General features: G+C 42.6%; 1 protein-coding gene across 4 annotated transcripts; it reads left to right on the top strand.

Annotated features, from left to right (window-relative positions):
- The first annotated feature begins 29,125 nt into the window (after positions 1–29,125).
- DOK5 (docking protein 5) lies at positions 29,126–58,345 on the top strand. Of its 4 annotated transcripts, none has more exons than XM_015882094.2 (9): positions 29,126–29,548; positions 42,235–42,342; positions 48,526–48,640; positions 48,720–48,860; positions 49,642–49,831; positions 50,705–50,840; positions 55,553–55,615; positions 55,836–55,956; positions 57,707–58,345. In XM_015882094.2, the coding sequence occupies exons 1-9, from the start codon at positions 29,483–29,485 to the stop codon at positions 57,772–57,774; spliced, it is 1,008 nt and encodes a 335-aa protein (XP_015737580.1). In that variant the 5' UTR covers positions 29,126–29,482; the 3' UTR covers positions 57,775–58,345. The 4 variants fall into 4 exon arrangements, with proteins under 4 accessions (XP_015737580.1, XP_015737581.1, XP_015737582.1 ...); XM_015882095.2 differs by having other exon boundaries at positions 29,349–29,548; positions 48,741–48,860; positions 57,707–58,344; XM_015882096.2 differs by lacking the exon at positions 55,553–55,615 and having other exon boundaries at positions 29,352–29,548; positions 57,707–58,344.
- Positions 58,346–72,089: the final 13,744 nt, after the last annotated feature.

The raw sequence follows: 72,089 nt of genomic DNA, 5'->3' as shown, positions 1-72,089 counted from the left end.
TACCCTGTTATTATTTCTGTGCTTTCCATTTTGTTATTGCGTTATAGATGCACTGATCGTTTAAAAAGACGGAACAAAAGTTCATGGTGCTTTTTTTTGCCAACTCATGATATATTCAGTTAATAACTGAAGCAGGTTATTGATCTTGGAAGTTAAGCCTACGCTGGGTGAGAACAGCGCCCTTTTTGACCCATGAGCTGGCCAGGTCAAATAGCCCAGTTGGACCTTAGAAGACTTGCTGATCCCATTTTTGAAGCTTTCTACAATGAATCCATTCACTTGTTACGGCACTGGGGAAGTTGTAAGGCAATCAAAGCTGAATACTTTCCCATCTATCTCCACTTAAAGTTTTTCTTTTCCTTTTTTTCCCTCTTTACAAAACCTTTTCTGTTTAAGCTGCTGTTTTGCTTTTTGAATGCCTAAGAACTGTGTAATGGAAGTACAAGTTAATCATGCTGAGTACATCGATTCTGACTACAGTTAATAAGGTATTTGCGTAACCCCGGTGACTCCAACAAGGCCCATTGGGAGTTCTACCATGCCGGCTACAATTTGCACAGACAAAAAAGTATTTGAGGGAAGAAAACAGGTATTGGCAGGAAGTTAATTAGCATGAAGTTAAGCGTATTAGGCTTCATTCAGTGAGATGGTAAATTTGGTGGCTGGGTTCTGACCCACTGCAGAGAATACTTAGCCAGAAATTACAGGCTCAGCTCTGAGCTTTGACTGCACTCAGGTCTGAAGTTCTTACATGGGGTGCAGGAAGGAGGTGAGGAGACAGCAGCTCTTTGGTAGGATATCAATCTGGTGTTTTTTATGCTGATACTGGAAACTTGTGAAAGTTAAATATGAGATTTGTTCCATTTAAACATATAAATTCATAAATTATCTTGACGTGAAAAGCCCACTTTTGTTCCTTTGAGACTTTGTTCTGAATAATATTTCTGTGGTTATGAAATGCCAGCAGCTCAGACAGCTGCCTTCCACCCAGTGTGCTTTAAGCCAGAGGATGCCTTACTGGATATCATTTCTATTTCTGAAAAATTAAAGAGTACCTGAGAGGTTCTGACTGCTGCAGAATTCATAATGGTTCAGTTCTGCACTGACTTCCTAACTTAACGAGTGCTTATGAACACTGACAAAACTTTGAATAGAGGAAAATACTCTTTCTCAGGAAAAAAACCATCATGGGGTTACTCTGAAATCCCACGGCAATGAAGTTTTGAATGTAGGTTTTGTGAACCTTAAACAGAAACAAGTTCCCATTAGAGAAGCACCAAAAAATAGAGTGGCAAATAAATTAAAAGAAGGGTCCTGGTGTAGTTTGTTTTTTCTGAGGGGTGGAGCAAGAGCCATTAGCACTGTGCACTAAGCTGACTGCAGAATGAAATAAAGATATTACTAGCAGATAGGTGTATAGCTGTCTTATTGCTCTGCCTAATGTAAGTAACAGTAACAACAGAATGGCATGAGATGAGAAGGCTCCTGAGGGAGCCCTTTCTAATCCAAAGTGTTGTGAATCAGAGGGGTAAACTCTCAGATCAAGGGAAGCTTAAAAAGTCATGAAAATAACCCACTGAGATGAGAACAGCTATACACAGGAAAACACAAATAATTAGTTAATTAATGAGCTTTTGAAAAGCTCATTTGGCCACCAAAATACCAAGGAACACAATCTATATGCTTTCTATTCTTTTTGTTGCTAGAATTAATTCAGCAGACACACAGATCGGCAGTGCTAGACAGGTGGTGTATCAGCCAGCTCCCACACAGTTATCATCACATACTGTGCAAGCTGGAAATGCAAGGTTTCTGTTATAAGCAGCCTTATTAATAAATAAAAGTAAGGAACAGTTTATCCAGCTCAGGTTTTAATTAAAGAAGTAGTGAATTCTGGGACCCCCTCTGCTCACAGCCTGTTCACTGCACAGTGTGTTCCTTGCTATGAGACTGACTCCAATCTCAGACAATCAAAAATGTTTCAGAAGGGCTCTGTTCCCTCCTCTAAATACCAACACAAAGCTCTTCACCTGGCAACTAAATAGACAAACTTCTCTGACTGGCCTCCAGATCCCTCTCGTGCCTTTTTGTCAGGGTGCTCCTCTTGGGAACAGATTTCCCTGTACCTCACAGAGAATAACCTGAGGATGCTGAGTGGGCCTGAGACACCCACAGAATGAATTTGCTCTTTCTGATAGCATTTGTGTGCTTAGCTTTCCACTAATAGTCTTCTAGTACTCTGAGTTGCGCTGTGGGTTTATTCTTTGCTATCACCCACTGACTGCATGCTGCTGCTAGGCCCCTTGCATTCACTAACATGGTTACACTGATTCGTTTAAATGGGTTATATGGGCAAGTAATTCATCTGGGAGGTAATAGGTGACAGATGTTTTGAGTTGGGCTATTTCTCACTTAGTTAAGCATTTCAAGCATACTAATGACCGTTGGGATTCATCCTGATAATGTGCATACACATATATAAATGCCTTAAAACAACAGACATTAAAGCTGTCTCATCCTCCCAAGAGAGGCAGTTGGACTTTGAGAAGTATGGGGGGATATCTTGCTGAGATGCATCTCTGTTGGCGGATGGCAAAAGATTTAATGTTTCTAGTTTAGTTTGTACATGTGAAGTCCTAGCGCCGTGATACTGATAGCACTTCACAGTTTTCTTGATATTTAGTATTGAATACATGGATTTTTGTTGACTCAACTGATGTAAAATCAGATTCTTGTTAATCTGAAATGACAGTTGGATGGTATCTCAATTTTGCTTGTGATCCAGCTGTCTACTCTTTGCATTTGAGCTGTATATAGGATGAAAATCTGTTTACTTCTCAACCTAGAGATTTAAAAACAAAACTTGACAGGCAGAGATTATATGATAGGGGCTGGGGGGGGAAAGGTGCTTGTGTCACAGAGCAGGTCGAAGTACAACCAGTAAGAGGACTTGTGTCCTCTTGGAGATGTTCAGTACCAGGTTGGATGGGGCCCTGGGCAGTCTGATCTGGTGGGTGACTCCCTGACCCATTGTAAAGGGGTTGAAAGTGGGTGATCTTTGAGGTCCCTTCTACCCCAGGCCATTCTGTGATGTTTAGTCTCCTTAGATAAGTTATTTACTGAGTGTACCGATGTTTGGAATTACTTTCTGCTCCACAGAGGGGGTCTAATTACTCTAGCCTCCATCACTGGTGAATTATGAAGCCATCTGTATCTCATGAACATGACTACCTATAAATTCCATTCTCTCCAGTGTAGTTCTATAATAAGGGGGGTGGCATATCTCATAGATGGGGAAGGATAGAGAGACATTCCTCTCTTTAAAAAAAATTGAAAAAGCAGAAACAGTTTTCTGGCAATGCAAATGATCAGAAAGATTATTTCCTTTTACCCCTGCTGATGTGAAATATGTCAATTAGAACATTAACGTTTATTTAGTTCAGCAGATGATTTTTCACTTTGCCTTATTTTTTAATAATCCCTTTTAGCTGCCTGAAAGAAATGTGGGATATTGATTTATCCCCTGAGCCAAACTGGTGACCACTGAATGAAATGTTTGCTCTTATCCTCTGCTCTTTTGCCCCCCAGACTAACAGTGCTGTAAGCTCTTACTCTCAAGAGACAAAAGCATTGCAGAAAAAGGAGATTTTATATATAATATAATGTTATAGCTTCCAATGTGTCCAGTACCTGGTGTGTATAGGGCATCTGATGCTTCATTCTAGTTCTTGCTGCTGAGAGACCATCAAAACTCAGTGGTACAATTGAGCTCTAACCATTATGCTGGAGATGCACTATCTTTTGAAAAATAACCGGAAGGGGGGGCTGCTTTTATGCAGTCTTTTATGTGAGAAAGAGGTTAATGACACTAGAAGTTTCCAGGCATTAGAGTAGGAGGCAAGGAGATTGGATTCTTAGCTGAAACTGCCTGATCTGAGGCAAGTAGGGAGCTTGCTTTGGACCTTTGTGTTTTGAGAGGTGAGAGGATGCAGATTTATCACCTCATAGAACATGAGAAGAAAAGTCTGTTTCTGCTCCCGTCTGCAGTCCCTTACAGCCTTTTAATTTGTTTATTGCTGACTCACTAAGACCAGTGCTGGGCTGACATTTTCCAGGACAGATTTCTGAAGCTGTGCAGTGAGTTGGCACTGAAATAATTGGCCTAATTTTTCAGAAGTGACGAAGATCCCACTGACATCTTCATTACATCCTGAGACTTTTAAGAAGATAACAGTGGGCTCCAATATCTGAAAAATCCTTTTACCTCACTGGAGACTTTTACCTCAGGAGGAGCTTGTGAAGATTACTGTGTTCCTAATGCCTTTTTGAAATCCTTATTTAAAAGGTTCTGCAGGCAAAGAGTAAGAACTGCAGTGGTGCTACAATACCATCTACAGTGGCTCTGTTTACTTTCCAGGCTGAAGCCAATGCTGGGCAACCAGCGATACCACTGATGAGAACTTCTGGGGGATTAGACTATAGAGAATGAACCACCCACAGCATTTATGTACAAAAACTTGCATGTTCTGTGATGAACTGTTTTGTACTAAACGTTGTAGTGATAATGCTAAATGTAAATCTGATTTCAAAGGGATAATTATGCCTTCTTTGTAGACCTAGAAGCCAAAGAGAAGTGACTTGCCTCAAATGTGAACAGAGTATGCTAAACTGCCTTCCTTCATATGGAAGAATGATATTGAACTGGGAGTATCATAGTGAAATAAATAACATTTGTGAATTTCCAGCCAGCTCTGAGTTATCTATGTAGGGTTTATTTTACTTCCTTGCATGTGAAATAGTTTCTTTCCATTGCTTAATTTGCACAACTGAGTAGAAGCTTCAGAATTTACATGATCTAAGCTGGAGAATTCTTGTTTCCCGCTTATAGTTTTTGGAAACCAAGATATTATTTCCAATCTGTCAATTACTATTTATATTCAAATAACATTAATTAAACCAATGGACGTCTATGCCCACCACTTTTCTCAAGCAGTCTGCACTACAAGCAAATCACCCTTCCCGAAACTTGAAAAACCAAACACAGATTTCTCAGCAAACTTGGACTGAACCATAGTTCATTTTTAAAGGCAATTATGAGGATTCCTGACAGAAGTAATATTGTAGTTGTGATCTCATTAGTAGAAGCAGCAATGGTAAGATGACTTGCAGTCTGGGTGAACTTAGTGCCAAGGCCAAACTATTTATTTTCAGTAATATCCATCTTTCAAAGAGCAGATGGTTTAATTTTCTGAAACAGCTGCTAATAAATAGTAGAAAGAAAATCAGAGTTGGACAATGAATTGTTACCCACCCTTCAAAACTCAGCAGGATTTAAAGGTATGCAAGTATTTCAACTTCAAGTAATAGATTTTTCTCTTCCTCAGACTTAAGTACTTACAGCCTCAAGTGGTATAACATAATGAAGTGTATAAAATGGCCGTGTCTTCAAAGTTAGTTGAAAACACTGAGTTTAGTTGTGCAGAGTGCCAGAATTTTGGATCTTGATTTTTGTGGTTAAAACTTTAAGCTTAGAAGGTGCATCTGTTAAACAATTATATGGCTTTTTCCTTTGTCACTGCACCTCATAAAGACCGTTTGCCTCCTCAATGCACATTCTCTTAGCTGGTTCTGAAGAGTTAAGAATGCTGTTCCCAGCAGTAGCAAAGACAAGACCTGTGCTGCTTTCTGCTTCATGCGCTGTCACTCATGACTCAGGGGCTGACGAGGAGGGTATTGCTGGTGCCTATTAGGATGGAGACAGTTTTCTTATCCTGTACCTTACTCTGTAATTTTTGGTAGTTCTTGGCCATGGAGCAGAACTAAACAGCCCACATCTATACATCAATTCAGCCTGTAGCTGTAAATGATGTTGTTATGATTTAGAACAAATCGTGGACTCAGAACCACCTTTGTAAAGAACGAACAGTACTGAACAGGGCATCCTGGAAGCTTTGGGTGTTCTCAGAGTAGTACATTACCTCATGTAGTTCATTTCTTTTTTGCATCTTTATTCTGGTTGGAGATTTGAGTGTTCAGGAGCATGGTGTGTTTTGTTTCTACTTTTATTTGTTGCTGTAGGGAAATATGTAGGAAACAAGAAAATAGGTTCCTCCTTCTTACTCTGTTCGGTGAAATTTTGTTACTCAAGAGAAATCTGTATGTGTTGAATCATTGCTTCAATGGAGTTGAAAGTGTTTATATAGTTTTTTGAATCAGGATTTAGACTATTTGCACTTTAAACATCAGTTGCAGTGGATGAAGATTCGAGGTTTCCTTCCTTACAAGCAGTGAGTTTTTGAGATGACACAGATTTTCAGTTGTGTTGATCTTTTCTAATTAATATTAACCATGAGACGCCATCACTGAGTTGAGTCCGAATCCAGTGGACAGATTTAGATCTAATGTGCAAAGTGTCCTTTTCTTCAGAGCGGAGATAGTGATGCCAAATTTAAATTCTCTTTCAGCAAGGAAATAGCAAACACAGACTGCATCATTTCTGCTACTCCTTTTTGCCAGAAAGCCATATGGGAAATTGAGCAACAATCCTATCTAGATACTACTTGCCTTCCCAAGCATTTAATTTTGTGAATTGTGTTTGCCATGTTTTTAAACAAATTGTATCTAAGACCATAATGCTAGCATAGACTTTCATTCTCTCTTCTGGATGCCTTTCTTCAGCTTAATTTAATAGCAATCTAAACCAGTGAAGAGTACTTTAACCTAAATAGCATGTTTCCCTATCAAATGTTTATCTGCGCTCCTTGATAATAAGCAAACCTGGTACAAATGAAGATATTTTATTGTCCATTAATCCAAGTAGAACACAGCACCAACCAATGTTTTAAGACTTTACTCAAACAGCACATTAAGGCTGCTCCTGATCACTTCTTCATACTCACCTGAATTGATTAGGGGTGTTTAGGAAAATGAAACTGGGATTTTTAGCTGAGAGCAGTTCTGTAGAGAGGCATTCCTTCCTTCTGAGAGTCAATAACACTGTGATTTTCACTAGGTTGGTTAATTGCATCTCTCTGTATTCTGCCCACTTAGATGACAAAGCATGTTATGCGTGGAATAGAGCAGTGACACACCCAAGTTTTAATAGCACCATGGGAAGAAGGGCAAGAGATTTCAACCAAATTACATGACATAGGTTATTTGATTCATTATTCTCAATTTAGGTCTTTCATAGTTGGGTGCCTGTTATAAAAGAAAAAGGAAATTGGAAAGGGTAAGATTGGTTCAAAATGAGTATTGCAGTAAATTACATTGGGACTTCCTCTGCTTCGCTGTTCTCAAACGCAGTTTTGAAGCTCTGTGGATAAGCTGGCAGCATTTCTTCCTCTTCTTCCCAAGAATGAGAAAGAAAAATGGTCTTTAAATTGAGTAAGCCTAATTGCCAGAAGGCAGAAGAACACGGACCCAGCAGTAATTTACACTCACTGACCAGTGGTGAGAAGTGCAGTTTAGAGTGAGTTCTGTGTGAAACTGCACAGACAGACTTCATTAGGAGGAAAGCTCCTGCTGGTTAAAGCCATGTGTATTCATTCCTACTCTAACTCATTGTCTCCCTGTGTTAGCACACTTTTATTGCTCACACCGTTTGTGCAGTTCTGCACAGAGGTGGGTTGGTGGTTGGTGTGCCCTTCCCCAACTAATCTGTCCCTGACTCTTGTTCCTCATCACACAAATGGCTGAGAAATGGTTTGTGTAACAGTGAAGGTTAAGCAGTTAAGAAGTAGCCACAGATCAAGCCTTTGAGTGTAAACCCACTGACTCATTTCAGGGCATTTCATCTTATTCAAGTGTTTGGGCCATTTGCCCCACTGGCACGTACATCAGTTTTTTCATCCTATAAATTAATGGGATGAAAGCCTTAACAGAGGGTCTGGTTTTATCCTTCATAAATCTTCCAAGAGAAAACCAGTGTGTTGGCAGGATGGAGCACCTCGTGGTTTGTCAGTTTTGGCAATGTTTTTGATAAGAATATATGATGAAGCTGCTGTTTAGTCTTTCTTATTTTGTTTAGATAATTCTTGATCCTTCATTGTTTACTTTCAGATTTTAAATGCTATAATGATCATTAATCCTTATGTACTGAATAAGACATTGTATTACATTTGACCTTGGCTGAAGCATTTCTTACCTGAAACAATATGGAACTTTTAGTCTGTGAAGGATGTTTCAATTCTTCTGAAACAATGAAAATAGATGTCTGAATGCACAGCACTGCATGGAATGCATGATTCATTTTCTCAAGATACAATGTATATATTTCATATTCCAAAGTGACTTGACTTGGAAAAATAAACATGTTTGTCTTTAAAGCATTAAAAAGGATCAGTCGGATTTGTTACTCACCTGCTGGCTTCAGCTTTTTTTCCTGTTTATTCTCCTGTGATTTAGGGTTGTTCAAAGGTTAAATCTAGATAGCAAAAGTAGTGGAACATAAAGTAACACCGCTGATGCATCACAAAGGTGTTGGCAGAGTGGAATAATGATTCTAACATCGTGGTCATTTAAAAAATTAAAATGTAGGTCTTGATTTTGGCTATGGGACCCTATCAGTGCATGTGGAAGTGCCAGGTAACAGCACACATAGTCGACCAGGATTTGCAAATTCTTGTCTATAATAAAAAGTTCAGCTTCTGTGGCCAAACTTTTTCACAACTGCAGCCATATTTGGATATGTCTAAGTCTATATATAACTATTCTGTTTATCTGAGTTCTGAGAATGCAGATATACCAAATATTTTACAATATTTTAATTTCTACAAGTGCAGGAGATGGCTGTTGCTCGAGGGCACATCAGAAACAAGGTGGGGAAGCTGAGTGGAAAGAGGCAGATAGATTAACAGAAGAGCTAACATAGTAAAGTTTGTTCTCTTTTGGTGCTGTTTGCTTGGCATCCAATAGTGTCTGATTATTATTTGAATGGTGTACAGGCTTTTTCCTCTTGAATGTCATTGCAGAATGTCTTGGTCTATTTTGAAGCTGTTTTCTTTTGGTATTTGTTTTGCAGATTCTTCTCCATATCTGTGCATATTAATGGCTTTTATATCAGTTTGAATATACATCATTTGGTGCCACGGTGCAAAAGCGAAGAGAATTATAAGCAACAAGTTTCTCTAAGGAAAAAGTAGCGATCATCGTGGTAAACAATGATCTGGATGCCAGTAAATGGTGACTGATGTGTGCCAGCTTCCCTTCTCACATAGTTGTGGAAGAGGAATAAGCTGAACACATGCATGTGGGGGGTTGCGCACCATCATTGCTGCTACAGCTTCCTGGTGCCTAATCTGAGACTCGTGCTCATCTCAATCAAAGTAACCATAAGTGAATCCTTTGGAGACTACTTGATGTCACATTTAAATGTGGTTCAGCTTATGCTGTGGCTTGAGCAAAGGGTTAGCAAAACGTAGGAGGTTATGCAGGTGGGTCACCTTGAAGGTGGCCAGTGTGCTGCTAATTAAAAGATGCAGCATCCAGCCTTAGTGGTACCTCTAGCCTGAGGAATTGTTTGCAGCCCTGGAAATCCTGTTGTTTGTCACCAGTGCTTGGCATTCGAGATAGCCCTTTCTACCAGTGCTCAAAAACAAGACAGGTGGAGAGTAAAATGCCTTGGCCCTAACATCAGAGGACAGATCGTATGGCAGCATGCACAATTAAGAGCTAATATACTCAATTAGAGGAGGTTGGGAGGAAAAGAGAAGTCTGTGAAGCTATGGATCTAAAAAGTGAGGAACACAGGGAGAGAGAAAGGAACATCCATCTACAACTAGTTAATGTTTCATTTCAATCTTTTTTTTTTCTTTGGCAATATCTGCAAAACATAGGATGCAATTCTGAAATGTCCTGAGGTTCCCGGTTTTGGTGCAAACTGTGTCAGATTCGATCAAAACTCTGCAAACATCCAGACCAGAAGAAGAAACAAAAAGATGCTCTTGCTTTAAACACAAGAATGTCTCCATGTCTTGGCTTCCCAGGAAGCAGGGAATAGCACATGGGAAATGCAGCCCTCTTATTTTTCTGTGGATAGAAGGCTAGAGAAGTAATGTATTTGAATGAATGCAAACTACTTAGAAGGGAAGTGGCAGTGCCAGAAATTGAAGTAAACAGCCTTGTTAAATTCTTGCCATCCAGCAAAGTGGGATTGCTCCCATCTTCAGTTTAAAAAGCTAAATAAATAATGAGGTTAGAAATTTGACTCTTTGACACCAGCGTGGAGCCTGCCTGCAAAATAACCATTGCTGCTTTTCTCTATGTACTCTTTTGGCAGGATTGCCTCATCATTAAAAAATGAAGGCTCATTTCATCCTATGAGCTGCCAGCAGCCTAAGCAACAAGACAGCCCCTCTGTAGGCTTATCCAAAATGAATCAACCACATTATTTAGTTTCAGTATTTCTAAAGCTGTCACAGCATGAATTGACATGAATTACATTTAAGAACATTATACCAAGTAAAGAGTTGGAAGAGATTAAAAATCTCCTTTAAAAAGTTAGGCCTTTTTCCCCCCTTTTATTTCCGAGCCAAGCAGCAGTATAGAATTGCAGATGGTGAGGCTTCCTGCTGCTCACACCTCCACTCCGCCTGGGAACAGCAGGAGTGCTCACCCGCACTGGCAGCTGCACGCTTGTATTTAGTGCATGGCTTTTGTCAGGTTTGTTGTGAAGCTGCCCAGATCATGTTCTCCCTTCTTGGTGTGGAGAACTAAAGACCTTTCCTGTTAGTGTTCATTCCCTGTGGTGTCCCAGGACACACAACCACTGCTCCTAAAGTAATTTTTGCTGTGAGCCTGCACTGATGCTTGTCAGTGCTGCAAATCTTCTGCCATTATCTTATGTGAAGTTCTCTGGATAGCTGTCACCTAGCAGTGCAGCTGAACAGATCTTCTGTGGTGTGACTAGTCCATGAAAGTCAAAGTAACGTGGCCTCCTCAAAACTCTTCTCCTCAGGCTTCTGGCTTCCCTTGCAGTCAGTCCTTTCCAGGCAGAGGTGAAATGAAGCTGTTACGATTTCTGCAACTTGGACAACAGTTCAGAGAAACCCCTTGGGGTGTGGTGATATCTAAATAACTGATTCATTATTTATAACACACAAAGCCTGGTTACATCTACAAACAGCTGCACTGGCATGTTTCTGAAATGCAGAAGTCAGGCAGTGCACCTAGAGAGCTCATAAATCACTCAGAGGGCGGCAGTGGTGCTGCTGCAGGAGCTGCAGCTTTGGCCTTCTCCATCCTTCTATGTTTTCTGCTGGCTTTCCCATCGTATCACTGAAATCCCACCTCCTCCAAAAAATAAACAAACCCTTAACCTGCTTTATTTGGTTAAGCAGAGCAAACTGTTCATATGGTACTGCAGTACTGAAGTTATACAGTTACTAAACATTGTAAGCAGCACAGTGAGTGCAAATCTCGTGGAATAACTTCAGAAAATAAAACAGGATGGGTTCCCTTGTTCTGATATAATTACTGTGAACTTCTGTCACTGGTCTAAATTAATCCAAAAACAGAGTATGCTTCCGACCAGACTATTTTTATAATATTTCTTGCGAAAACTAATGTGGCATGTTCTGAATATTAGCAGGTACTTTCTCACCTGATCAGAAGCTACCAACAGAAAAGTATGAGAAGCCAATTTCAGTTCTAAATAAACTAATTCCAAAATTGACGTTCCTTGCAGTACTGGCCCATGGAATTCTCTGGCCAGTTTCCCAAACTCCTAATCCATTCAGAGAGCTTATAAAAAGGATAAAGAACAGATGCAAACCCATGAGTATAATTTCTTTTACTGCATATAAAATGTAACCAGGTTGTAAGAGACTGGGAAAAGAATATTCTATTCCTGTGGGTGTGAGAGGTTCGTGCTTTCTCTGTTAGAATAAATCAAGAGACCACAAAAGCAAGTGAAGCAATCACTTTGAACACATGTGGGTTTAGCTGATGTCTGTATCTGAGTCATATCTGCACTGTTAGGAAGAGGGCAATAGATGTAATTAAACTCTGTATAGTGTACCTTCCTCTAACATTTCATTCAGGGTATTGGTAGCTGATCCTTTCTATGCTGCAATCTCTCTGAGCAATCTCTTATGTCTGTGAACCCACCAAAGTGGATTCACCATTTTACAGTTTTTTTTCTGAGTGGCAAACTGCCTGGACCTCCCCTCTAGCCCACGTAGCTTCCCATTTCAGATTGATAATGATGTGTCCCTAGAGGGAAATAGAATTGTCTGTGATATCTCCTTGCTTTCTCAAGGGGAAGTTTTTCTAGTGCGATACATGTGATTATTTATCTTAGTCATAACACCTCCATGACCTTAGTGTGACAAATGAGTCCAGCTGCAATCCACTGCTATACCTGTGGCCATAGGGGAAAAAAATCCATCCAGATGAGACTACTAAACAGCTTCACTAAATGTGGACTAGTCAATAAAACTGCCTTCTTCTACAAAGGAAATTTCCATTTTTCATGGAAAAACTCAAAATACCTCTGTGTTTTGTCATCACATTGTCAAGTCTGGGGGTTTGGTTTTTTTACTATACTGTCCTCTTTCTCTGTTCCTGAACTGTTTTGGAGGAATTTAGCGCTACAACGTTAAACTGAATTCTTAAACAGTAAGTTTTCATGGTTTTAGCTTCAGAAGTCTTGTGGCAATTGTAAAAGAAATGGATACAGTAATCTATGGCAACACAGTCTACTGAAATGTTAGCAAGGTTGTACTGTGTGGGAGAGAAAGTAACTGCGGCTGGTAAGACTTGGGCTGCAATTCCAGTCAGTAACCAAATCATAGAAAACTCAACACGTTTCTGACCCTACACCAGCATCCTCTTCCTTCTTCCATGTGCCCCAGGCAATATTTTCCATTGTCCCCATTTTCTTACCTTTCAGATTTACTTTCTGACTGCTTTTTGGATGCTAAGTAGTTAATTTTTCTAGAGCATTTGAAAATCCAATTCATTATTCCCAACAGCCTCAGAATTTTCAGGCTAAACATGGGAGAAAACTGATTATTTTTAGCTAAGCCAGTAATTGGAAAAGTGATTACCTGTTAGCATCTCCAGTTTACTGCGTTCAAGAAGAGGAAAACATTGACCTTTCTACCTGTCATCGTGAAGTGACTCACGGCTGACAAATGCTTGAAGCTGATGTGAGCTTTTTGCAAGATAAATCAGTATTGCAAGTCACCCTGCTTTATTTTTGTCTCAGTACTTCCGATGGGCCCACAGAAGAGCCTCAGGCTTCTCCTGTCTCTTTCAATTACTCACTGGGTGCAGCCACGCTGCCTCAAAATAACTTACCAGACCATTTCTTGCTCTTAAGACAAACTGAGCTCCCATGACCATGACCTGTGTCTCTCAGCCAGCACTTGGGTGAAGGTGCTGGCTGGGCACCAGGGAAAACTGCTGAGATACGGCAGGAAAATCCTCCCCAGACTGGCTGTGCTGTGTCTGTAGACTAGGAGCTTCGCTTGGCCTTTGCTGAGTGTCCAAATGGTGGTGGGTGGGAAAGCTGAAGGTCACCAGCGTCACCCATGGGTGCTGTTGATGTCATCTCTCATTCGGTGATGGATGTGGCTGGGAGTTTGGAAAATAACGGCGCAGAACAATTTGTGGTGCCAGCAAGCAAGCATAACTTGTGGCATTGAGGTGATGAAGCCATGCTGTGTCTTACAGGCAGCTGATCTGAGTGGAGTGCCCTGTTTTGTTTGCAGCAGGAACCTGGTTCTGAATGGGGGAACTTCCAGGTGATGCTCTGCTCAGCTCCTTTTCCCTTTCCCCACATCCAGTTTCAGCTGTAACATAGTGCAACAAGGCTCAAGACCTCCCTTTGCAGTCAAGGTGAAAGATTCCTTGCTTAATTTCTTAACATACAACTTAATTGCAAAGTTTTGGCTATGACATTAAGTTTGGTTTGGAACTGATGGTACGGTAATGGTTTTAATTTTAACTCTCTGCTTGAGAAGCCTGACTCGTAAACACTGGCTGACGGGCATATCTTTCATCTCGCTGACAGTAAACCCATCTGTCAAAAATTCCAATTAATGTTCAGAGAGGGAGAAAAGTAATGCAATTCAAATTAGGTTAAATCATTTGAGTTAGAATTTGGAAGTTTTTCCCTTTAAATATCTAAGATCTTTAAGGTGTTATTCTTCGCAGGTAATGTCCGGTTGCAGTGAAATGATGTCTGTCTGAATGCTGCCTTTGTGCCTCTAGGAAGGAGTGACCCATTCAGGGCTTTTGTTTTTAATGTCCTTGCTCACGGTTCTGTCTTACCAGTCAGCAGCAATGCCTCGGGCAGGGAAGCTTCTTGTTTCTTGGGGTATGTCATTCACTGGCATTTTGCAGTTCCCTCGGTGAAAATATATATATTTCTTCCACACATTCCATTAGCTATAGATATTTGAAAGCTTCTTAATTACATTTTAAAAGACATAAAGTCAAATGCGCAGCAGGTCAGCAAGAACCCTGCACATTCTGAAGAGTGTTTTCAATATTCACAAATGAACTTGTACAGCCCCCACAGAAATGCCTGAATAACCACATTGCAATGGCATTTGAACATTCAACTTTGACATGCAGAACAAAAGACAGGCATTTTGCTCATGCAGATGTACTAAACATATACTTGTGATGATATATCAGTTGAGAATCTTTCTATTCATATTCTCACTTGATGCTTTTCAAAATCAGTATTCAATCTTAATTTGGCAGTTTAAGAGATCAGTAGGCAAACAGTTTTGTCTTCAGTTCACTTCCCTTTTGCACCAACCATTACTCACACAGACGTAGGAAACGCCCCTGAGACGACAGCATGAATGTGAACGGGTACATTCGTAGCTGGTCTCTAAATGCAAAGAGCTCCTTTTCTCCCTCTTCTCAGTGCTCTGAGAGAAACACAACTGCCTGATTTTTGTCAGCCCTGATTCAAGTGTTTTTGATAAGTCATCTCTTTGTAATAGGGTGTCATACCTTTAACTGTATCCATTTCAATGTCAAATGTGAAAGACTGGTAAAAAAGCTGATATCACTAGCCGGTATTTTCAGTGTTAGCCAGCTGATGATATGAGCCATGTGGTATTGGGTAAGAAATGACAAGTGGGTGCCCTTACATTTGGATGTCTGCTATCTGCATGGCTGGGGCTTGCTTGAACGAAGTCACTGTAATAGAAGAAAACGAAATGTTTATTCTCAAGCACGTTTTATTGCGACAGAAGAAACTGCTATGAAGTTTTCAAGTATACAAGGAAATAGCTTTTTTTTTGTGGTTGTGGTTTTTTTTTTGTTTTTTTTCTTCTTGAGATTCGGAGGTGTTAGGCTTAATATAAGGAGGAAAGATTACTCTATGCAGCATACACAGCATATGTGATTCTTATTTTAATATAGTGTGATGGGGAGGATGACGCGCTAAGCACCTCCATTTGACCTGCTTCAGATTTCAAGGAGATCAAAAAAGGCTTCTTGGTGCCTTGGGAGAGGTTAAGTACTTCACAATAAAGGCAGCCCTTGTGCAAGGTGTACATATTTATTGCAGGAGTTTCCTACATAAGTATTTCAGAAGCTCAGCTTTAGTTTTACTGCTGACATTTTCCCTTGTATTTTTGTTCTTGGTGATCACCAGAGCTCTGCACCCCATTACCTCCAGTCCAGACCCTGCATTACATTCCAAATGTCACTTCTGCTGTGAACAGAAGTTGGCCTTCGCAGCCCATAGACATACTGATGCAAACCCTACCTGTGCTGTGGTATGGAGCCATTCACATTCGGGTGTGACATTGCAGCTTTGCTGTTTGTCAGGGATATGGTCACACTACCTGGTTCACGTTCTTACTTTTTCTTTCTGGGCATGTTTTCCAGGCTGTCTCACACAGGTGAATCTCCCTCCTGTGACTTGTGAATGAGTCAGTCTGGAATTCCATATATGTCCATCAGTGCACAGGTAGACTGGAATATCTTCCAGCAAAGCTCTGCTGAAAAAAAGAGTCTTAATTTTCATGCAAGTTTTTTGATAAACAAACACAAAACCCAGAGATTCCAGGTGTGAGATGGAAAGCATTTATACCTGCATTGAGCATTAATCATGTCCAAGGTCTCCTGGAGTTAGAGGCAAAAACAGGTGTGCTTCGTCTCTATAAGGATGAGCTGTTTCATTAATAATAATGGCTTCATACAAATGAAAATAGTAATTGATCTAATTTACGTTATTAGTATGTAAATTATTCCATAGTGAACTGCACAGAATGCAATTAGACTAGCCACTCGAAAGCCTTGTGATTTGTCTGTGTGTTCTTGCCCTTGGTGTGAGATACTCGCAGTACAGCTGGCTAATTCTTAACTGGTGTTTAATTTCAGCCAAGAGCAGCACTCCTTTAGCAGGTGAGGTGTATTTTAAAAGGGTGTTTTCTGCAGCTCACCAAACTGCCAGTGAGGGAAAACACCACAACAGGAGTCAAGGAAACCAAGTGGGCCAAATTCAAACATCAAATCCTTCCCATTGCAGTAAATTGTTTTACATTCAGAAACTGCAATGGGCCAAATGTTGTTCCTAGAATAATTCTTCTGTTCTTGTAGAACAGCTGAAGGCAGAGTCTGATCCAGAGCCCTGCTGTTAATCACCAAAATGGTAAAGAGAACCCAAAGTTAGGAATGTATTAACAGTAAATGAAAAATGGCTTTACAAAGCGAGGTGGGGGGTGGATGCATTTGCTCATTATGCAGTAAATAACCCAAGCAGTTAACACCTTTGCTGGTTAATTGCTTTGCCTTCTGTTTTAGACCAGAAGTCAGATTTGAATGTAAATTGGGGTGCCATGTTCATCTGTACCATGTTTTAATGACTTTCTTCTACACTTAAACTACAAAAGCCACCTTCTCACTATTCAAAATTTCAGCAAGGGATCACAGATGATCTGAAATTCATTATTAGCCATTAAACCAATACTTCAGATCACTGAAGAACAAAATGCTACTGCAAAGACTATTTGCTGTGCAAGTGCTTGCGGAGCTCTCTGCTGTCTGCAGAGCAGGCTAATGAGGTATGGGCATGTTTATGAAGGACTGTTTGTAAGAGATCTTTCCAAGCACTCCGCTCAAATCTTTCTAATTGGAACATTTATTGTGCTTTTACAATAACAGTGGGGGTCTTAAAAGAATAATTTTATTATTGAAGATTCATTTTCAGATCGAAGGGATTCTTTTTCTTTATTTTTCTCCTGTGAGTATCCACAAAGGTTGGTTGAATTACTGCAAATGCTTTAGCCTGGAGGAAAGCATTCATTTTTAACAAATTGTAATTGCAGAACACGTTTCCATGACAGAGCTTTTGCACCATTCATCCCTTGAACCTATTTTCTTATTTAATAATTTTATAAGTTTTTTTTTTTTCTGCTGCAAATCCTTTCAGATGTGCCAACAGCATGTGTACCCTGCCACCCCTGGGACCCATCTTCGGTTGGCAGTGAGTAGCAGTACCTGCCAGGATAGGGGGAACCTAAAGCTCCACAGCATGGTGGTGTTTGGGGGGAGGCAGCAGTCAGCCTGGCCAAACTTCCCCCTACTCTGTACTGTTTGTACTTATTAATCACGTCCAGAATAGAAGTGGCCCTATCCCAATATTTTTATTTTCCTGTCTTTCTTGGGGAAGTTGAAGATGGAAGGAGAAAACAAACTGTTTTTTGGTCTGTCTATTCCTAGCTCAATTCCATCACAATCTGTGCCAGGTATTTCCAGGTGCTTACGCAGGGCTCACCAACCTGCCTCAGTGTGCAGATGTTGTGGTGACTGCATGCCAGCTTCCTGGAATGCTTTCGTTTTCCAAGTGGGTTACTAAGACAACAGTTCCACTCAATTCTTTAACAGAAATTCATATTTTGAATGATCTTAACCAGTCCTTCTGCCACTCCTTGCATTTCTCCTGTCATTTGTAGCTCCCACATTGCCTCAGGGTAGTTGCAGGGTGCTGACTTGTTAATTATACAGTCTTTCTATTCTCAGAAATGCCTAATATGCTGGCAGATGCTGCTGTACTCAGCCTCATTTAGAACTGGTATAGGATATTGGTGAAGGATGATTACTTGATGGCCGTCTCATGGCTCAAAAGGCAAGTACTAGGTTTCTGGTACATGTTATGTACAAATTCATCACAAAATGTAGCATCACATTGTGGTTTCAAAGCATGATAATTCCATTCACTGACACACCATTCCTCATAATGTTAAGGGGAATGAAAATCAGTGGGCTGAGAAGAACTGGAGTTAACGTGAGGGGGAATTCAGCTTACTAAAAAACCTGTATATTAATGATCCTTAAAGAATCCATGAATGTAGCTCTGATGCAGCATGGCTGAAATTAAGCATTCATATGCAATGTTACCTTACTTTGGCTATTGTTATAAACTTTGCATTGAGGGTGCTCCATGATAACAAAGATTGTTGGCAGTAGAAAATCTTAAGACAGGAAGAGAGATTAGATCAAGAAAACACCCTAATCTCATGAATCATTACTCCAGGGCAAAATGTAATGAGTATTTCTTTAAACATGAGCTGTCTGCGCTGTGACATCCATTTAACACCATACCATCACGTCACAGCTAGAATTTCTTAACTTTAATGAAATCCTTCTCCCTGCTCACACCACCCATGCTTTTGATTAGTCTGAAGGTATTCACAGCTACACTCAGTATCGATTTCCCTATAAAGACTGTTTCTTGGGCCCTGGGGAAAGACAAGGGAGCAAGTGACGCTTATTGTGACTGAACAGATTTCAGATTGATGGGCTGCTCTGCTATGACTAAAAGAAATGATGGGCACCTTGTGGTATCAATCACTTCGTGACAGTCTGTCTTAATTGCACTATTTTAAAATCTGTATAGAAAACTCAGCTTTCAGGGTTAAGCCACCCTATTGCTTATCATCCATCCTAGCAATGACATCTATGTTCTCAGGACAGAACGTAGAATAAAAATGGGGCAGAAGAGCAGATGCTCTACTGAGGTATTTTCCAAGTTTTGTGGCACCTTTGTCTTTTGAGCAGACACAAACAAACTCCCACACAGAAAATCACGACAGAAGCGTCTCTGCAGTCACAGGTGAAAATCTGGAGCAAATGAAATAGCCTCATTTGAAAGAACAATTGCAAGAAAGGGATCTGAGACACCATATTTATCCACCTGATTGCATATGTGTGTTTACGTGTATCTACATTGGAGAAGTAGTCTGACATATTCAGCTTTTACTTCCCCACTGGAGTAATGCAATTATCCATTTCACTAAATAAATTATGGCATCTTTTCAGCTGCTTACATTTTTTCCTCCCAATCTCTCATTTGTAACTCAGTCCTGAACATGAAGGATGCTGATCACTGGAATCTTGCTAGTTCCCCACGGCAAACCAGGGTTGCTGACTTCCAGCCTTGCCAGCCAGGAGACAAATGGAGTTCTTTGTCTTACTGTGTTCTCTTTTGTTCCATGAATTACAGGTTTGATCCAAATCTCATTAAACTCTCAGTGTGTGCTGGATCATTTTCCTGTTGAAAAGCTGCTGAACTCCATTATGTGAGCTGTTAGGAAGGGGTGAAAGCCTCCACCAGCTGTGGTCTGAACTTGGTGTCATGCTCCTAATGCTCCTTAAAGGCATCTGCAGAACTGTGATAACATCAACATAGGGAAATCATACTACATATCTCCCATCTCAGTCCATTCCTGACAACACTTACAAGGTGCATGCACTTACGAGTTACTGTATGATGCTTACATGGAAAATGGCTTTGTTGGTCAGAAAGCTTTTTGTGCATGGTATGGCTGCTTACCTTTGGAAAAATGAAAGGCAGCATGTTTTCTTGGCTTGATGGATTTCTGTTATCTCTACCTGAGAACATTCCAATGGCTTTTCGCCATCCTAAGCAGGTTAAAATTGCTGTCCTTGTGGCTGAGGTCTCAGACAGTATTGCTCCCCACTCTGCCCTCTGTCCATTATATTTTATATATGATGGCATTTTATAGTTGCTAATGGTGCATCTGCTGAAGTCTGGTGTTGCTAAGTACACACCAGCTCAGTTTTTCATTCTGTTTAGCTGGTAGCATTAGCTGAATGTCCTTAAACACTGTCAGAAGTGAAGTCAACATAAATACATATAATAATTTTTCTGCCTTTTAAATTATTTTTTTTCTTTTAGAACTCAAGGTTAAAGTAAAACACACTCAAAAATTACAGAAAGATAATATATATATACAGAAAGTTGGAAAATGTTGCCTGGAATTATTAAGCTTGTCTGGAGCTGCGTTATCCATTAAGAGATGTGCAGACCTGGGTGAAAATGGAAATCAAAGCTCCAGTCATAAACTGTCTGATTCTAATCAGTAACTAAGAGATGGTGCAGGACCAGCCCTGTTCTGGGTCATATTATTACTCTGAAACTAAAAGGCCTAGGAAGGTAATTTACAAAACAAAAGAAATACTTAGTGATGATATTAAGGAGGGAGCTGGGCATTAAAAACCTTCAGATTCTCCCAGCAGTTGCAGTCCAGGCTTGAGAGATGGCATCAATTCCTGCACATATTGAAATGGACTTACAGATTCCACTTGATATGTTGCATTCCAGCAGTGCTTTCAAGGAGCTGTTAGCATTGCCACAGTCAAGTTGCTTAATTTAAGATGGATACACACAGAAAGAAGCTCATGGGGGAAAAATGCTGAAGAACTGAAGTCAACAAATTAACAACTGACTACACTTCTAAAGCTAGAAATCTCACAACTGGACCTTTTAAAATGAGTAATTGCACATATGTGTTTTTCTCATGAAAACGGCCAGTTGGCAAGCATATTTATGAAAACAGTATGAGCAATTAGATTTGCAATTATATATTTTATTGTATTGGCAAACATTCCTCCTGCAGTTTGAAACAAAGAAGAAAATGTGATGAGTAGCTTTAGGATGACACTAAATATTACACATAAATGCTCCTTAGCAAATCTAGCCCAAGCAAATCTAATGGAAACCACTGATTTTCATAAAAGGAAATAGCATTCGGTTAAAGTTTAATGTTAAGGAAATGAACTGTCACAAAGTATAAGGCTTGAACAGACTGAGAAGGGATGACAGCAACGCCTGTTTCAGGCCCAAATGCTGCTAAAATGCCATGGTAACACTCATGCATTATTTATTTCCATGACTAAATATAAGTACTTTTGTTACCCTGAACTGAACCACAATTGGGAATTAGAGGGTGTGGATATTTTTTTTCTTCCCATGAAGCTCATCAGTATTACCAATCTATCAGTGTTACCAGGCAGGCTTGCAGTTCACCAGGTGCTCTGACCCTCTCATGCTCCACATCACCAGCACTGTGCCAGGCCAGGTGTTGGGGACAGAAACCAATGCCTGTGTTTCCACCAGGTGACAGATGCTCTGCTGGTCCTATGAGCAGAGGCGAGACCTTCGAAAAGATGCAGCAAGCTGCCATAAAGAATTATTCACCTGTCCAGATCTCTCTGAGGAATTTCCTTGCAGTGAAGCTGGCAGAAAATAAGGTTGATTCCTAGGTGCACTGCCCTGGCAACTTACAAGTTGTTACTTGGGAACCTCCTGTATTAAAGTTTTAGATCTCATGTGAATTCCTGCAGTGAAAGGTTATTTGTGGACAATTTCTTGATGTCCTCAGTTTGCAGCACGAGTTGGGCTTGGCAGCCATGAGGATGGCTTCCAAGGCAAAAGCTAAAGGCCAATGTGTCCACTGCTGCAATGTTATTCAGCTTTAGGGAATGGAATTCTGCTGGTTTAGATTCACTGAGAGTCTAAGCAAAAGCTTTCAATAAGATTACAATAAGCTGACACTTTTCTCCGTGAAGCACTCAGAACAAGTACGACTGACAGAGAATGAAATGGGCCTCAGAATTACTCATCAGCCATCCACAGAATCAGGACCTGAAACAGCCACAGCCCGAGCACAGCAAGCACCACTACATGAGTCAGGCCATTAATTCATAACGTCACCGTGGAACTGCTTTACACTGGGTTCACAGATATGGTTCTTGCTGAGTCAGGGCTGCAGCATCTTAATGGTCAGGGTCAACGGCCACCAAGAGGAGATTTGGAGATGTGCTGGAGAGAAATGACTCCTTCTCATAAGAAACCTGTGGGGAGGGATGGGATGCAGTGCCTTCTTCCAGGCAAAGTACACTGCCTGGTCAGGCAGGTGCTTCCTTACTGCCATGCCCCAAAGCCAGGCGCATTTCTGGAGCTGGGTTGTCCCTTGCCCTGCTGATGGCACCTTACAGCCCCACCTAAAACCTCCTGTGACTGCAGTAGAATGCAAAAATTCTGAATTCTCATCCTGTACATTGCAAAAGCCTCCTTCAAAGTGTAATAAATGGGCTCTTGGAGGAGCCTGGCAGTTAGGTACACAAATCTCCCTGGAAATTCATTAGGAGCTGTCTTCCTTAAGCTATTCTAGAAAGCCCAATATGTACCAACTCTTTCTGAAGCATGAAAGTGATGCCCAGTTCTGCAACAGTGCCCAGAGCAGAACGTGCTGCCAGGATTTCAGTCCTGCTTCAAGCTTTGGCAATCCAAAGGGACAGGTACTGTTGTTACAGCAAGATTAGACAACATTTAAAAATGACTTTTTCTCCCCTATTCTTTTGACCCTAGCTGGTTTTGAAAGGAAAAGGTTGAGGTTGAGTGTATAAATTCCTGAGGACTTGCTCTGAAAGACAACAATTTGCATTTCAATACAGTAAGACAGATGGCACCTTTAGTTTGATCATAAATTGTACATGAAATCCTTCCATCCAATTTCCTGTTGTTTACTGAAATGTATGGAAAAAGACCAATTAGGAGCTGAGTAGGTAATTATCAGGATGGCTGGTTATTGGCTAAAGCATAAAGTAGAAGAGAGCTGTATCTGCCCAAACTACCCACATTGTACAGGAATTCAGTAGTTAAGCTTTCAAAGGATAAATGAATACAATCTATTTAAAGGAAAATTTAATGTAGTCAAAGAATGACCAATACCAAAACATAGCAAAAATGCACGGAGGATGTACTCCTCTTCAGCTTGCAGATACTTGTTTTACAAAGAATCAGTTGGATGCAGCCTGGCCTGCTCTGCTGGCCCTGAACCTCTCTGTAATTGTAATTGTATATACTGTATATTCTTTTTTAATAGCTTACAGCCTTCTATCTTAGTGCTTTTCACCACTTGAATTCACACAATATTAATATCCACTGGACGTTTTTGATATTTTTGTAAACTCCTTAATGGAGGAGTGTTAAAATGAAGTGATAGATGAGTCCAGCCACGGATGCCAGAGTTAAATTTGAATTAATCTTATGTTTAAATGTCAGTAAGGAAATAAATACGCTGCTGACAAGACAGGTTAATGTTGTGCAGTGTGTGTCTCTCAAGTTGCATCTGTTGTTGTTTATGAATGAGTGCTCTTTGTATACTTCTGCCTGGGCTTTTCTCCCCTTTCCTGCTCCCATTAGTCACTGTGTATATCCCCATTTAGAACAACGGATGAGTCCCCAGAGCCAGCTGAGCTGTGGCAGGCAAAGTCACCTGTGTTAATGAATACTCATTTGAAATAATTTACATGAGAGATGCAATTTACAATGTTTTCTGTGCAAATTGCATGAAAATCAAGGATAATTGGGCACTGAGTCATTCCTCTCTGTTCCTTGGGGAAGTAACTGCGCGAGGAAGGTTTGTGTATCCCACCCAGTTTAGTCAGATGTCCAATTTATGGAAGCTGTGTTAGAAACCTCATAAACTTTAGGCAAAGGTAAACAAATATTTTTTACTGACAGTCAGAAAAACCTGACTCTTTCACATTGCTTTGGAGTGAGCTGACATGTAATTGAAATTAACTCTTTGGCAACCATCTGCTATTTTAGGCCATCTATACCAGTGCTGGAGTCTCCTCCTCTAAACCTCAAACCACGGCCCCTGGGCAGTGTAAGCGGTGTGATGGATTCCTGCTATTGCTGACCCGGAGTGTGGAAACCTGCCAAGCCCTGTAGCTTTGAGAAGCTTTCCTCTTTTCTGCACCAGACTGTGGGTGCAGTTTAGGAATAGAGACTAGGAAGCACTGCAGCTGATATTGCCACTGTATCAGGAACTGAACCCAGCCAAGTTGCCTTAAATCTTCATTAAGACTTTGGCTTCTCTGTTAGTGCAAACGCAACTAATAAATCATGTCTCACAAAGGAAGGTCAGTAGCGATGCAGTTTGAAGCACTTGCAGTTGCTGGGTGGTTAGCAGAAATTTGCAAAACATGTGCTGCAAAATGAACCTCTCACCATGTGGTTGTGGAGTCGTGCAATAGTCTGATCACTACCGCAGGAGTGAAAGAGAAATTCTAGATTTGTTCCTGTGTAAGAAACAGAACAACGTGCTGTCCTGTGTCTGCCTCATTTGAGCCAGTCTTTGCTCTTTAACAGCTGTTTTGAATTTCCATCTTCAAAGTTCTCAAGGAATCCCATAAATATGGGCTGCCCTTTCAAAGAAGTGGGGAGCAGGTTCTCTTATGTGGACTGAGGGCTCCCAATCGTACATGCAGGAGGGGGTGACGCAGCCTTTTGTCTCAGCTCTCTGCAGTAAGCTGTCTTCTCCAGTGCTGCAGTGTAGAGCTACTGTGATTCAGACATCATTCTTTCTCAGTATTTTGTCTTTCTCATAAAGGGGACAAGCTTGCTTTGGCTTTCCAGCACACCACAAAGCACAACTCTTCTTTCACCAGCTCCATGCAAAGGGATTGACGTACTGGGAGGATAACACGGCGAATAGAATCCATCCTTCATACCTTCCCCTTTCAATAGCTCCAACATGCGTGGCTCAGCAAGAGCCCTGGCTTTTCCTACCTGCAAGTCATGCTGCAGTGCTGAATGATACTTCCTTTTGTGTTCATTCGTTTTATTCAGGTGCCCAGTTCTGGGAAATGCTCACACAAATTTCACTGCATAACTGCACAGTGAAACCTTAAAATCCTGCCCCAAATCTACTGATTATAGAAGGCAGCACAAAATATATCAAACTCTGCGCTGCGAACTGACACTGTTTGATGTCTTTTCCAAATGCCATCTGCAAATACTATAATTAGAATATACAGTTATTTCTACCTCATTTAACAGCAACAAAAAAGATTGAAAAAAACTTTCAGGCATAAATTTTCAGTAGACATGCAGCAATAAAGGCTTAAATATGCACTGAGACAAGATAAGAGTTTGCCTTGTAGACATGTTGTTAACTTAGACATCAAATTATCTTGACATTAGCTCAGTAATTAGTATTTAGGGTAAAACAATGGAAAATAAATTTCACTAGAATCAATCACTATTGGAATATCTACAAATGTCAACACTGAAGTCAAATTTAGAAACAGCTCATGTTTAAAAATGTGATATAATGTTAAGAAGCTTCCACCTGAATTTTAAAGTGGAAGTCTTAATATCTGGGTTTAATCTGAAACTTGGGGGATGGTTTTCTTGCAGCAATTTGAGTCTCAAGGAAGCCTTTCACTTTCTCCAAAAAGGCTGCTTTGTCCCAGGGGTGTCAGTTTACCACCAGTGACAGTCAGGCCATTTGGAGCTTTTAGAGCTGGATTTCACCTGTTGACTGCAGAATTGGCCAAGAAATGGACCAAGAAATCTGAGCAGCCCAAGTTTAAGCTCACAGCTAGGAATAAGTCCTCCCCATGCCCACAGTACAGGTATGCCCCATCATGTGTTTTGGGACCTACTCTGGGAACAGTGTTCCTGTGCTGGCTGGTACAGGAAATACCAAATATGCAGCCAGGAAGGCTGCAATTACACAGGCTCCATCACTCCAGCTCCTCCACAGCCAAAGATCAGAGCAAGCTGTCAGTCCCAGAGCTGTTCTTTGATACACTGCAGGCTCTGATAAATTACGTATAGGAACAGGAAGGATAGATGGTGACCTCATGACCTGCCACTCCATCCTGCTTAATCCCCCCAGCCATGTTCTGCAGAGGCAGGAAGGCCCCTTGATGTATGTCTGCAGGAATCCGACAATGAAAAAGTTACTTAAACGTAACTAACTGTCACTGAAATACAAAGCAAACAAAATGAATGTTGGTTGTTCAGTATCTAACATTGCCCTGTGTTCACTTGGCTTGCAGATTCACTCGCTATATATTTATTTCTATCTTAACATGCACTGCGTTGACAGTAATTTTGTTAAGGACAAAATATTACAGTCAGAAGCAGGGTTTCAGTAAACAGACACATTTCATTTGCTGTTCCCTCCTCCTGCTCCTTTTTCTGCCTCTCCCCTCCTTGCTCTGCACAAAGCAAAATCACTGGAATGGGTAGCGCAGAGGTAAGATACTGCCAGAGCCAATGCTACACTGCTGCTATGCAAAATTACTTGCTGGCCTGCTTAATGGATTATTTATTGTCATTAAATATTGATTATGGCTGCTCACTCTGACAGGCACTTATGGTGTGAGTAACTCTGTGCCCATGTTCTGTAATGGTGGGGTGAACTGCTCAGTCTCACGAATCCCAGCAAGGAGATGTGCCACAGTCGGGTGACAAACCCAATCCCTGCATTGCAAAGTAGGGTAAATTCCAAGTAAACTCATTTTCTTTTTTCACAATTAAATAGGCCAAGGTTTGCTTCATAATCCAAGGCACCCACACATTTTGCTTTGCAGGAAAAGAAGACAATTTCAAGGTTTGCAACAGATAAATAAAGCGAACAACAAAACGAAGACAGCGCTTTTTTTATAAGCAATGATCCCTTTTCATTTTTGCTCATTATCCATTGCATTTCCACGGCAAAAATAAAAATGAAATGTCAACAATTTGCCTCACACCAAAGCAGAATTAGTTCCATCTGTGTGCAGGAGGACCAGAAAACGCTGCTCCCTCCCAGTGGGCTCCGCAGCTCCCCTGCTCACGGTACATCCCAGCCATCTTTGCCACATGTCACCTTTAGGCTGAAACCACATCGCGGACACAGGGATGACATGCTGCAAATAGAGAGAGGGGAACGTGTGTTCTTTGTAAAATGTCAGTATGGCATTTGGAAAAAATGGATCCCTTCATTTTCAGTGAAAGCGCATAACAGCGATTTCTGTTTTCGGAGCCTTCAAAGGCAGGCAGCTCATTGCAGGGCAGTATGGCAACATGGCACTGAGGATGCAACAATGATCCACTTAAGCTATTAACAGCAGACTGGTACTTCAAAGTGACCCCTGAAATAAGAAGCGTAAGTAAATAACATTGCCATTAAAAGGAGAAGAATTTACATATCAAGGAAAGCTTATTAAAAAGGTTTTGTACAGTTTGGAATAAAGATAATGGGGCAGCATTTCCTTATAGGGAGTGCTGACTGTCCATGGGCCCCCAGGGAATGGGGGAGGACTGCTGTGAAAACAAGAGAACGCATTTGTATCAGTATTGAAAACCTGGTCCACAGTTTTGCTTCATAGTGATAGCAGTGGGCTGAAAACCCAAACAATGAGATTTTCTGGCACATTCTTGAAGCACATTCACACATGGAAATTAAAATGCATTTTCTCTTTGAACTATAGCGCGTGTGAGGGATTTGGGTTGTTCAAAGGAGAATCATAAGTGGACACTAATATCCTAATTCATCAAAGAATGAGCACAGGATTAGGTCTGCTGTTACTTAGCAGTGCTCTCAGGGATGTGTGTACCTGCAGGAGTGCGCTGCTGCTGACCAGCTCGGTAGGATGTGGCTATGGGAACTGGGGGGATTAAAAGCAGAGCCTGAACTTGCTGAAAAGACACCTAAAGTGTCTCTGTCATTTGTTTCTCGTCACAAATGTCACAAAGTAAATGCTCTTTTGTTTTGGAAGACACTTGATTTTTCCAGCATTGTAATCCCTATTGTACTTGAGATTGTGAAATATGTTTGCACACTGAATGCACACTGCTCTGCAAGGAGCAGCAGGGTGGGAATCTTAACTCCTTGAGCTTTCAGCCAGGACCAACATCCAACCAAATGGTGCCAGGGGACTGACATTATCCACGTTCCTGGGTACAACACATTTTAGAAGATCACACTCCTTGGCGATTCTGAACTGAGATTCATGTGCTTTGTAATATTCAATGTCTGAGGACATTTTATCTGAGTGCAAGGACTCATCTCAGAATAATCTGATTTCTGGGGTATTTTGGTGCATGGGTGTTGCAGCTTTTGCTGCTTCTAGCTGTGTTATTTTATGTGTTCTGTAAATTAGTGAAAAGGAGAGGGAAATGTAAATCAGTAAAGTAGACTCTGTTACAAGGACTGCAGGGTTGTCTCATTTATCCTAAGTGAATTAGCCCTTCAGCTGGAAAGTCTTATGCTCTATCTCCATAACCACTTGGTCAATTAAAATCTTGTAAAACCTTGCAAAGCACAGTCACCTCTTCAAGCAAGAGCAGGAAGCACCACACTGATCCCAGAGCAGAGCAGCCATCACTGTTGTGACTGCTTCCAGACTGAAGGAGATGCGCATTTAAATCAGAAAGGGGACATTCTCATTACAAGTGAGTTTTGTAGAAAGTGAATGACCAAGTCAAAATAGGCATCATTCCCACCTTGCCCAGTGCTCTGCTCAGCTGCTGGTTGCTCTCCTTGGTGAGCTCTGCTCTGCTCTGCCTTCTCTCTACTCAGTATGTCATTTGGAGGGCATGATAATTGTCAAAGTCATCTGGCTGACCTCCTCCTCAGACTGCCTATAATTGGGATGCTATTAAAAGATGTGATGAAGAGATGAACGATTCCTCTTTCCAGGACACTGTATTTATAGCGTACCGCTAACAGGTAACCTACGGAGAGCAAGCAGGGTCACTGGAGCCCCAATGCTTGACAATGTTTGCACGTTCCTGGAAAAGGAGATGTGAGGCTGCAGGAGGGAACCCCCGGGCCCGGTGCCAGGAGCTCATCCCTTACTGCAGGCACACAGAGCCTGGAAAATGCAGCGCGTGTTCATGTGACATTGCCAAGACGTGAAGCGTGCCATGGGACACTGCCCTGAGCGCAGGGCGCAGCTCCGGTTACCGGCCGTCAGGAGATGCTGCGGCTGAGCCTGTTGGCAGCCGTTCAGGGATCCGAAAGACTTTCTGGGAAACCGACTTTCCTGGGAAAAACCGCAGGTCGGAGCGGTTTCCTCAGCACTTTAGGGAAGGGCTGAACCGCTGCCAGCCCATCCTCCTGCAGCCGGGATAACGGGCACGGCGGAGCGGCGCGCACCAAGCAGGGTAGTTCAGCGCAACCCCCCCAAAAGAGACAACCCTCAATTAGAGCCCAACTGGACATCGGGGCTCAGAAGAGAAGCGAGGGAGGACTCGGGGCGGGCACTACTACAGCCCTGCCCCCAGCCCTGCCCGCCGCGGGGCCGGGGCGCTCGGTGGGGCGGAGCGGAGCGGGCGCGGTTCTCTCCGAGGCTGCTGCTTTACCGGTCGGGTTGTACGAGCTGCCTCGGACCCCTCCAACTTTCCCGGAGCAGGATGGCCTCCAATTTCAACGACATCGTGAAGCAGGGCTACGTGCGCATCCGGAGCAGGCGGCTGGGGGTGAGTGCTTGTCCCCTCCCAGCGGCACCTGCCTCGGGGATTTTTTTTTTCTTCTTTTTTTCCCTTCCTGTTCGTATAATCGTCTTTGTCTTGTTTTTGCAAACTGTGCTCTCCGAGTGTCTCCACGGGGGAGGTGAAAATCTAGGGGGAGATGAATCGAGGCATCTTACGTGCATACATCTACGCCTCGCATGCGTGCTCGTATATGTATCTGTATGTAATATGTGTGTTTTTACTATTCCTCTCCCGGTGGCCGTGCTGCTGCCGAGGGAGCGGGGCTGCAGGTGCCCTCGGGAATGGGGCGTGAGGGGGAACTTCGGGCAGGGAGGGCCGGGGCTTTGCCTTGGTGCGGTCTGCGGCTGCTGAAGTCTCGTTGTTCCTGGGGTGGGGTTGTAGCACATCGGGGTTTTGAGCTCCGTGTGGGACGGGTGGAGACATTGTCGGTACCTTTTAGGGCTTTAAAGACTATCACCTGAGAGTCTGGTAAAGTGAAAAATCTCCAGACCCCCATTTCTCCTTTAGTTCCCTATTTCATTTTAAACTTAAGCCTGTTCTTGTGCTTCCACGACACGCTCCGGGTTTCGGCGGTAGCCGCCCGATAGGCGATAGCATCAGATGCCCCTTGGGCATCCACTGTGTCCCTGCAGAGCCGCTGCCCTGGGCACAGCGGGGCTGCTCCTCTGCACGACCTGCAGCTGCACCTCCTGCTCCTTCCTGCGGCGATGGGGCTCAGCCTGGAGGGACGCTTTGTGCCTATCAAGTGCTTTCATAGATAATCTGCACCTCGGGACAGGAAGGCAACTTATTTCTTGTGTTTACTGACAGCTGATGGGTTATTAATTTGGCAGTTCTGAATTGTTTGTAGCATGAGTTTTACATCCAGATTTATTGTGGGGTGTGTTCGGTCATCAGGAAGGTTTTGCTGATGACAAGCTTAGTAGAACCTACAGAGTTCATCTCCCTGACTTGTTTGGAAAGTAGAAAGCTTTTTAATATGTTCCTGCTCCAAATGGAAAATGCTGTTTTTCTTGTACCTGTATTTCTGGACATTGTTCTTTAAGAGCCATATCATTCAGTGACAGGTGGAGATAACGTCATTCTGAGAAAGCTTGTAGTAAATCTGGCAGGATCAGTGTACCGTGGCCATCCTTCCAGCACTGATCACGCATTGGCATCCAGTTTGTTCCTGGGTGAATAAAAAGTAAGATTAAACTTTGACACATCTCTTCATACTGTGACAGGGAAACCCAACAGGAACATGAACAATGTGCATCTACTCTGAGATGAGTGGAAGTCCTATTAGCACCTCTGGCTTCCCTTTATGAAAGCTTTCCATAGTACTTTGTGGTGGTGGTGATGAGCAAGGTGCAAGTGCTGGATCTGTGAAGAAAGGGGTGCAGAGGAGCAGCTAGCTCAAAACTGAACCTCTTTTGAAGGAAAACTGACAATACTGAGAGGCTCTGTTTGTAATTCCAAGTCCAGTGTAGGCTAATTAGTTTTGTACCTGGACTGTTTGTGTGCACTTTAAATATGTAAATTTAATTTAATATTATTTAATAGAATAGTTTCCATAGTAACATTTGCATCACGTGTGTCTTCCACAGAGCCAAATATATTCAGGAGAAAGAGCGCTCTTCCCAGTTCTTTCCATCCTTATAGGGAGAAAAATTATTCCCTCAGCCAATGATCTCTCTCAGTGCTGTTATTAGCGCTGACATGGAGGAGATTGTGTTCTAGGAAACTGCTGACAGTGCAAATGCACGACCTCACGGAGTTCTGTGCAACATAACAGATCAGCTTTGTTCTGTGGGCAGCGCTTCCACCAGTGACCAGCAGACCTGTGTTTGTGGAGAGGAGATAAGACGAGATGCTGTGCCGCACTGAGTGCTTTTGCCAGCCATTACCTTTCATCTGATAAAGTGCTTTGTGTCGGTGTACATGAAACACAAGTTGTTTTATGGCTTCTGAAACTAATAAAATAAGACATTTTTGTGTGTGTGTGTCATTTGTGTGTGACACAGGTGTGATTTTTTGGGGGCTGGGGGATTATGTTATGGGGATGTTTTCTCTCTATCTAGTCCCTGTGTTCTCATTGTAAGGACAGGTGTGTGTAGTGCTGGGGATTACACCTGGGCTTTCATTTTGGTTGAACTGGGTCAGCTGAGCATTCATTTAACAAGACTCAGATCAGGAATGGATCTGTGAAATAAAGAACCTTTGTTACACCGATGAGCCTGGCTTATAGAACTGCTGCTGTTCTCACATCTACCTGCTAGCCTGGCTTCAGCCTATGTGCTTCATGGCAAAGTCTTCCTCTCCCCTGAGCAAGCAGACTGTGGTGCTCCAAGGAAGTGGTGGTGTTAGGAAGCACAGGATACAGCACGGATTGTACTGAGAAGGTGTGTTGCTGGAATGAAAGCTTGCCTGAATTGCTTTGATAAGAAAAGGGCACTTGTTGCTCATGGGAGTTGCTCACCTCTCTCAGTGAGCTGGGGGGCTCCTGACAGTGTTTTTGTTGCAGTCTGACATTTTTATTGAGCTCCCTGTTGTTACGGCCTGGCTTGCCCCTGCAGCACCCTCACTTTCATTTGGGGTTCTGAAAGCAACGTTTCAATTTGTGTAAAGGCTGCAGAAAACAGAAGCTGTCCTAGGGATATCCCCTGCTGCTCCTGACAGGGTGCAGGCAGCTGGGAGTGCTGGGTCTCCTAGGGAGGCAGTGATGTCCCTGAAGCAGCATTGAGCATGCTGATGGCACTGTATCAGAAAGTGCCCTCCTCCTGTATGGGGGGTTGAAGACGATGCTGTTCCCCCTGGGAGAACCTGGGGAGCCCTCAGGCATTTGGACTGTCCCAGACTCGTGATGTATGGCAGACTGCTGGAGTGAGATGCCGTGGGGTCAGCTGTCAGCCCCTGGATCTCGGTGTGCCAGGGGCACACGTGGAGTGTCCTGTTGCATGAAGTGTCTGAGCTGTCTGCAGCTAAAAGTGCAATAGTGCTGATAAAACAAAAGCACCCCAAAGAACCAGCTGAGACGTTCTAGTCAGGCACAGAGATGCTGCTGATAAGGACTTGTCCATGGCCAAACTGTACAGCATCCAGCTTGGCTCCAGTCCCTTAGCTGGAAGGCACTGGCTTTTGGGAGCCTTCCATCCTCAGCTTTCTTGGAATCTGCACACCTTCTTCCTAATGAGGGTTTTGCTGCTGTGTGTGGCTGCTCCCCAGCAGGGCAGTGTACCTTTCTGAGCAGTGTGTGTATCTGAGGCTGACATGCAGCACTATACCTTTTTCTCCCAAGTTTTGTCTGCTAGGAATGAATGTGTGTGCCTTGTGCTTTTTTATTTAATTACAACTTTGACTGCCAGGTTCCAGAAAGCACTGAAGATTGTGTGCGTCTAAAATCACAATGGAAAATACTGAAATAATTTGGGTATGACCATTGAGATGACCCGTGTTCTAAAAAGAAGATGCCATTTTCCCCCCCTCGCAAAAGCAGGGTTATTAAAATCAGGGCAGGCTAGGACAGCATGTGCTGCTGAATACTACACTTACATTACTGCTGCATGACAGAAGTACTTAAAACAGTCCTCACAATTTGTGGCTTGTTGGAAAAGCCTTACATAGCATTTATCTTTCTAGAACATATACAGCTGCTAACCAGCTATGTTGGAGGTTTACCACCCGGAACAACAGTCTGCACACTAACTTTCAAAATTGGCCATTACTTGGAGGTATTCTGATATATTTTATGGTTGCCATGATGTTGTGATGGTGTTTCCTGTGTATGGAGGTCTGGGAGGCAGCTCTGCAGTTTGCGTTACTATCACATTATTACAGACTACTAAAAATGCTCATCTGGGAGGATCCATTGACTTTAATGGAGCTGTGCAAACAGCTGAGTAGCTGTTCCTAAAAGATGCATGTCTCCAGAGAGGCATCCTATATGTTTATCAGTGAATAAAGCTCCCGGAGAGGAGGAGAGGAGTAAAGTGGATTTTTGTTAAGCTAGCAGTGTGTTTCTTGTACCTCAGCCTGGCAGAGAAATGCTGCTAACAGCTCAGTGCAGTGTCCTGTCTCAGAGGTATCTTTGCTTTGCATCATCCAGGCATGGCTCAGAACAGTTCTTGCAGCCATATCGGCTGAACAACACTTGTAATTAAATCTGCAGCCCGCTCTTGGTGTGTGTGTAACCCCATCTGCTGGAGGCACCTCCTTGTCATGTGTGGCATGGTCAGCTTCCAGCGTCTTGCTGTGGGTCCCCCATGGAAACCTGGGTCAGAGCCAGGACAAAGATCTGAGCAGCTTCTCTGGGTTTCAGCAGCTCGAGTCTGAAAGTGCAGTTCTGACAAACTTCTCTGTCCACAGAAGCTTCCCAAGGATGCTGAGAGCATCTGACATGCTCCTGCTGTCTCATCCAGGGCTATTCTCTTGTCCTGCTATAGGAACAAATGTGTGGCCTTCCCTTCCTCACTGTCCTTAACCTTGCTGATGGGGCTGCATAACTGGATCTTGCACCTTTCCAATCCACTTGGGTGTGGATAAATGATCTCTTGTTGTGAGGGTGGCCTTGGGCAACTGGTGAGCCTTACCAGCAATGTGGTTGCTGGGTAGGACCTGCCTTCTACAAGTGGAGGGAAGGAGGGAAATCAGGAGTTGTCCTTCTGAAGGCAGTGGTGTTGGTGGCATTGCTTTCAGTGGTGCGAGGATCTCATTAATGCAGGAGAAAGCCTTTGTGTAGGTGCTGCTCTGAACACTCTTCAGTGCTGATCTAAATCAGTTTAACCAAATTCAGCCCCAGTGGTAGAGAAATTGGGAAATTTTACCTCCAGCTGAAACTTTTGATTTTCAGAAGCTGAGAAGAAATGAAGCTTTCAGTGTTCTCACCTCTTGATTTCAATGGCGCTGATTTCTGTGGGAACTTCAATGAGAAGAGATCGGAGCTGAGCATGGAAAATGACATGTAGTTTTTGCAAGTTGTGCATGGCGGTGTTGCTGTGAAATGCTGTGGGAGGAGAAGTGGGACGGGGAGAGACAAACTGCAGGACTGGAACCATATGGTTCACAGGCTGGTGCTTGGGTGAGTGCGCTGGAGAGTTAGCATGGGGGGTCAGAGCAAGAGCTGTGAGAACTGGAAACCACAGTGATAGGAGACAGGAGAAGTTTTCTGCCTGTATCTATCTACGTTTCAAGCAGCTTCGGTAATGACACTCCAGCATTTACCTCTATAGCTCCTTTCAGTCTGGAAGTATTGAGACAGAATAAAATGAGCAGATTTCGTATGCACCAACTTCAACGTGCAAGATATTAAGCCTGTTGGATTCGTATTTTTAGAAAACTCTTAAATAAGGTGTTGGAACATATTCACAGATACAATTTCTTGCTGCATGGAACTTGGTGGTGGCAATGATAGGATCCAGGATGTTGCTTGGAAAGTGTGAGCTTGAGCAGGTGTCAAGTGGATGGGACCAGGCTCCTTCTGCGGTGTGCAGTGGCAGGGCAAGGTGCAATGGGCACCAATGGGCACCTCTAATTCAGGCTTGAGCAGTGTGCCCTTGTTCTTCTGCTTTAATCTCAAACAGTTCCCCTGGCTTTTGCTGGTTGTTCCCCCAGCTCTGTATCCTCTCCATTTGCTCTTTTGTTGCTAGACTGTGCTTTCTGGGGGTGATTGCATTAACTGTTACTGAACACCCAGGGAGGATGAATGTTAGCTGATGGTGCAAGGTTTGTTGCATACAGCTGGGTGGCACAGGGCTTATGGGGATGTATTTTTAGAGCTGATCTGATCTTCAGAGAGGTTGGAGGAATGAACCCCCACTGCATAGTGCTGATGTTAGGAGTGAAAGAGAACTGTGGAACTCTACCTCATCTTGGAACTGTGCGGGGGATCTTGAGGCTGAGTTGAGGTGTATGGAGGATGTATATCAGGATGAGGGGAGATGCACATTGTTTGTTGAAGCAAACCTGTGATGCTTCCTGGAGCTTGCAGAGAAATTAATTGCTGAATGGTAAAGAATGACAGCAGGCCAGAAATGGCCACTTATTGCTAGTTAGGGGATTGCAGGGCATTTGTCATCCTTGGCTCTCCAAGTAGCACATATCAAGCCTCATTAGCTCCATTTCCAGGTGGACAGGTGGCAACAGGTACAGCTGAATTGCTCAATTCTTCCACTGATGTCTGGAAAATTAAAGCCCTTCTCTCATGTCTGGCTCTGGCTGATGGCAGCTCACTGTTGAAGAACATATTCTTCTGAGATAAAGGCTGCGTTTGTGTGCACCTTCTGCATTTCTTTTCTCATTTTGTGCAGTCTTCAGATTGCAAGTCCAGCTGTGAAGTGCAGCTCTGACAAATGACTGAGTGATATGGGAGGCTGAAGCAAAGCCTGTTACTGGGAGTTTGTACAGTTCATCTCTCAATATGGGACGAGTCCCCCTGTGCCTTCTGGACAGTGGAGCTCAGGAGAGCATCCCCCTAGCACTGCTTTTTAGCATGTGTACTGATTACAGCTCTGGGTACTTTGTAGGCTCTTTGCATCTGATGTACAAATTAGTGAGCTTCATGATCTGTTAATGAGTTATATCAATGCTATTTCCCTCTGTATTCCATGTAATTAAAGTAACCAATCTGGATAGCAGAAGTGGAGAGGAATTCCAAACCAGAATTCACTACAGCAATTTCAAGTTATTAAGCAATTGTCTAATTCTGGGACCATACTAAATGGTGTTAATTCACTGGGCTGCACTGATGGCCTGACCCAGTAGGGTGACCCATCCAGCTTTTTCTCCCTTCAGCAGTTAAAAGTCCTAGGCTGATTTTTCACCTGTCCGGTTTCATACCTAGAATTAACTGTGCTTAGATATAAAGCTTAGCAGATGTTAAAGGAACCAAATCAGACAGTCTGACATTTTTGAGCTGTCACTGGCAAGAAAGGCTTTTTGCTGTAAATGCTTCTTGGCATATGGAGGCACTCTCCTCAGATGGCCCAGTGGCACGAAGCTGACCCCCTTTTGATACAGACCTCTGCTGTGGAATTTCTAAGTCCATGAAGGAAAGCCTGGAAGGGGAAGGATGCTTTGGGTAATGCTCTTTGTAAAGATACTGCCTCCAACTCACGACTTCTGCAGTGATACCACTCTTTTGTTTTGTGCACAGGTCTTGGGGGCAGTTCTGGACAGTGCCAGAGTTGGACTTTGTAACTTCAAGGGAAAAACTTTGCATTATTGAGCAATATTGTGCAGAGGGACAAGGTTACTATTTCAATCCCTATTAGCAACTGAGGATGAATTCCTACTGTAAAATATTGTTTTGAAGATGTATGCTCAGTGTGAAGGAGGGAAATTTATCTCCAGAAATGTGTTTCTCAAGGGAAGGAGAAATCTAGATTGTTTTCTTTCATCTCCCAGAGAGGATTGCTTGATGTAAGCCAACTTTGATTTATGCAGTCATTATAACCTGATCACAATGAATAATGCAATATAGCTTACTCATAACACACTAACGTTAAATAGGTATTCTGGGAATGGGAAATTGTGCCATTGCCAAGTACAGCTATATCTTTACAGACAGTGTAATCAATTTTACTGCTTATTTTACAAAGCCAGAGAACCAGTCTACGTCTCCCTGCAGTATTTAGGTCATGCTAAGCACGCTTCGGCACAAGTAAGGTATGTTTACAGCTCTGTGGCTCTTTCTAGTAATCCATCAGTTTAAACACAGGAATTAAGATCCAGACTCTTCATACTACCTGGCTAATTCTGTGTGATCAGCTCCACTCTGTAAAGATCTTTTATCCAGAACTCAGTCTTCTGGAGACTCCCTAATAAAGTTGATCCAAGATGCTCAGATTGTTTCTCCATTTGCAGCTGGAGGTGCTTTAGTGGCTGAGCTATCTACTGCTCTCAGGTAATGTGACAGCAAATTTTTGTCCTATAAAAACATTCAGGAAATACCATGATAAACTTATTTGGTTTTGTGCTGTGTCTTTGCCAGATTCTCTATTTCTGCAGGCTGTTGGTCATAAAGGTAAGTTCCTAGTAACAGCCCCGGCTTTCTGGTAGTCATCTCAAGCTATATGATAGCACTTTCATCTACTGCTTGTAAAAAAGCTGTTTGTGTTTATCTGACAGCGTGTTTGGTGTCCCTATAAATGCAGCTTATTGGAATTCTCTGGTTTGGGGCAGAGCAGAAAAACACAACAGAGGAATAAAACAGGGCAGCTTTCCCAGGGGCTCATTTCTTGTTTGCAAAGAAGAAATTTGCCAGATGAAGTTTGTATTACTGACTCCCTCTTATATAACAAATAAGGGGGTGGGATCGTCTGCTCCAAAGGAAAATGCTCTTGCTTTGCTGTAGTGTATTGGACGACAAAGGTGAAGGGATCTTAATGTTTTTACTTTTAAATTCCCCTGTCCCACGGTGTGAAAAATAGCTCAATATTTAGAGATCTGGGGGAAGGCCTTTTCCAGAGACTTTTAAAAAGGCTGTTGCTGAGCAAAGTGTTGAGGAGTAGCATGAAGTTACTGCAGACCTAAATGTAAATTTTAGTTGCTGAATTCAGAGGTTTGTTTCCTGTAGTAGTGTTTTCTCCATGAAGAAAAGCTGACATTTTAGGAACTCAAAACCTAGCTCAGTTCCTGGCTTTTCTGCTTGCTTTGGAGGCGGTGAGATGATGCTCCTGTCTTCTCACAGCCATTCCCAGGGCAGAACAGGCTTCAGGACTGTCACGTAGCACAGTGAGCCTCTGGTTTCAGTTTCCATCTCTGCATGAGCATTCTCAAACCACATCTGAACCCTGGAATCAAGAAAGTCAAGAAATTATTCCACCGTGCTTGGCCAGATGCTGACCCCTCCCAGATGATGTTACTACTGCCTGTGCCTCCCAGTGCTCTTCCCCACTGGGAGCATGGGGATGGCTGAGCAGTCCTGCCTGGTCCCAGGGCACGGCTCCGTGAGGCAGGAATCCAGATACTCAGATTGCATCGTTCCTTTGAAGTCACTCCTTGACTTCGGTTGTGGTAATGATTTATGTCAGCTGATCCTTAGAGCCAGAAATAGCAGTGATTTGCCGTGACCTTGGATGTGCATGTTAGATCACCTGCCTGGGTTTCGTATGATCCACTTCATGGACAGCCACATTATTTCCTTCTAGTTTCATATTCTTGGCTGTTGGAAGCTGTAATTTTTAGAGACCGTAGGAAGTAGATGCTAATTTTTCTACTTGAATTAAACTTCAGGTTAAGTGTCTTGTAAGACCCTGCAGGGAGAGCTTTGGGAGTTTTAGGTGTTACGCAAATGACAGCACCCACTGTTCTCTCTCATCTCATCAGTTCCTGATTTGCTGCTTGGATTATCTAATCACTGTCAGTGCAAGTGTTTGGGATGGAAGTAATTAGAGCAGTACTTCTAACTAATTCCTATTCATGTCGTAGTAGTGTAAATGTTGATTTGAGGGATAAGTGAGCTAAGTATTCATGCTGAATAGGCACCTGGGAGCTTCTGGGGCTGCTGCTTGTAGTTGCTGTCAAAACAGCTCCAACAGTGTAAACAGTTCACATACTGTTGTCAGTGTGAGGAAGTGCTGACAAGCCTCAGACACATACTCCATCGCAGTGGCATCAAAGACCTAATTACTCGCCCTGTATGTGCTCCTAATGGGGTCTGTGATTAGCTCTCTGTCTTGGGCTCATCAACAGCTCTTCTGTTCATTGGTGCTTTCAGTGCTCTGTTATTGTTTAGAGGTTGGGACTGTGCAGCTTCTGCTCAGTTAAGGTGGTGCTGGGTGTTCCACTGCAAGTTATTCACGTAGTGGGATCACTGGAATGATACCGTGATAATAGATACCATTGCTGATGGCAGTTTTGCAGGTTTTAAGAGAGAACCCGCATCTTCTTTCTGAATTTATTTACATAAGCTGTAAGGCAAGAGTTAACAACCACAGCACTGATGTTAATGGGATTCTAAAATATACATTCAGACAAAAAATCTGCGTCACCTCTAACAAAAACAAAATACTTGACACTACTTTACCTACTATTGCAGCCCAGTATGTAAATCTTATTCGCATGCAGTCTCTAAACACTTTGTCTCTGTGTTTCCCACACCACCCATTCATGGTGGCTGTTTTGTTGCAGCTCTGAACAGAGCTGCGGTGAGGGATTAATTGCATCAGTCAGTGGTGTAGAGAAGGCCTAACACGGGCTGTTGATGTTTCTAAGGTTTCTGTAGCTGTATGGTTTTAAAGAACCCAAAACTTCTTCTTATAAGACTTAAACATCTTTCTATTAGTTTAACATCCAGGAACCCTGATGGTGCAACCAGATTGCACAGTCAGGTAGTACACAAACATACAATTAAGTTGTGCAGTCTGGAAGGAGGCAGTTGTGTGACAGATGAGTAATGGCATTTCATTAGACCAAGTGACTGCCTAGATAACATGAAGGAGAACTGAGTATTCCTGGTTACAGTCAATGCCTTGAGAAAGGCAGGCAACCTTCCAGCTGGTGCTGAGCTAACTGTGCAAGCAATACTTCATTGTCCACAAGCATTTGTATTACAAGTGGATTACGAGTGTAACTTGGGATAAGACCCAGTAGTAATGGTATTAACAAGGTGATGGAGCCTGTGCAATTACACAGGTGGTTTGTTAATCTACTGGAGCAACTACATAATTGCAATTCAGTACTTATGAGATTAAATCTTGGCTGTGGACTAAGCTGCTCCCCTGTTCTTTGGGGAATAATTCTTCTGATGAGAATGCTGCCATTAGATGCAAAAAGAGGCTTTATTTTTTCTATGGACTGTCTTACAAATAGAGCATAAATGGGAGGGAGGTGGGTCTCAGCCATGTTTATGTATTCAAGCAGGGTTTCTCTTAAGTGCTTTTCCTAATTCAGGACCAAAACAAGCAGCATAGTGCCTTAACCTGGCAGGACAGAACACAAATATTCTGGCCTTACTTAGAGATGTCAAAGAAAGGAGAGAGCTAATGCAGGAGGAGGAGGAAGTTCGGAGGGGGGACCTTTGTGCCCTGATTTTCTCCCATTTCACTCAAATTAGTATCATGAATGTCATTTGTTCTTCATAGGCATAGTTAACTTGGGTTGGCTTGACTTTGTTCTGAAGGCAGTGATGTTTTGTATTGTGTTAGAGAATTGCTGTACTGTGGGAGCAGAACCAAAACACAAAAACTGAGTATATTTGATGCTTATTTGGCTCCTTTGCTTGCACGTAACAGGTGGTTGTTTGTTTGTTTTTCCAGCTTTTTTTCCCCGATTCTGTTCTAAATCCAAAAATTAGTCTGGATTATTTGTTGTTGAGCTACAGTAACCAATTCCAGCAACACCAATTTACAATCACCTCCCACACTTGTACTTTTGTTCCCAGCAGCATTTGCAAGGTTGCACTCCTGCCCAGAGGTGGAATGAAGCTTTCTTTCCTTGGACAAGGAATAGGTGTCCTATGCAAAGCAGAATAATAAAGCTGAGAGGAATAATATGATTCCCTCAAGAGCAGTGGAAGAACAGACAGCTGGTCAACTCAATCATTTTCATGCGCAGAAAGAGTTACGGCTACTTGGTTGTAGCTACTTTTTATGGGCATTATTGTTTAGTGCTGGATACATTGGTTTCCTTTAGTGCTGGATACATTGGTTTAGGAAACCATCCAGGGATCCGGGGGTGGAGCTCTCTTGTCCGATTGCTTGCTGGGCACTGGTTTGGTGGGAGGCAGTGAGATGTTCTGAGGGGTCCCATCACTGATCAGTCCTTTTGTGCTACCCTGGGGCTCTGCCAGAGCTGTGCACTACTTGATAATGGCTGATAGGAATTTTTCTTTGAAATCACACTACTTTTAGTGGCGGTTTTATTTCTATCTTACCAGGTGTTACTTCTGAATTACTGATTAAATGTAGGCTGTGAACAGTTGGCAAGGCTTAACATTTTTTTATCCTCTATGCAGACAGTATGTTATCTAAGTTGTGAATGTAATAAGATGATAGGAAGTGCAGCACAGTTGAAGACTAGGTGGGAAGATTGCAAGAAAGGAGACAGGAGTTTGATAAATGAATTGGTGGGATGCTGCAAGTGTGCAAAGGTGTTTCTTCAGTCACTCTGTGCAGGCAGAATCTCATCCTAGTAACTTGAGTTTAAATATTTGGACTTGGAAAGCAAAAACATTTGTCAGAATCCTGTATTCCTCCATTAAATGATCTGTCCATTCAGTTACCCACTATTTGAGCTCCTTTTCCCTGTGTATCCACGCTTATTCTTTGACATAGTGTACATACACAGAGCTTTGCCGATCTACTCACCTGATGGAGTTTCATTTCTTTTCTGCTTAAGCTTTGTGTCTGTCTTAAGCATACAAGACTGGGACAAATAATGAATTAACATTGAAGAGCATATCGTTTGTTTGTTTCCTAGAAAGTCCTACCTGAACAAGCAGGATGGCTGCAGCTTCTTTCATTAGCACCCTTCATGCAAGTCATCCTCTGTCTTTGTAAGAATTTATGACTGTATTGTAATTCAAAAGAATTATGATGTGTCAGTTACCTTGATCTTCATTTTGTCAGAGCTACTGAGAGCCATTAATTGTAGTTCCAGAGCAGAATCTGATTTATAAGTCTAACTTCTATGTAAATGTTAGTGATACTGAAGTCAATGGAGATGTCAACTTTATTTTCTTGTGTTTCTAGATTTACCAGAGATGCTGGTTAGTATTCAAAAAAGCTTCAAGCAAAGGGCCAAAGAGGCTGGAGAAATTCTCAGATGAACGAGCTGCTTACTTTAGATGCTATCACAAGGTAAGGCCTGATTATATGCTTGTCTGTCAAACTTGTTTTACATACAGTCAGGAATAAGATCTGAAGTTGTCACGTATTAATTGGCCTAATAACTCGAGCTTTCATTTTCTACAACCAAGGTCCAAAACCCATTTGAATGTTCCTTCAGTAAAGTAAGGGGTGATCAGAAAGTTGGGTACCAAACAGCTTGGGTCTGGTATGTGTAGGAAGGCACTAGACAGCTACAGAAATGATGGGCAACGTGCAAATCTTTCCTGCAGCAGTGATGTGAAAACCTTTGCTAAATGCACTGATATTAAAAGAATGTAGCTTTCCCTCTGATCACTTCTCTGGAGTTCTGTGTGCATTTCATATTCATCTGAGAATTTACATGTGTAATTCTCCTGGGCATGGAGATGAAAATGAGAAACCCTTTAATTTATAATCATTGTTGGCAAAAGCTTAATATATTAGAAGATTAGGATTTATGTGCATAAATTGCTGGGAGTCAGCGAGCACAGCTCAGCTCGAGGCTGATCTGCATTTATTCGCTTTGACATACGTTTAGGAGGAACTCTGGAGGGAATACTGAGTCTGAATTCAGACTTGTCACTCTGCTTGCCATATAATTTGTAACTGATTGATCATAAAACCTGTGGCTATTTGTAGTAAGTCGTGCCCATAAATACTCCATCTACATTTTGATTAAGGAACTTTCAGAAGTAATGAACAGTATGTTTGAGGGTAGCACAGTGTGTATAAGACAGTGTCTAGCTTTCTGTGAAATGCTGCATTTATATCAGCATGGCTCTGTCAATCACGTGCAAATGTATATTTCCTCCATTGTACAAACGTAACATATCATTGGGTTCAGACCAGGTAATAGATGTGAAATCCAAAAGGAATCTAAATGAGGTTGGATTTCTTTTTCAAGAGAAGCTGAGGCTGCCCTCTAGTTCTAAAGCCATCAGCTATGGAAGTTGATGGGCCCTGCTTGCTTATAACCAACCTTACTTGAAAGGAAGCTAATGAATATTAAATAGTGTTCTCTGGTTAAAATGTGTTAACTTACTAAGAGCACATCTGGCTTAAAATGGCTTTATCCTTTTTAGAAAAGCTTTGTAAATGTGTGAAATTCAAAGGTGGGGAATGATGCAACTTCCATTAAGATTAAATGGGAGGTGTTCAAAGAGAACGTGCCACTGCCACTCTGTGCTGCGCTGCAGTTGGACTGATTCTTGTAAAAACAAAAACCCTGAAACATAATAATTAAATGAAAACAAAAAGAAAAACCATCTCGATATGACAGTCTTCAACCAGCACCATCTGACGACAGTCACATGTAACTTAGGAAGTGAACTGAAATCTTGCATACACAAAGAAAATTACCGTCTTAATTTGGTTCCACGAGGGTGAGAAAATAATCAGGATCCAAGGTGCGGAATCTGGGCAGAGAATTGCCTTTCAGGTAACTGTTGGGTTTATATTTGGTAAATAAAAATAATCATCCACAAGTGACTATACGCTTTAGCACTGTCATCTTGGAGGAATGAAGGAATCTGTGTTTCTCCAGGTGATTTTGGACTTTGCAGTATACCAGAATAATCCTTAAGATTCCAACACAAAACCAACTAATTTTGTACTGCTGATGGGACCATACCAATTCCTCAAGGGGGATCTAAGTTTTGATCCCATTGTATTAATCTTGCCTTGAAGCAGCAGAAGCAATTTAAACAGTCTGTCTAGTTATGGAATAATCCAGTTGGAAAATTGAATTGTGTCATTTGTAATTGTTTTCCAGGCTTGCTCAAGCAAAACCGTACTGGTGGCAAATTAAATGTTTAAAGTATGACCATTCTGCTTATAACTGACTGTTAAACATTTATTTTAATGGATGCTATCACTTAACTCCCAATGAAATGTCTGCTTTGAGGCAGAAGAATGAAAGCAACTCGTTGGGGATGTTTTGGATGTAGGCATACATGTATACAGCTGATCTTATGTCATGAATGGAGCTGGGCTGGGATGGCTGTGCTGTATTTACCAGTGAATATCTCCTGGTGAGACTGGGATGTCCTGCCTACAGCCCTCTGCTGGGTGAGTTTCCATGCAGCTGAGACAGAAACATAAAATCCTTAATTAAGATTGAAGCCAAAGATAGATCCAAACTACTGAGTGTGGCAGTTGTGTAGGCAATGAATATGATCCCTTGAGTTCTGTTCTGAAAGGCTCCCCATGTTTAAGAATTATGTCCTAATTCAAAGAGTTGTTTGAATTCACAAGGCTGCCAGGGCCATTTTCAGTCAACTGTGTGTTTGGCACATTACAGGAGGGGATGGTAGAGAGGAAAAACACTTTTCAGAGTGTTTTTGGCCATGGTGAAGCTCTGTCTGCACGTGCTGTCGGTGGGGCGGTGAATGTTTAATACTTTATCCTGATTCAGGATTCCTACCACACACCTCTGCAAGTTATTTTGGTCTTTAATCAAATGTACTTCAGTTGGTGTGACTGCTGTCACCTTTGATGTAAAGGAGCCCTGAAAGCAAGAGGGAGGAAAGGAGTGTGCCAGGGAAGGGCTGCAACCTTCAATAGAATAACATTCCTCTTGTCCTTTCCCTGTTAAATACTGTTAGGGGCCTGAGACTTGTGGCTCATCCAACTTCTTAGAATTAAGTTTATAGATGTACACTAATTTTGGACAAAAAAACCCACCTAACAACAACAAAAACTTATTAAACTATGACAACACTTTTGCAAGTCTAACAGGAGGAGAATAGCAGCCTCGAATACTGGCAGGTGCTTGGTGTCTGCTCCTGACTCCTTTCCAAAGCTCAGGGAGGGGAAATTAGCTGTCTGCCACTTCTTAGTGTGAATTTGGTGCATATGTGCCAGACAATTTGAACCATCTGTTGCATAAGTGAGAGCAACAGGGAGGCTCTTCAGGCAGCTCGGGTAATGAGGGTACTCTTTAGCACCTTGCAGGGTGATGCAGCAGGTCAGGCACCAGACAGTCCTTGACGAGCTCTCCCTTGGGAGCATGGGTGTGCACTGGAGGCTCTGCAGCAGGATCTGCGTTTTCCCATCTCATGGCTAAAACATGAATCACAAATGATTTGAGGATCAGATAAATTAATGACACAATGTTATTGATTTCAGTACATCCTCAAGATAACTCTCAAGGGATGCATCGCGAGCTGTGTTATTTGAGCGGGCTGTGGAACAGGGCTCTCAGAAGGAATGTATTCACAGTGTGTGGCAGCCGTGCTTTTCAGTACAACCATTCAGTGTTCATAGAACACATAAGGTGATTCCTGGAAGCACCTGCCTGCAGTGTGCATGCTGGGGTTGCCCTCCTTTGCCTTTCCCTGATCCCAGCACAATGAACTTGGAGGTAGGGACAAAGTGGTGAGGAGAGGCTTTAGGTTAGAGTCTTGTAACAGCATTAAATAATGCCTCATTCAAATTAACTGCTGGCTGGTATTCTAGAAAGGAAGAAGAAACCACCATGAATACTGTGAAGGCGATGGATAAGGGATAAATAATGTTTCTGATAATCTGCATTGCCTACTTTGTACCACAGTGTGGTTAGAGGGAATGTGGCAATAAGGAGCAAGTGTAGGAGAAGGCTTAATCAAATGAAAATAAATGTTTGTGCTCAAAGGATGAGCTCTGGGATTTCAAGCATGAGCTGCATCTTGGAAAATCTCTGTTGGAATATATTGCTCTGCCTTTGAGATTGCTGTAGGAAAGTGCTTCTGTGTAACTATCTGGTCTTTCAGAGAAATTTATGAGGAAAGAAACCATTGCTATTCTCACTTCCAAAACAATGAAGCCATTATGCTCACGCTTATATTTAATAATTTCTGAAGGGGAATGTGGTCATGCATTATGCTGCCTTCAAGTCAGGACACCCAGCCACGTGCTTCTTTTCCCTTTGAGTTTTGCATAACTCCCTTATGGTCCAATGAAGTGACTGTAGCATAGAGCGGGGTGTTCTCACTGCAGAGAGGAGAAATGACTGCTGTTATGGGCTGCAGGGTGAGGGAACTAACTAAGTTGTGGTAATCCTTTCTTGACTGGTAGAACAAAAAAGAAAGGAAGAATGCTGGTTTACAAATATGGCTGTAGCTTCTGTCCTACTGTGTGTGGATCTTATTGGAATGACCAAAGTGGGGTGACCAGCTGGTTCTGATGTGAAGCCTTAGACCAGAGAGGATCCACAGGTGTGTGATATTTGGCAGTTCTCAATCCCAGTGGCCAGGCTCACAGATGAGCTGCAGCATGGATGTGGCAATGAGACATAAGCAAGATTGCAGAAGGCTTTGGGTTGGCAGGGGTGAGCTGGGGTTGGAGTCTAGGTAAAAAAAGGTGTGATCAGAATTTGCTCCTTCTATGTACAAACACAGCAAATGCTTTAATCTCATCCTTCTCATCTTTACAGCAGAGCTTTGAACATCCGCTCCCGTCTGGCCCAGAGGTGCATGACTCAGTCTGAACACAAGTCATTAGTGGTACTGCTGGCTGGTTGGTTGGTTTGTTTGTTGCCTTTCAAGAGCCAGCAGCCTCCCATGCTCCCCAGTGCTGTGTTCCCTGAGAGCTGGCAGGGAGCTGGGGCAGTGGCTGACCAGTCCTGAGCCCCCAGCTGCTGCTGGAGCAAGGAGAATCAGTTTTCTGTATAAACCTTCCCTGATCACACTGATGAGCATCCCGGGATTCATTACAGTAGAGACCAATTAGTGTGCTGCCCAACAGCAGGAGCGTTAGACACCAGATTTTAGGAAATGAGCTTTCAATTAGAACAAATCCTGGATAACTAAACGATTCATTACCAAAATATATGGCTCAATTCTGCTTCTTCTGGCTTCTGTACTCACAGGTACTCGCTCGCTCACTGGTGCCAATTTCATTAGCACATCCACTTGCAGAAAATGTGCTCGCTGTAAATGTCAGGGTAGTTATTGCCCTGAACAAGAAGTCTAACTTCAGTTTCTTTCCTTACTGCATTTGAATACTTCCTGGCAAATGAGAGCTGAACCTGGCAGCTGGCAACTCGAGCCTGACCTGTCATGTACTGAGTACGATGGGAATGAGCCATGACAGATTTGTCATATTTAACAATGAGTTTGTCAGTGTCTTGTTAGCACTGGGGGATGTGCTTCCAACACAGGATTTCCTGGAAGAGAGAAAGATCCTCATGCAGAATTAAGCACGATCAGGAACTCATGGTTTTGACACTTCTCAATATCTTGAGCCCGGAGGCTATAGAAACCTGACTCCTAGATTTGGCAGCTCTGCAGAAGGCTTGATGTGTTCCCTATGGATTCTTCTTTCATTTTGTTATTCCTACAGAGTGAATTTCCAGACCTTAGGTGTGTTGCTTATCTGGGGGATAGGTTGCCCACTGGCTGCTGTCCCTTCCAGTCACAGATCTCCAGGGTCTTGCCTGAAAGTGTGACTTTAACATTCCCTTGCTAAAGCTGTGTGTGAGGTAATAGATACGTGTTCATTTTTGTTGGATTGAAAGAAATTCCAGTCAGTTTTTGGCAACCAAGCAACAGAAATCTGTGTCTACAAGTTTGAGGATTCATTCTGTGAATATTTAAAGCGAACAAACCTTCCAACTACTGGAACTGTGATCTTTTAAAAGATTATTTTGTTCTTGTTTTTTATTGTTATTTTCTCTGTGGGCCATTATAACAAATCACTGACTTTCCAGAAATGCAGTTTCAGACACTGACTTTCCCCCACGCTCAGTTTTGTCCTTGTGATGGAAGCTGTGCTGGAACTGGACTTGCTCCACCAAATGGGAGAATCTTTCCACTTTTTCTCTTCACCTCCTTTTGTTTCTACTGCAACAGGTCAGTCTTCTAAATGTCCTGCCTGTAAGTATTTCTCAGACTGGCATGAGCTTCGATTCTACCTGCATCTTGTTTAGGTCAGCTTGTACTGAAGCTTATGCGGCTGGGAGGGAACTGAAGAATGTCTCCTTCTCCATCCAGGCCCTCCAAGTAGGCTGCATATGGTGATTGATGTCAAGGCTGTGTTTCCTTAAGGGCAATCAAATATTCTCTCTTTGTCCTTTGCAGTTCGATATCATTCTTTTTTCAGCTTCTCTGGTCAATAGTGGATATATATCTTTTAAGGTCCTAATTACATCTCCAAATCGTTGTTTTTTTTGGTGTTTTGTTTTGTTTTATTTCCCAGGTCACAGAGCTGAATAATGTGAAGAATATATCACGAATGCCAAAGAGCACAAAGAAGCATGCTGTTGGGATTTACTTTAACGACGACACCTCTAAAACTTTTGCTTGCGAGTCAGGTGGGTAAAATGGCAATGCACATGAGAAAACATAAGAGCATCAATTGTAAAATCATAAATGTATTATACCTACACACAGATTTTCTGGGCATTTATACAGAACTTGAGGCAGATGAGTGGTGCAAGGTATTGCAGATGGAGTGTCTTGGGACACGGATTAATGACATTAGCCTTGGAGAGCCTGACTTGTTGGCATCAGGAGTGGAGAGGGAGCAGAATGGTACGTACGTTGACTTTTGTTAATCTTTGGTTAATTTATTTTATAGTCATTTGGACTGCATATGAGAACATCAAAAATAAATTGGTACCCGAAATTGCTTTTTTGGTACCAGTCAAGAAACCAACCAAACTCCCCACCCCCATCCTGTTTATTGTTGTTTTGTTTGTTTGTTTGTTTTTTAATTGCTACCAGAAATAATGAGCATGGTAATAAGGTGCTGTAATTCAGGGCTTTAGAATTGTTTTGGAATAACACTTTTCCTCTCAGGCAGTTTAGATGACCTTGTAGATGGAAACTGTATTTTTGTTGTGTGTTTTCTTATATTGTGTCTGTACAACAGTTTCAGCCTCTGACTGAGGCTATTTATCAACACCGTTAAAGCAAATAATAAATAACAATAATTGCATGCAAAACCCGAGCCCTCAGCTACTTCACTTTCCTATGCAAATTAACTAATTATATGCACAAAAAGCTCTTGCAATGTATTTATTCATGCACACAGTTGTATTAATTGTTTGCAAATATCAGGATTATGATGGTGCAGTTCTATTCTGCATCTCAACACATGCCCAAATGTTTGATGCCCTTTGAGTGCAGAGTTTTGATTGCTGCAAACATTGAGTTTGCTGAGATATTGCAAGGAACTGAGTCTGTATTTTTGAAATAATTGTTCAAAGAGGAAATAAGATCTTTTAATAGAGGTGGAAAATAGGGAATTCCTTTAATGACTTCGACAGTTAATGGGCAGGGATTTTAGACTAACCTTTTGTTTTTCTCCCAGAGAGATTCAATGTGTATTTGATGCCATCCCCTAACTTAGATGTGCATGGGGAATGTACCTTGCAGATAACATTTGAGAATATCTGTCTTTGGGACATCCAGAATCCCAGAGTCAAACTCATCTCTTGGCCATTAAGTGCCCTTCGACGCTACGGGCGGGATCCTTCTTGGTTCACCTTTGAAGCAGGGAGGTAAGTGTGCGTTCATTGCAGTGCATCGCTTTCCTCCATCATTCTGAAGCAGTGGAGAAGGGGCTGCTGGTTTTTGTTAGTTGTACTCCTCTTTTCCATCTATCAACAAATGGGTTTATAAGTAATTTGAATGCAGTTTCTTCTTCTTGAGGTGTTGCTCCTTAACGCTTCCTGCAGCTTGAACTTAATGAACTGAAGTCTTTGTGTGGCTGAAGCTGGAGCACCTGTTGATTGAGCTAAACTCCCAAATCCTTTTTAAGGGCTGTGGTTGCGTTATTTTAGATAAGCACATTAAAGAATTACAATCATAAAAGAGAAGTGCATTATACAATTAACTTATCTGGAAAGAGAAGAGGCATTTAAATGTCCATCCCCTGTACTGCTGAAGAATTTAGTTCTCTCAGGAGAAGGGATATGTTTTTAGTTCTCTGATCGTGCATTAGCTATGGTAAGACATTGCCTTTGGGATGCTGAGTATAATGTGTTTGGGGTTTCAAGTGAAGGACAAAGCTCATTACAGGCAATATTAAAATGCTGAAAGGGGAAGAAGGAAAAGTAATCCCCTCTTTTAAGTCTAAATCTCAGAAATCTGGGTTTCGTGCATCAACTCTCTAGAGCTTATGCACTTTCAAGAGCAGTACTCACCTGAGTCTGTGTTTGGCCAGAGTAATACTGGTGGGGGTTAAAACAGTAAGATTGTGCTAGGGCTGTTAAAGCCCATGTAAATAACTTTGTTCAGTTCTTCGACAACCTTTGTTACATACCGTTTGTGAAGTAATGGCACTGGAGCTGCATGGGCAGTTATGTGCTGCAGATCCCCGTGAGCAAGTGAAAAATCTCACATCTGGATCCCGTCTGCTCTCACTTTGGCAGGATGTGCGACACAGGAGAAGGACTGTTCATCTTTCAGACACGAGATGGGGAAGCAATCTATCAGAAGGTTCACTCGGCTGCTCTGGCCATAGCAGAACAACACGAGCGCCTGCTGCAGAGCGTGAAAAATTCAATGGTACGACTGTGTGCTTCACTTGCTATTTCACATCAGTGAGCAATGCTTCGGTGTGACTTCCTTTTGATTCACAGGCAGTAAGCAGTCGGAGTGTTGCTCTAAGTAAATTCTTCTCAATTATTATATTTAGGGTAGTGTTTGTAACTGGGATTGCTTTTTGAGGATCCAAACAACAGGGAAATGTATAGTCCTTGATTTCTGTGGTTGGAAAACCATTGCTATGACTTAATACAGAGATGATGAGCTCCCATCAATCTGTAGTTTCCTTTCTCATTAACTTCTTCTAATTAGTCACCATCATGAGTTTGTTTAGAAACATTTCTCATCAATCTATTTACAGAATGTGGCTCATGCTCAATTTTTTGTTTGATAATTGATGCCTACGCTTGAAGGATGATTTGGAAGGAGTTGTATGGTTCAGGTTAACCTGTGGGAGGGAGGACTACATTTTTGTCTGATCCCTTGGTGGATGCCTGTTTTCTACAAGTGCTACTCATGTCTAAAACTCATTTTATGATGCTCGTTACCCCTAAAAAAATATAGGAGTGTAAGATGCAAAGTTAACATACAAACTGAGAACAGATTCCGTGGGATCTCCGTGTGCAATGTCAAAAGAAGGCAGTTTGATGGCTTTTGCACCTAGCAAGTTTTCAGGTCTTATGTCTTTGTTTTCTCATGAATCCTATGGAGTGAGAAGGAATCTTCTGTTCATCCCATATCACAATCAGTCTCTACGTTCTGAGAGTCTCACACTTTCTGGAATGCATAAAATGTGCAGAATGGACAGTTATGGAAGAGCCTGTCCATAAGCAACTTCTCTATTCCAGGCAGTACTAATTGGTTCATGTAGTCTGCAAGGAGAACTATGTCTTTTTCCTTATGTGAAAAGTGCTGCTGATATCCATATCCACGTCTAATCCTTTCAGTAATTTTACTGATTTCCTGAACTGGAACAGAATGGAAGTCAAATCTGCCATAGGAAGCTGTTTCTCTTGACAGTAAAATGAGGAGGAGCAATAGAAAATGATTTCTGAGTGTTCTGATGGACTCTGTGTATCATATAACTGCTTCAGCCCAGCATGCAGGTGGATGGATAGTTCTGTCATTGCTTGTAGAGCAGGTGAGCAAACAAGTGAGAAAGCACAGAAGACTGAAGTCTGCTTAGGGGTAATACAAGCTACATATGTCTGTTTCCAGCAGGGAAGGGACTGGTTGGTATGGCATTTTCAGCTACCTTCTGGCTGGTGTCACCTCAGTAAAGCCATGTCCATGAGGACGAGTACTGACCCAAAGCCTGTCTTGTTGAATAATGCCCCAAATTCCCTGATTTGAGACAGATGGGAGATGATGTAAGCATGCTTCAGTAACCAACTGAAGCAGATTAGAATTAGCCTAGTCTGTGTCAACTTACATAGCAAATATTTGTAGCACACCAACATCAGATGGGACAGAGCAGCCTGCTAAGAGCATGAATTCACTTAAAAAAAAAAGAAAATAAAAGAAATAGGAATTCATTAGCTTATACCTCCTGAAGTGAGTAGGTTTTCAGGCTATTTCATATTAGTGGTTTTACATTCATGTAATAGCATCTTTAATACACAGTGTCTGATTGTATGCTGTAAAATCTCTGTTTTACAAGCTCCCATACACTCAACAGATGCACAGTTGCTATAGGTTTCAATAGAGAGCAGCTGTACAGCCTCAAAAGATTTTTCATGATCACCGTGTCCAACCACAACCCCTAAATCCAGTTTCATAGACCTGAGAGCACTAAACAGGAAGCAAGAACATATTCCTGTTGAACTGAAAGCCTTGTAATTTAAGATCTGAACATAATTGCTTCAGACAAGTCCATATGCCCCTGAATCCAAGTCTCCCAAGCCTGTCATAGAAATGTCTGGTCCCAGTGTAGTCAGGATTAGTCCCTTCTCTTGGTTTCAAGGATGCTCAGATTTAGGAGTTTAGACAGAAGATCATTACATTAATGTAGAGATCAAATGGCTGCTTTTGCTGATCACAGGATACCTTGTGAGGGTCATCTCCATTGTTCAGGTTGATTGATTTCCTTGGTACTTTAATTCTGCATGAACACTTCCAAGAGGAGTTTATATAGAGGTTTGCTCACCCCCAGTGAGCTGCATCAGATTGTTTCTGTTTCCAAGAACTATTAACCCTGTGTGATTTTTTTTTTATTATATTTATTTATTTATTTTGTATTAGTGAAGCTAGAGCTACTATTTACAGAAAGATAAATAAGAGATGGGAGACACTGGTGGTGAGACATGAAGTCTCCTCTGAGTGGCTTCTGCTTTCCCCTGGCCACTGCTGGGCACTTGCGAGCTCCTGGGATCTGAACAGTAAAGGGGAGTTGGATGTCCCATGCTGGTGGTGGAGCACGTGGAACTGCTGAGTACTGCTGAGAGTGTGGGCTGTGATGTCTGACACCTCCCCAGCAGCCTCATGCTCCATAGCTCAGTGTGTTGGTGCAGCGTGGCTGTATCTGCCTGTGGGTGCTGCCAGGCTTCTAGGAATGAGCATGGTGGGCTTCCTCAGCCAGAGCCTCACCCTGATGAGAAGCTGTTCTGGTCAGTGCCAACTCACCTTGTCCAGCTGCTCCTTTTCTGCATTGCCAAAGAAATGAAAATACCTATTCAAATTGCAGGCATATTTTCACAAACATTTGATTGCCATGATAACTGACAGGAGTAGTGCTGTGACTTGACTGCTGTCATCAATGCCTGCTCTCAGTTGAGTTGCTTTAGAAAAAGACATTACAACCTGATGTCTCACTGAGAAATAACAACAGCGAGCTGCTCTGTTCTGGCTGCTGAATCCTGGTGCTCCAGAGGGGGATGTTTGCAGGCAGTTTGCCCACAGCAGGGCTGACTCCTCCTGGCTCTGCAGCTCAAGTGTGCTGCTGTTCTGGGTCCATCGGGGTGTGTGTGGCTGGGTTACAGCCTGGTGTCATCTCTGAACATTTCCATAGAGGTTCATAACTAGGAGTGGAAGTGCTAAGATAGATAGGAAAAGAAAAGGAGTCAAAACAGCAGCCATGTCTTAATGCCCTTTCATTTCTGACATTTACTTTTATTAATAGTTACCATTCTGTAGCTTTGTTCTTTTGAATTTGGCAAGTGTTACTTAAACAATTGTTCCCATAAATTTTGATGATATGGATTTGCTTCACTGGGAAGAAAATCCCCTCAAAAACACAGTGATCCTCTGCAACTGGGGGTCCCAAGACAAGGGTTTCCATAATGCAAATTACTTTAAACCGGTGCATTCTGCAAAGTCTTGGAGAATTGCACTGTTCAGTCTGAAAGAACCCATCTAATCTGAAATTATCTTTCTTTTCTTTCCTTTTGGAGCAGCCTTCCAAGCCACCTTGGAAGAATTTTTCTCTTAAGCAGGCAGTGTTTTTGCCTCATGCTAGTTTTGCTGATCGCTAAGAAGTGAGTGAGAGGCTGTGGATTAGGTGCCTTTCAATTAACAAGTTATTAGTTATATTAATGGTATGTGGAATTGCATGTCTTGCTTGACCCTCTGCTTGTAGCCACTGCTCATGCATGCTCCAGCACGGAGTTCTGGCTGGCTTTGACCTGCCTATGGTGCTGGGTGCCACTGTGGAATAAAGCCAGGCCATTAGCAAAGCTATTCCTGCTTTCTCGGTTGCTACAGAGATACAGTGGGCTAATTGTGAGAATGCAATCAATCATCGTTACAGCTGCTTTTGCTCGCAGTCTGAGGTGTTTTGATGAAGCGTTATGTATTCAGGACATAACATATTAATTCTTTTCCCCAGCTGTGAGCTTTCTAATTCTTTCCCATGCTGATTGAGTTCAGGTCAGGCAGCTCTTCTGGCCCTTCTGTGTCTTTATCTTCTTTCTCTGGCAGTGTCTATTTCTCCATTGATACCCTGCTGGGTGTTGCTGTCCTTCTGGCAGCTGGGCTGTGGTTCAAACTGCCCAGCTCACCCAGGAGTGCACCAGCCTACAAGTGCCGTCAGTGAGGAAGCACGTCTTGTTCTGGCTGTGGGTCCATCATTGTTTGTTTCCATGGAGCTGTTGAGTGTGATGGCACCACAAGTGATGTTGGGGCTTCAGTGATGGAGCTGTGATGAATACTCTATGCAGCGGAGGTGGCAGCTCATGTTGTGCAGTGACTCACACCCTGCCAACATGGGGGTGGGTGTTCTAAGAGCAAAGGTTGATCTGGGTTTGCTTTTGTTTTTGTTTTGTTTTCCCTTGACATTGCAGGCACCACATCCTCCGTACAAAGGGAGTTTGAAGGTTGTGGCCCCTCTAAAGAACCTCAAAATGGCTCTTCCATAACAGGCAGCTCTCTTGTAAAAGGTTTTGTCACCTCAGGTTTTGTGAAACTACAATGTAAGAACTTGCTCTTTTTCTGGAAAGCATTTTTATAAATAGAAAAGATCAAGTACAGGTTTGGCATCTTCAAACTGATGTTTTTCTGAGCTTTGGAAAGAGAATTTTAGCTGTACTGTGAAGTATATGATAAAACCCAGATACTATCAGCCAGCATATGCATATAATTGAATTCATGTGAATTCAATTCATGTGAAACATGTCTAATCGGGTTCTTGGGGTGCTGAGGTTGTACGTAGCTTTGGGAAGCTGCTTACATAGTTGCTACGTAGCTGTCAAAGGAGGAGTGTTTTCCTGCCTCCCACTGAACCTCAGTTTCTGTTGCAGCTGCTTGATTTAGACCTCCCTGCAGGGGCAGCGGTGCTGGCACAGGAGCAGGGCAGCACGAAGGTGAGCTCTGGTGTGCAAAGCAGCGTGATCTCCTAATGCATGGTGTGTGCCCCAGACTAACACTGAGTCAGTCCCTGCTGGCTGCAGGGTGGGCAGATGGACAGAGGGAGACACTGTGCTGAAATGCCATTAGAAATCTTTTCAGGCAGTGGTTGCGCTATTCCCTGAGGACCTTCAGTGTGCACAACTGCCTCCTTCACATGTGTTTACTGCTTTGCAGCTTCAAATGAAGATGAGCGAGCGAGCCGTGTCCCTCAGCACCATGGTGCCCCTGCCCCGCAGTGCCTACTGGCAGCACATCACACGGCAGCACAGCACCGGCCAGCTCTACGGCCTGCAAGGTAAGGTGGGGTTGGGGAGGGCTGTTGGCAGTGCTGCTGAGGCAGTGCAGTGTCTCATCTCTCCATTTCGCTGAACACTGATGCTCAGTCTAAGCCAGTTGCCACTGTTGTCAAATTAATGGAGGGAAGTGCTTGTCCAACCTGAGCTGGAGAGCTGGGCATCAGAAGGATGCTCATCTCGCTTTTCAGTGGAGATGTGATTCATGTTGTGGCTTTATCTCTAGATCTATGTCTGTGATGGGGCCCACAGGCCCACTGACCCAAAAGAGGGGAAAGGGAATGAAAGGGAAAGAAATACAGTGGCAATGGTTTGGGGAGGAAAAGAAACGTAGTTTAGTAATTGGGATTGGTAATTGGTAATAGGTGCTATTAAATCAGTTAATTACAACTTAACAAGATTTGAAGTGGCTGAAACTCATAGAGGGTGGTGATGAACATGTGTACAGATGCTCCCATTAAGTCACGAGGTTCAGAGCAGATGCTTTTGCACTCCTTAAATCACAGAGGTGAGGAGCTGTGGTGAGGCTGGGTCCACTCCTGGCCCTGGACTTGGTCAGTGGTTTGTGCCTAAGGGATTGTATGTCCACAATCAAAGATAGGACCTTACTGAAGCTAACAAAGCCTTGAACAATGACTTACCGAGGGTCCCTCCGGCGGCGGGGTCCCTCCGGAGGGCTCCGTCCCGGCTGCGGTCCCCGGGGGCCATCTAGCGGCACGGCGCTCCTCGAGCTGTGGGATGGGTTCAGCTGGGGCTGGTGAGCTGTGAAGGAAGGGTCGGGGGTCCTCGGAAGAGGCCCAAAGAACAGACGGGACACATGGTGCAGCTGGGGGCAGCCCGGTGCTGCGGGGCAGAGCTGTGGCTGGCTGCGGCTTTCTTCTCGCAGGGTATGGACGGATGGAATGACGCTGCGCTTGGGAAATCTTATGGAGATGGTGGATTTGATTGATTTATTTATGGCAGCCCCTCACAGATGAGGAGGAATAATGTTAGATGCTTATTTTACGCGTTTAAACAAAGCAGGAGGCTCCGACCTCTGCAGAGCGCGGTGTGTCAGCGGTTGTAGTTAGAAATCCCCGGGGCTTCCATTCTTATCCCTCTCACAATCACAGCTCCTCGTTTTGTCCCGTTCCTTGTTTCGAACACTAGAGGGAGCATGCAGCACGTGAAAAGCCCAAGCGGAGCCTCTGCCGTGTTTCGGGCAGAGGAATAATGCAATAGAAGCATCGAGCCCATCACGGCACTGCTATCGCTGTGCATCACTGTGTTATTAGTTCTTAGTGCAGTCGTTCAGTACGGCATAAACAGACTGTATGGGTACAGGCCACTCGTTTTGTATTTAGAAGAACAGCTTGCTTGTTAAAATGGAAAGCGGATCCTTGGAGATGGTAGTCATGAGAATGCAGTAAAAGGCTGAAAAATCCTGGTTCTCAAGAAGAAAAAAATAAAAGTCATGCAGATGATGTTGTAATTAGGAAAGATATTGAAGTTGTTGTCTCTTTTGGCTGTCAGGGACTATCTCAGTGGCACCCTGAGCATCCCCATTTAGAGCACATTGCCCAAAGCTTCAAATGCTTCAATTCATATTGAAAATCTGAGTGGAGATGTTTCTGAGATGGAGCAGCAGGTTAATTAAACCTATCCCTACATGAAGGATATAACCTGTAGTTCACAGAGTGGTCTGCAGTGAACTGAGTATGATCGCTGTGCCTCACTGAGCGTTGTTCTGTTCTTCCCCCTGGCACACACCAGATGTTTCAAGCCCTGTGAAGCTCCATCGGACAGACACGTTTCCAGTCTACAGATCAGACCATCGATAAAGGGCTGCCAAGAACTTTACAAACTCTTTGTCTTCTGACAAGCTGCCCCGGTGGATGACATGGATGATGCAAAACAAGGATAGAAACACTGAGAAGCGTGGGCTGGATGAGGAGTTATTGCAATATAAGGTGGTGTGTCGTCTTTTGTTTTGTTTTTCTTTCAATCTTTGCCAAAATTAAACTGATTCTGTAGAGATTGGGCATGGGAGCAAAACCATCCCACCCTGCAGTGGTTCTTCTCTATCCTACAGCTGGACAGACAAGTCGCTCTCTGAATATTTCCAGATGTTTTTGTATGATCCCTATGTTGTAAATAGACTTTCCAGTCGTAGTGTGGTTTTGTCCTGTCCATTTCAGCTGCCATCCTTGTTTGTAGTGCTTATCTTCAGTTCTTATCACTACTGTTCAGCATAACCCCCAACCTTTGAAATGGTGGCCAGTTTTAAGCAGCTATTGGATTCAATCTTTTCCTGTTTGAAACCCAGTTTGTTTCTTTTAAAAGCACACTCTCTGTCTTCTGTTTCCTGTATTTATTTCCATCCCTGTAAACGTTTGAAATAAAAACAATTCCCATTTAATTTGTGGTTCAGTGCTTCGTATCGTCACCATCAGCACAGTGAGCAGAGCTGTGAGGCCAGAGGGACAGCAAGGGGGGGGGAGGATGAGGTGAGGGTCCCCCCTCCCATCTCTTCTGACAGCTCCTCTCCTTGAAGTGTGGAGGAGCAGACTGAGCAGGACTCTCACAGCGCCACACCGCAGAGTTTCCTGTTTTATGACCACAGCCACAGCACACACTGCTGCCATAGGGGCACCTTAATTCAGAGGAAGAAAAAGACCTCCAAAATAGCTTGGTTGGCTGCTGCACACTATGGCCAGAAACTCATAAGAATGGCGGATAGAAGGTTGTGATTATTCTGATTACAAGTGAAGCCCTGCATTTAACATCATAGTTAAATCACTAAGTTTTGCTTGTTTGATGGGGGGGCATGAATAAGTTGTTTCAGCATTTCTCTGAGCATAGCAGCTGTATTTATGTGAGGTTGGCTTTTTTTCCATGTTTGGACTGTTGTTGATATTCAGAATTAAAGTTGTTAGTATTTAATTCCACTTTCCTTCTCGCACCTTGCAGCAGAAAAGCATGATTAATTAATATTTAAGCAGCTGAACAACTCTTGAAGCTTGTTACTCACAGCCAGAATGTCGTTAAATTAAATAATCACTCAGATAAATGAATGCAGTAAGAGTTGTATCCGAGTCCTGTTGCTGAACAGATCTGGAAAATGAATAATAATAACAGTGCTGCCTCAGGCACTGGGGTCGGGGGTCGCAGTGTGGTATTTCTGTGTAGTCATTAACTTTCACGAGGGCAGATTGATCTTCTGTTTTCAGGAACAGTAATGAACCGTTTTCTCATTTTTAGGGAATGTTCTGTCATGGCCTGTAGCCACGTAGGCCTGAAAGAAAAGCTGTTTTCAAACAGGAGGTTCTAATTAGTACTTGGGCCTCAGCTGCACTGATTGCACTACGCTTCCTTGGTGGATTTATAAGTGCCAGGAAATCAACTTGTCAGGGAGAAGGTTTGTGTTGTTGTGGTGGTTTTCTCTTCAGTATGTAGCCTATGCACCTTTCTGTTTCCTGACACACCTGTGAAAGGGTCTTAGCTTCAGACACACAGGCTGTGTGGTTCTGGGTTCGGGTATCTCCTCAGCTCTTTACCTTCTCAATACTCTGGAAATGTTAGAAATAGAAGGTGTGAGCTGTTTGTCTTGTTCTAGGCCAACTAAATTAAATGCATGGCCCCTCTGTGAAATGAATGCCTGCCCTTTCTCTCATTTCTCTGGGTTGCCATTCCTTACTCTCCTGTCCTTTGCTTTTACGTTCTGCTGAGAGCTTAAATCCAGCAGACAGTCTGCAGAGGTGGACAGGTTGTCTCTGTGTAGTGCATGAAATCATGCTTGCATGAAATTATAGCTTCTAGTAAGATATTGTCCACGCATTGAGATCACTGGATAAAAGTAATTACCAAATAGGAGAACACTGGCAATGAGAAATTCACTTGCTAATTTAATTTATCGTATCTCACTTCTTGACTGAGCGGAGGGCTGAGTTTTACGGAGTGAGATGAAATATCTGCAGACCAAATTACATAGAAAGCCTTTCTTGCTGAAGGCAATGCATGCTTTTGGAATATATGGTCCATAAAACTGAAGTAAATAGTTGCATAAATATTTATTTCTCCATAAACATGTAATGATGCATATGAAAGCCACACAGTATTAATGATGCATGATCTCTATTTTTGGCACATTTAGTAAAATTAAAGCATGTCTACATTACATAGGCGAAGCACATAAATACAGCTCTGCAATGCAGGAGGGGAAAAGATAGCAGTGTCAGATTGATAGCTGCTCTGCCAGCTGTGAAGGGTGCAGAGCTGGGGGACCTCTCCAAGCTGCAGCTGTCTCTTTGGTGCCATTGAAATCTGACCTACTGAAAAAACCACACTTGAGTCTGGGGACTGTGTCTCCTGGGTAGAGTTTTGTGTTAGGTTTGGTTGGAATTAGATCCCAGCTCATCTTTCTGGGGCTGTTGGTGCAGGCCATCCAAAAGCAGAAGCACCATGTGAGGGTGGCAGTCTCTTTTGGCATTGGTGCTGAGTCGTGGTGCGAAGCTCTGCCTGAGTCAGAAGTGAAACAAAGGGAAGGTGGGTGATAACATTCGGGGATGAGTTCTGAAAATAAAGCTTTGCATCTGAGTCACTGTCGAGAGCATTTCTGGGTTTGTGTGTTACTCCAGTTTCAGATTATTTTAAGTTTTGCTTTGTTCATGCCAAACAATAGTAGGATTGCCTGTTAACTTCAAACCAATTAGGCTTGTGTTGTTTTATCATTGACAAAGGCTTTTTCATGCCAAGTGGAGAGAATTTGGCTTGGAAAACACTTGCTGTCTGTAAGATAACTGCAATTAATAACCCCTTAGGTAGAGGCATTTGTAGAAGACTGTTCTGTGCTTTTGTTTCTATTCTTTCCCTGGGGATGCTCCTGTGGTGCTGTTTGTTTTACTGAGGAGCTGGTATTTAAATGAGAGCACCAGGCAGATGACATCAGGATGGGTTGGTTGTCTTCCATGTCAGAGCTCCTCCAGGCTCACTCCTGGAGCTGCACAGCCCCAAATAAAACCTGACATTTGAGGAAGCCCAGGTGATGTTTGTGTTATTTGCAATAGTCACCTCTTGATTCAGGCTTACACTGGGAAATCAAACAACTGAGCTGCTCAAAGGCAGCAGGAATCCTTCCTGCTGATACTGCTGGGCTGGGGTCAGGCAAGCCTCTATTAGCACCCTTGGGATTGCATCACCAAATGGCAATGGCATTACCAGCTGTCACCTCTGACATCCATGTCAGCATTAGGTCTGACACGCACAATATAAGAAATCCAAGTCCAGTCAAACTGAGGCAGTCCTTGGAGTGGGAAGTTCACGCTGCTATTTTGAATCTGTTTGAATCTGCTGATAGGCTGGTAATGCTTCTTTACCTCTTATTTGGTGTTATCACTGTGCTAGCTAATTTCACCCACCCAGTGGGTCAATGTATGTACTGTGCAGCTCCCATCCAATAATCCACCACAGGCCACCTCCCTGGAAAACCAGTCCCTTCTAGCTCTGTGCTGTCAGACTGTGTGTTCCACCTTGTATACCCCTGTTCTGCAGCTGAGACTGAAGAGAAATACAATACTGGAGCCTGTCTGGCTTCCAGCTGCTGTGACAAGGGGAAGTTTCCTGTTGCTTTTATTAAGTAACCATTATTTGAGCCCAGAGTGCTTTTATTGCCTTTGTCAGTGGCTGCCAGGCAGGCAGGGTTACAGCTGCCACTCTTCTCTGAGCAACATAAACCTGCAGAAAGCAGGACAGGGTGAAACCATGACAGAAATGTGGGATTCCTGCAATGCTATCTGATATTAAAGAAGAAAAAGGAGAGTTGTGTCATAACCCATCAGTTTCACCAGTTGCGTCTATTACACAGAATTGTGCCCACTATCAGCATTCCCATTTCTGAACACACTGCAGAGAAATGCCCACTGATTCAGTGTGCTGTGATTCCCAGCATCTCGAGATCCTTCTGTTCCATCCCCACAGCTCTGTAATATCCTCTGTATCAGGTGTGCTCAGGGCCATCCCCTTGTCCCATGGTACAACAGGGTAATGCAGGCTGGGGTTCCAGAGAATGAGCCCCGCTATATATGTGTGCAGGCTGGAAGCCCCAGGAATATGAATGTTGAGTTACTTGTGTTATTTTACTAGCATTGAGTACAGCAACACACTGATCACTTATATATCCATTTCCATCCTTCACAGCACAGCCTGAAGATAGAATTCATTCCAGCAGGGAAGCACCCTCAGGAAATTCAGACCTGTTGGCAACAGGGCTGAGTATAAAACACCTCTGGATCTATTAGTACGTGTGTCATTCCTGATGAGAGTCTTTAATCACCCCCACCAGATCAGGCAAGACAGGAATCTCCTGTTTTTCCTTTCCAGAATGAATGGTGCAGAATTTTATTGTTGTGTTCAAATTTTCACTTTATCATTTTCAATAGAATCAGCTCTGAGTATATCCTATATACTGTATACCAGTCTGACCAGTAACCAACTGTACTTGCAGTAGATGTAGCATACAATATGTTTTTGTGCATGGTCAGACATGGAATGAGGCAATTCAGCTGAGGGGAATGCTGAGCCATGTAAACCATCACTACCCCATGGAAATCTGCAGATTGCCAATAATTTAATAAAACATGTGCTGCCTTAGATCAAACACTCCTCCCTTTGCTCTGCAATGAAACTGTGAGATCTGAGCAGAAGGAGTGCTGAGATACTGTGCTCTCTGAATCAGAAAATTGCTGAGTACCTACAATCATCATGTGCTTCACTTATTCTTGGTAGCGGGGTGTATTTGTGTTTAAATAGATGTTATGGTTCTGATTGTAAGCAGGAAATGAAAAATAAAGTAGAAAGAAAATACCCCAATAACTATGCTGGAAGAGAAAAATAAAAGCAGATGATTTCCAACTGATGTGAGGCAATTGCTACAAAGTGGGACACAGAATATTAGAATATAAAGTGGAAAATCAATACCAAGAGCTGCTCTTGCTGGTGGCATTGCTGGGTCAAGCAGGAGAGCTGGGCTGCAGGCTGATGGCTACAGCACACGCAGCTGCCCTGTGTGTTATGAGCATCCTCAGGGTGACTTTACCTAGGAAGCAAATGATGCAGTGCATCACTATGTGGTACTGACACCTTTCAAATCACATATGCTCAATATCTACTTGCACTGGTTGCAGAACCAATGCTTCAAAACTAAATTCCTATTTTGGTTGCTATGTAAGGTGCACAATTGATGTCCTGGATACTCTTCCTGTTCCCTTTCCTCCCTGCTCCAACAAAGCACAGCAGATGGTTACATTTACTGCTTCACCTCAGAGCATGGAGGAAGGCGCTGACTCTGCTGTTATGCACCGAAATCCACATCTGACCCAAAGGACTGCAGCAAGAGCAAAGCTCTTAAGTATGAGAGAGGTTGTTTTGTGTTGTGGTGTGCATGTGTAACATGGTGCTGTTAGCTGTGAGAGGTACTGACATCACATAAGGAGCACTTCCATCACCAGTGTGGAAGAGAATAATTTTTTGGGTCCTGGAGCCCTCCTTTGACGACACTCAAGTGCCCCATTCTCATCTCCTAACTGCCAAATGCCTCTCCAGGAAACTCACTTTGAGTTCTCACATTAGAACTCAGTGTTACTCAGAAATAAGTGTTCTGCTACTGGGCTCTAAGGGATCACTGCGGACGGCTGCCATACAGAGGTGCTATCAGCTTCAGATAAATGCATTGCAGTCCAAGAAACGTGCTATATGCTTTGGCTTAGGAAGCTTTTTGGTAAATATTGATGATGCTTATTCAGTAGGACACAAAAAGTTCAGTTTTTTAACCAAGCTTTATCAGTCTCCCAGAAATATTTCCCATTCCTTTAGACTGTTTAACTATATGCAGTAAAAGAACTTTTTTTTTAAGTACTTGAAATGCCTCATTGTTATACACTGAATAATACAGAACAACAGAACTTTGTCTCTTTCAAAGCAGAACAGTGAATTTTGCTTGGAATACTTCTGATTCTTTTTGAGGCATCTAGTTGCCAACATAATGGGTCTCAATGGGGATTCGTAGCTATGATTGCATCTTTCAAGCTACAGTTTAAAATTTGGAAGTCATACAACAAAATGTTTTTGCAGGCTCAGATGCTTCAATCAATAGTCTTAGATGTGATCAGGTGGAAGCCACAGAGACCAAAATTAACTATAAATCCCACCAACCTGCAACCTTCAAGTAAAGTAACCCTGAAACATTTCTTGCTTTCTTTTCTGAAAGTGAAGGCTAACTCTTGGCTCTTTCTGTGCTGCAAGGTCCCAGTTAGGTTTGGGAGTAAGAGAAAAATCAGGCTAAGGGATTCAGGCAAATCTGAGGGAGAGGAATGGTGGAATGTAGCATGTGGCAGACTGTGCTGAGATTGCATGGGACAGAACTGTTGGGGCGTGTGAGCAGAACTGCCTTCAGGCAGTGGCTGCATGTTGGCTGATCTGTCTGTCCCTCCTGAGAAATCTGAAAGGGAGGGAGGAAGTATTTCTGTGGGATCCTATGGCTCCTCACTCGGATTTCTTAAGTGTTCCCTGTGGCATTGCATTTTACTGTGGATCTCTTAAGGTTGCTTTTATCAACTAAGGACTTTTGTCTGGTCATGTTTAACAAGGATGGGAGGAGGTGTCACAGTCCTGTTGGACTTCAGTGTGATCTGAAAGAACAAATCTGACGTTCAGATAAAGCTATGTAAATTATTAATGGAAAGGTAGTCAGATCTGTTCAAGATAGTACAGGCTGACATAAAAAACTAATGTATTTGGAACTGGCAAGAAAGGAAGTAACTGAAAGGTTTTGTTTTATTTATTGCTATTCTTGCCTCAAATATATTAAAAAGATGAATAACGGTGATGAATTCTTGTGAATTTCATCTGGTTTTGGAGAAATCAGAGCTAGAAGCTGCAGGGTGCAGCGGGGGAGACCTGGACTCACCCAACTTTCAGGAATTTCTATTGCTGTCTGTTCTCAACTGCACAAACTGTTGTGTGCCTCAGCCTAATGAAGTGTACCTGGGTGTCGAAGCCTGATGGAACGCAGTGATTCTCAACAAGTTCTACAGTGAAGTCATCACTACCGCCCAACTGCAGCCTCTGTTCTCTTCTAAGCGTGGTGTGTGGTACAGAAAGGGCAGGTGATTACTGTTTCACTGCAGAGTTAAATATATTTGCCCTTAAGTATTCTTGTAACAACCAAGAGAAAATGACTCATTTTGTGATTCAATTAGGTCCTTAAAGACAGTGATACTGTGCAGTCATTTCATTAAGCTTTTGGTTTTTAACTTAATTAAATGTTAACGTGCAGAGCTAATTCCTCATATACCAGAGAGAACTGATCAGAGAAAGACTTGTATCTTATCTTCAGCCAGTGTTGGAGAACAGCAGGGTACAGCTGGATCCTTGACATAACTTAGTGCATCAATAAGGCTGTTTTACATTGGCCGGAGTGCTTTGCTCAAAGTCATTTTGTCACCTTCAGACCTCAAAGTTCAGCTTACCAACACAATCCCCTTTCACTTTGATCCTGCCCTGATGAAGGATTATTTGTTCTAAGTAGGAGACTGTTCAAAAGTAGGTGTATGGGAACTGCTACATCACGGCCTGAGCCAGTGATTGAGCACCAGGTGAAGGGACACAGCCAGCCCTGGGAGCACAGGTGAAAGCAATTCACCTGTGTGACTGGAAGGGGTGGAACCAGCTTCTGCCCCTCCCTAAGCCTCATTTAAGGGCTGGCTGCCACAGGGGAAGGCACACTACCTGGAGATCCTTCCTTTAGGAGTGTTCTGTGAGCCCTGGTCCTTGGGATAGGTAAGCAAATCTTGATTTAACTGGGTTGTGCTTATCTTTGTTTTTTGGTTACTTTAGGACTGGTTACCTGCTGTCACCTTCCCCTATGTTGGGAAAGGAGACTTTGTTCAATATGTGAGTGAGAAGTACTGCAAAGCCTTCTGACTTCTAGTGTTTTTGATTTTTGTTTCCAGTTAACCAGATGTAATTTGAAAACGTGTACAATTTGCTCTCCCATGTGGCACTTCTTGCTTGTTATGAGTTTCCTCCTGCCCTGAGAATGTAGCCCCTGCCCAACCCTAATGCCATAGCAGTCTGATTATTCATGACAAATAGGAAACTCTATGTGGAAGGGAGCAATCCTCCCAAAGGAGCTCAGTGGAGAGCTGCTTTTCAGCTCATCTGCCCCATACTGCTCGCTTCTTGCTACAGCTGTGCCAACAACGTTAACCACACTGCTACCACAGTAGGAAACCATCTCTTATGGGTCGGGTTTCTTTTTTTTTACCGCTGTGGTCAAAGAATGAGACAATAATGAGTTGGGGGAGGTTGAAGCAGAGCCTGCTGCTAGGGTCGGTGCGTACCTGGAAGCGAAGTTCTCAGAGCCCACTGGCTGTTGTGTGGTTGGAGACTGTCTCCAGTGGTGTTGCTGATATAAAATGTATCTCCCTTAAAAAAAGGAAGCTATTTTGGGTCTTTAGGAGTGAATTTACGTAAAGGGAGTTGGTGCTATAGCAACCATTCATCTGAACAAACGTTCTGCTGGGAATATTCAGGCTCTGACTTTTGTCGTTTATTTTCCTGTAGAGGTTCGGCTCAAGCTCCTGCAGCTTTTGCTTTCAGAAGAAATCGGTGTTTGTCTTTAGGGATCTGCTTTGTTTGCTGGTCCTGCCTTCCCGGTTTTCAGACTTCCCAGAAAGCCCTCTGTTATTAAGGATCATGTAACAGAATATCGTTAGCCTGATTGGTTAACACATATGGTCTTCAAGGGGAAGATGGGGGGGGGAAATGATAATCAAAGTAACCCACACCAAAACTGCTTCAGCTTGTGGTTGGTAAAGTACAGCTTTCATTTCCATCCACAACAGCTTCTTCAATTAACACATGAGCAGCTTGGTGGTGGTTTGGCCCCCAGATAATCATATCAGCCAAGTTAAAGTGATTGGGGACGTTTGTGTACATGAATGAAATAGTAAGCTAAGAGAATGGCTGCTTTCCTCATTACTCAGATCAGATGCTCATGGCTCCCTCGGAGCTTGTGGAACAAGCTGCCCTGTTTTGAATGCAGAACTGACTTTCATTTAAAAAGTGTAAGGGTAAAAAAATAATAATATCCCCTGTTCCAATATTTATTAATAGATGGCTTTGAGTTGTAAAAGTAATGAAGAAATAAGCTTTCACATGCAGCTGCATCTCAGAGGTCAAGGCAGAATCTGAGTGTCCAGCAATAAGCTCAGGGGGTTCCCTGGGAGTGAAGCAGTCACAGTCTGAGCTTGTAGGGAAGAGCGTTGTCTGCATGTTCATCTGTGGTGAATGATACAGGCTCCTAGAATGCAAAATATTTGCTAAACCTTCATAGGGAAATGGAGTGCCATGCTGCACCTTTCTGGGTTCAGTGGCTAAAGGGATCAGAATTCATTTTACCATGCTATGAAGCAGCCTATGGAAGTAAGGATAAAGGTCAGCTGGCTTCCCTGTGGGTGAAAAGTCAGGCTAAACATCTGAAGTAACTAAATCTGCAGGATTACAACAGTGAAAGAGTAAAGGAAGACCTCTTCAGTTTCATCCACTCTGGCCATGCTCTGGGGTGGCACTCCTCAAAGAATGCCAATTAACAATTGGTTCTACCTTTCGGAAGATAGATTAACTTGGTGGATCTGATTCATTCCTATTTTGTCACTGAATGCCATCATTACTGAAGATGGGATTGTTCCTTGAGCTCCCCAAGGGCACAGTGTTGCTTCATTTCTATTTCTTGCTATCAATATGCTCAACCTTGTGGTTGTTGTTATTCTTGTGCCGAAGAAAAGCCATTTGGATGTTTGACTAAGAAATGATCTTAACAAAATGTAAATTATTCCAGAGGGTCCATCTACATAAGTACGTAGTAATCTACTTCTTAAATATGTAGCGGAGTCTTTCCCCTGAGGAGACTGTGGAGCTGTGAAAACATGTAATGATAATTAATTACTGCCCAAGAAAAGATTAATATTGCATGGTAGGAATAATAAAACAAACTGTGTATAACTAAGTGGTGTCTGTAGGGTAATGCAAGCTGAGAAGAGGTATCAGACTGTGGCAGTGTTATATTTAATATCCCACCAAAAGGAAAGTGTGTTTTTCTATTTGAATGGCATTTGTTGCACAGCAAAGCTGTTTATTGTTGTAGTTCATATTTTGACAAATGAAAACGTTTCCGTTTGCCTGAGAGAGATGGCTTTGCAAACAGCAAAGCGCAGCACTAGGCTGGAGCTGCTGGGAGGTGCAAATGTTTCCCTCTGTCCTACACATTATCTCATGAAGGTCATTCAGAGAAGGAAGATCCCTTGGTGCTGTTTCCCTCCTGCTGTATGAGCTGTTGGCACTTTGTTAGCAGATGGCTGTGTTCATCTGCTTGTGTAAGGCAGAGGGGACCTGGGATAGGGAAGGAGTAGCTGGTGAGTCACCTGTGTGATTTTTAACAGATATCCTCTAAAGTAGAATATTTTTTCAATAGTTTTCCTCTAGCCATTAGCAGTTGAAGATGCAACTTCTGTATCATTTGTTATGTGTCCATAAGCTGCTGGGAGAGTGGAATGAATATATTTACTTGATTATGTAGCATCCTATTTGTGCTTTGAAGTTACCCATTTATAATAAGGACTGGTCTTAGTGTGCACTAAATACACATTTGTGCAATTGAGTGCATCACTGTGCCTCTCCATGCCTGCAGTTATTCATGATCATATGATGTAGTGGCTGGAGCAGGAGGCTGCAGGACTGCAGACATTAATTCTTGTCCCAGCTCCACTCTTGCTTCATCATGTAAGGAAACCATTGGGAGGGGACAGAGTTGACAGTATTTTGGTGGTGGAAATTTAGTGCTGGCTATTGGAAGTTACCTGAATGGTTGCACATACATGGCATCTTTTAACTCTTCTTCAGAAAACAGTGCTGCATTCTTCAGGGCTTCACCCATAGCCGGTCACCTACAAGGTCAGGTACAGGGGGTGTTGCTGACTTGCTAATTTCCATTTGAAAAATGGAGGGGAATTAATGCAAGTAGTCACTTTGGCCTTTTTTTCTAATAAAAGAATAAGAGCATGCAGGGAATCATCTGAAAGTGTGGGGTTTTGTTTGTCTGTTGGCTTGTTTTACTGCTAGTAAATACAGGTTGTTGCCAGACAAAGCAGTAGATAACTGGATTTGAGCTATGGCAGTCTTTTTTCCATTGTGGCCTTATTTTCCTCTACTGAAAAATTTTCACATACAGTAAAGTGGAAAAAGTTTTTTCTTAACTTTGTGATTTCCTGTTCCTTCTTCAGCTTTTGTAATAACATGTCACTGTGTCAAGACTTGATTAATTCAATAATTTAAAGCAGAACTGGATCTGCCAAGAGGTTGCCAGTATGCTTAGATTGATATTCAATTACTTTTCATGTAAACAACAATGACTCTGGTGTCATTACTTTCTAAGGTTATTTATGAAAGAAATTTCTTAGTGCCCAAGCCACCCCGGTGGGTTGCTCACATATATGGTGCCATGCTGATCAGAATGAAGTATGGAACACTTGAAAATTTGCTCACTAAAAGAACTTGGGACCCAAAACTTCCTACTGCAAAGAATGCCTTAAACTTCAGAACATCAGAAACTTGTGTTAAGTATTCTACAGGATGAACGAAGCATGACTGCAGTGTCCCCATTGCAGTCTAGCAGTAAATTACCCAGATGTCTACCTGATCAAATGGGTTGATCTCTATGTGGTCTCTAGCACATGATGTAAAGCAGATCTGAGCCCCTGAGCTCCTCATTCACATCCCTGAGCAATTCTCTGAATAGTTCCAATATCAGTAATGTTTCCACAGTGACCCTTCAAAGACTGAATCTTTCATGTACCCACAGTGACCAATATGGTCTAAGCAATCCTCCTCTTGCAAATCCCACTCGAGGGAGATCTTTACAAATGTCAATTTAGCACTTGAGAATAAAACTGAATATGATCAAATCTGGTAACGGTATTCAGGATGTCACCAAAATGTCAATTATAAAAATAATAATTAAGAAAATTTTTGACAAAGTTATTCTGCTTGTGGAGAGGAAGCAAAAGGGATCAGAAATGTATGTGCTGTGTATTCTGTGGTTTGGAAGGGTAACTGCTGTGTATTTTTGCACTTGTTGCTTTTGTCATAGTGAGGACCGTATGTAGTACTAATGAGACTGAGTATTGCCAGCTCTCCCACATGTCAGTGACAGAGATTTATTTGCTGTGGAATAACAAACCATCTTCAACAGGGCTGAAAGTACAACAAAAAATCGTGGTTATTCTGCAGGTGGGATCATCAGCCCTTGGCAATCCCAGCATCAGGTGTGAATGTGTGTAGGCCTTTTGCTGAGTGTTTGGCAAAGGTGATTCCACCATCTCCTTGGCAACTCTAAAACCTCTATAAAGCATCACTGAGAACTTTTTCAGCAGTTTGCTTCCTAAGCTCACCACAGCCTTCATATTTCTTACACAAAAGTTTGAGAGCTTCAGCCTGGAAATATAGTTTAAATACCTTTACAACTTCAGAATTAACCCTCTTATGTGTATATGCTGAATGTTCTGAAACTCCTTGTCATGAACCTCTGAGGCTGGATCTTGGAATTGCTTTGGGAGAAAAACTGAAGCACAGTTTCATTTTCAGGTAGCTTATAGCTTTCATTAAAACCTGTTTTCCCCAAACTAAGGGTGTGTGATGCTTAGGAGATGTAGAATTCCTCCTGAGCAAGGCAGGTTGCCAGAAGTTTCTCATATCCAGAAATATCTTCTTCAGAAGGTGTCATCTACCCAATCAAATGGCTTCATTTAATTACCATATTTTATGAATTAAAAATCTGTGTATAAATGTGAAGCTTAATGGAAATTGAACAGCATACACAATGAAATGCAAATGACTTCTCAAGTACAGCACTGCACTTTCCATTTTCCACTCAAGTAATTTAGAAACCATTAGTTTAAGTGAGAATCTAAGGTAAAGCGCATCCACGTGGTTACAACGGTTCCTCTGAAGGCTGCACTTGTAATTGTCTGAGAAACATAAATCCCTAATTGTGTTTCTCTACTCTTTGTTCCTGCTGGTGTAAGTGCGTTTTGTAGATACCTGCCTGCCAGATGGGTTTAGGTGATGCAGGGCTGCATTTCCACCTGTGCTGCTATGTAGCTATTTTAAATTAATACACTGTCTACAATATATATTCTAAGTGCAAAATGTGACTTGCAGGAGTATGGCCACCAATATTTAAATGTCAGTTATATATGTTCTATATATACACACAAACACCCAACTGCTACTTTTGTACTAAAATCTGGACAGTTCTCAGCTGCGAATGTAATATTAGGTATTGTCAGTGGAAAGCTGGAACACGCTGATTAATACTTATTCTACCTGTCTATCTGCCTTGGGTAATGTTCATTTTCAACTCCTAGTTATGCTCTTGATTTCATTTAAAATTAAATTACTGTGCATAGTTAACTGGTAAAACTTAGGCATCTGAGTGAGTTAAGAAAAAGTAATGGAAAATTTGATTTTAAATTGTGAGTAATTTCAGTTTCCAAAGCTATCAGTTTGGTGTGCGTAGTTTATTATATTCCCAGAGATGAATGCACATAATGTGCTGACACGTTCAATTTCCTCATGTCTTTTTTTACACAAATTACTTATCACAAGGAAAAAATGTCAAATGCCATTTCCTCTGTGGGCAAAGCCACAAGGCTGTTAGTAGGAAAATCTTGTGGTTTGGTTTTGATGCTGGCACCAGCAGTGCTATCACTATTCTATTCCCTCCTCCAGTCACTCAGTGCAATCACTCTTTCCTCTTTGCTTGTTGCTTAGAATTTATTGTGACAGTTCTATTCTATTCTGGATTTTTCTTTGCCCATCAATATCCTTCAGAAATTTTGCCTTAATAGCCATCTGTCAAATATAACAAGCAAAATTCACCAAGGCATGCCAGAGTTGCAGGAAATATGTATTGTCACATACAGTTGATGTGACTTGCAACTATTCTAGTCACCCAACCCAAGACAAGAAAATATCAAATATTTTTCAAGGGTAAATGTCTCAGGGTGATTAATACCAGCTGAATAGTGTATTGCTTTGGAAT

The sequence above is a fragment of the Coturnix japonica genome, chromosome 20 (genome assembly GCF_001577835.2).
Source record: "Coturnix japonica isolate 7356 chromosome 20, Coturnix japonica 2.1, whole genome shotgun sequence".
In the NCBI taxonomy this organism is placed as follows: Eukaryota; Metazoa; Chordata; class Aves; order Galliformes; family Phasianidae; genus Coturnix; species Coturnix japonica.
This window is presented reverse-complemented; position numbering and strand designations above follow the sequence as displayed.

Bases quoted from the DNA above. Each gene is read 5' to 3' on its own strand.
- DOK5 (XM_015882094.2), top strand. From the start codon at position 29,483: ATGGCCTCCAATTTCAACGACATCGTGAAGCAGGGCTACGTGCGCATC. The intron at 50,841-55,552 runs GTACGACTGTGT...TTTCTGTTGCAG, and splicing joins AGAGCGTGAAAAATTCAATG to CTGCTTGATTTAGACCTCCC. The intron at 55,616-55,835 runs GTGAGCTCTGGT...ACTGCTTTGCAG, and splicing joins AGGAGCAGGGCAGCACGAAG to CTTCAAATGAAGATGAGCGA.